The following is a 71,684-nucleotide window of genomic DNA, read 5'->3' as shown; positions in this document are numbered from 1 at the left end:
TCCAAATGGGAGCTGCCTGGCATTTTGTGAGGTCACCAAGACTGTGGGTGCCTTTAGGGCAGGGGTGATTCCTTTGACTGTGTCCCAAGCCTGGCACCGAGCTTGGCTCAGTGGACAAATGATGGGTGATAAGATGAATGGACGATGGGTGGATGGGTGGGTGGATGGAGAGTGAACAGCTGGGTGGGTGAATGAACAAACTGTACTTCTGAAAACTCCGTCATTTGGTGGCTAACACAATCAATCGAAAAGGAAACGCAGCCAAATGCCTATAATTGCAGGTTGGGGCTCACATGGACCCAGACCTAGATGTGAGTCTACACTCCACCTGCACTGGCCCTCAGTGCTGTTTTGACCTGTTATTTTGACACTTTTAATCTTTCAGCTGATTGGCCACAGATCCCAGTGTTCAAACGCAAGGTGCCGAGAGAAAAATGCTGAGAAGCCCTGGTCTGAGTCCCTCTCCCACCCTCAGAGACTAGCCAGCTGAACTGAGGCGTCTTAGGGGTTTAAGTCATCATTCCTGCCCATGTAGCCAGTCGGCATGGACGGGATACAGATGGCACACCCGCGTGAAGAGGACAGTCACTCCTCCCTGACCTGGGCTACCCAGCCTTCACGCCTATCTGCTGCAAGGGACCTTCCCACCCAGGAAAGGGGAAAAGAAAACGCCAGTCCCCCACTCCCCTGCCTCCCTTGCAGCCAGGGCTCAGTCATGTGACCCAGGCTGGCCAATCAGGCCCTAGTCCTCACTTCCCAGCAGCACCCCCTCGGCAGGTGGAACTCAGTCATGTGACCCAATCTGGCCAATCACACCCTAGTCCTCACTGATCCCAGCAGCCTCCTTGGCTCAGTCATGTGACCTAGTCTGGCCAGTCACTCTCTAGCCCTCACTTCCCAGCACACCCTTGGCAGCTAGGGCTCAGTCATGTGACCCAATCTAGCCAATCAGGCCCTAGCCCTTACTTCCCAGCCTCCCTTGGTAGGCGGGGCTCAGTCATGTGACACAGGCTCGCCAATCAGATGCGGCCACACATGCGTCCGAAGCACGAGGAGTGGCGAGAGGCCGGCTTCTCGCCCTCCGGGTTATTTTCCACCCGCCTGACGTCCTCCCAGCACACACCCCCACACACCACACACACCACCCACACACCACACACACACCCACACACACCCACACACACCCACACACACACACACACACACACACACACACACACACACCGGCCCTGTCCCCGGAGAGCGCGGACCTGGACCCCTCGGGGCCCACACCGGCCTGCTCCAGCCGTCCTCTCCCGGGGAGGACCGGCGGGGCCCGGCGGCTCTCACTAACGGTAGTCCGCCCACAGAAGGAGCGCGCGGGCCGGGGAGGGAGCGCTGGGAGGAGACCGCCGTCCACAGCGGCGCGGCCCTCCGGACGCGCGGCGGCGGCGCGGCGGGTAAGTGGATCGACACTGCCAGCGTTTCTTTGCGCGGTGACAGTTCTGAGGGTGCCTTACTTTACGTGTGATTCTTCACCTACACTCCGGTCACGCTGGGAAGCGAACACCGCAGGAGAGTCCCATTTTACAGCTGAGCAAGTGGGGGGGGGGGGCCAGAGAGACCATTTGTGTAAATGAAGGGGCTGGGCCAGGAGCAGGAGGCCTCAGCGTCCTCGTGCTCTCCTAGCTGGTGAGGGAAGGAAGTTGGGAGGAGATGAGGAGGAGGAACCAGTGTGTCAGGAGCAGAAAACTGCAGGTTCAAGGGAATATCTGCCATTGAAAATAAACAATGCTTAACTGAGGCAGCCTGGGTCTGGCGCTCCTCTGCCGCACCCCGCGGCGCCCAGGTGTCTACATTGCTCACGGGCCCCCAGCAAGATGGCAGCAGCAATGCTGTCACCCCTCCCACACACACACACATGGTCACGTGCCGAGGAAGGAGGGGCCTGCTTCTGGGAGACGCCTTAGAAGCTCCAGCAGGTCTTTTCCTCACAGCTCCTTGCCGTTACTCAGTCACAGGCTCCTTCCTGAACCTTCAGTGCCAAGGGCAAGGGGTGACAGTATTGTCTTAGAGAGGCACAAGGAATTGCAGCTGGGTCTGAAGGTGGGGACCCCTCACTATAAATCACGTGGAGGAGTACATAGATGAACAAAACTGGGGCTCCTGAGCAAGGAAGAAGAGAGCAAGTGGATGGTGTCCTTTTCCCAGACCAAACTCCAGGCAAATTCTGGTCTGTCACCCAGACCTGGGCAGTTTGCTTATTTATATGTTGCTGAGTCTCCGTTTCTTCATTTGGATAATGGGAATGATGCTCTTAGAAGGTGGGTAAATGAATTGTTAGGTCCTCAACAGCTGTGCGTTTCTTCACAGTGAGTTTTTTCGCAGTTAGGAAGACACCTTGTCGTCCATGTGATACACACGCGCCTCCCCGCACACTAAGTCCCCCTCAGCCTTTGCCGTCGTTCGTGCACTTAGTGAGCCAAAGCCTGGCTCTGTTTCTTCCAGACTCCGAAGGCTTGCTCCCTCCTGGCCCTCTGGCTCATCTTGGTCTCCATTCAGCGAATGTTACAGCCACTCTCGGGGTTATTGGCTTCACCTGATAAAGGGTTCAAAAAGAGGTTGAATGTGAGGGCAAACTCTGGAACATCTCCATTGCTCCAGGATTCATTGCCCCCCACCCCACTCACACATTCATTCATTTGGTTATTCATTCAGCAGATATCCCTTGAGGACCACCTCCATGCTAGGGAGTAAATTGGACAACTAGTTGGTTGCTGTTAGGTTGAGTCTTTATGGGAAACACAGGCTTTTCCTATAACATCTTCGGCATTTTTGAAGTGTTCGTATCTGAAATGAAACAGAAATTGTAAGCCTCATTTAGAGAATGATCCCCTCCCTCCCACGCAGCTCAGGCGAGGCGTCAGATGACTCTCACATTTCCCAGCCGCCCGGCACCTGTAGGTCAAGCCCAAGAACTCAGTGGAAGCAAAGGAAAGTGTCTTCACACTGTGCTAACAGTGGTTTTGAATGGAAATAATCTTGACTGTAAAAGCATCATGGTTGAATTTCACACTAGAGAAAGGAAGACTGACTTTAACCTCAAAAGGAGGAAGACCATAATCGTCACCAAAAAAAGAGAAAAAAAGCAAATCCTCCAAACCAGAAAGCCCGGGTCGCAGGCTGTCCGGGAAGCGTGTCAGGAATTTTTCCATGGAAAGACACATTCCTGACCCCAGGATGGCCGAGGGCTTGGCTTTCAGACAGCTTGAGCTGAGTGGGAATGGGAGCGGGGGAAGTGCCAGCGAAGACGGGCTGGCAGAAGCGAGGCAGGAGGAAGTGGCTTTTGAGTTGCCGAACCTCACAGCCAGCTGAGAAGCAGAAACCGAACCACACTGGGTACAGAGCTATTTTCAACCTTGGGGTTTTTCACCCCTGTCCCCAGTGTTCTGGGCAGGGTAGCTCCCATATATCACCAACAGAGCCCTGGACTCAGGACGGGAGAGAAGGCAAGTCGGAGAAGCAAAGGCAGGAGGATGTCCCTGCAGGGCCACGTCCCTGCCCGGGAACCTCAGCCCCTTGACAGCCTCTCAGCCTTGGTGTCCTTACGGAGGTTCTGGATCCGTTTCCTCTTGCTGCTGTAACGAATGACCGCAAACTTAGGGGCTTAAAACCGCACACATCCATTCTCTCACAGTCAGGAGGGTGGAAGTCTGAAATGGGTCTCACTGGGCTAGCATCCAGGCATCGCAGGGCTGGTTCCTTCTCGAGGCTCCAGGGGACGACCCGTTTCCTTTTCCAGTCTCTGAAGGCGCTGCTTTCCTTGGCTCCATCTTCATAGTCAACAGGGTGGCATCTTCCAGTATCTCACTCTGACCCTCCTGCCTTCCCTCGTAAGGACCCTTGTGATGACAGGGGTCCACCTGGGTAATCCAGGACCATCTCTGCATCTCAAGGTCTTTAACCTATTCACATCTGCAAAGTCCTTTTTGCCGTGAAGGTCGCTAGGATGTGGACGTTCTGGGGGACATTATCCCGCCTTCAACCAGTTCCTTCTCTCTTGAACTTTCTAAGCGTCTGGGTAAGAGAAGTCTTCTGTGAAGCTCACTGCCAGTTACAACTCATATTCTAGTATCACTAATACTTAGCTGGTGGCTAATATTCATGGTTGCCTTCCATCCCCCCAGTTACTGCAGTGCCCCATCCAAACCGCCAGTGTCCCCTGAGTTGGGTCCTACCCACATCTCCCGTCCACAGACGAGGACGGTACGGGTTGGGCTGTGGGGTGGTAACTGTTCTGTCCATGGGCACTTGGACGTGAACAGCCAACGTGGGTGAGGGAGCCGACCTCCTGCCCGAGCCCAAGCTGTTGACCACATCCAGTCACAGCCACTCTGGTGTCAGAGGCGGGAACTGTGCTTATCTCACTGAGTAACAGGGATCAAAGGTCTACGGAGCAAGTTCAGGGCCCACTCACTCACCGCTGGTGGGAGTGTGGAGTTTGGAAGGCAGCTGGGCAGTTTTCTCGCACAGCCCCACGTAGTCTTAACCGCCGAGTTGGCAGCTGCGCTGGGTGTCCACAAGGGTACCTGTGTGCAGGTGCTGTAGCAGCTTTACCAGCAGTGCAGTCTGGGGGCACAGAGGTTACTAACGTGCCACCAGTGAGCATCGCAATGCCACCCGAGCTCTTGGATGAGGACAGTCCAGGCAGCGGGTGGCACTCCCCACATGGCAGGCGAGTGAAGCCAGACAAGGAGGAAAGCAAGCTATAGGTTCTGTTGCCGGACGTCCCAAAACAGGCGTGTGTTCAGGGGCTGCTTGGGAGTAAAAGCATAAAGGAAATCAGGGAAGCAGTTACCTTGACCCTGAAAGTCAAGACAGTGCTGTCCTTCCGTCCCATCACCCCATTGGGAGAAAGGACGCCAGCTGGACACACACGGACAGGACCAGCCAAGCCCAGGCAGTGAGGGCGTGTCTTCCCGCTTGTGCTGCAGCATCCAAAGCTCCTCAGCAAATCAGAACTCTGTGGCTTCACACCCATTTGCTAGACGAGAAAACTGAGGGTCAGAGAGGTTACACAGTCACAGATGTGGCAGAGGTGGGGCAGAGCCCCTGGTCTGTGGGCAGGGATCCAAAAGGCAGGTGCTGCTGACCTCTGGTGCTGGCAGGTTACACCCAAGGGGGAGGGAAGTGACCCCAGCTCGCTTCACAATCAGGAAACGAAAGGCGCAGTTGACGGAATTACCTTGAGTTTCAGGACGTCGGAGCCCCACACCTTCGTCCGAGACTTCCGAAAAGCAGGTTCGTCTTGAGTAAAGCCTTGTCTTGGCTGACAGCCTTGCAGCCTTGGCTGGGCCGAGCAGGTGCAGTGTCTGGAATCTGCTGTTTCCCTCCAGCTGCACAAAGGCCCTGGTTCGCCTCCAGAGACTCAGACGGGCCCCCATCTCCCACCCACTCTGAGCCCAAGTGCCTCCCCACGGGACACCCCAGTCCTCCTCCTCCTTCAGGGGTCCACCAGTCCCCCTGCCCCGGGTTGCTTTCCGCTTCCATCCTCTGAGACCCCAGTGCCAAGACCCTGCCAGCACGGGGCTTATGTGGTGCCTTAGGTCTAGGAAGCGTTTATGGCCCCGTTCCCGTGGGTCTGAGAGCATTTGCTCATCTCTCCAAGGACTATTATTTGAGCACGTGCAGTACACTGAGACTTGATAGTGGGCAAGGCAGACACCTCCCCCCGCCGCAGGGCTTCTCCCATCAGCGCTGCCGATGTTGGGGGCAGACAGTCCTAGCTGGGAGCGGGCTGGCGGTGCACTGCTGGGCACTGAGTGGCACCCTGGCCTCTCCCCACTAGACACCAGTCACACCCACCTCCCCAGTGGTGACAACCAAAGATGTCTGTAGGCATGGCCAAGTGTCCCTGAGGGGCACAGTCACCCTGGTAAAGAGGATGAGGGCACTGACTAAACCGTGACAAGAGGAACGTGTAATTACCTGCCAGACTCCCATCAGGCCCCAGTCCTCCAGCCCCGGGAGAAGAAGGTGGCCCAGAGGTGCCCCCAGCCTTGCTCACACTCACAAGGAGGCAGTACCAGGGTCCTCGCGTGGCCTCTGGTCCTGCCCTGTTGGTGCTGCGTGGGGAGATGTGGTAGAGGCAGGGGTGTCATCGACGTGTGCAGGCTTTAGGGGCCCTCTCCCCCAGGAACGTCGAAATCCCCGAGAGGGTTCCCTCAGAGATTAGGCTGTGAAATCCACGCCTGGTGTCGCGAAGGAGAAGTGTCCGAACGAGCCCAGGCCAGCAAGGCGTGAGGGTGTGTCAGCCCCAGGAATGGGCCGAACCGGCACAGGCCAGCGCCGCCGCCCGCGCTGCCGAGGGCGGCCCGGCTGAGCGCGCAGCTGCCCGGAGCGCGGCCGTCAGGCGGCGGGTGCGCCGGCGCTGGGCTCCCAGCTCGCGTCTCAGCCCTGCCTTGCCGTCGTTAGCTGGCCTCCCCCGGCCCCAGTGTCGTCCTCTGCAGGATGCAGGGAACCAGACTCCCTGTCTCACAGGTGTGAGGATGATCAAGTGCCAGCCAGACGCCGTGGGGCGTTGGCAAAGGCACCCACCTCCTCGGGGTGGGGTTCTAAGGTGGAGTTTGCAGACTGCTCTGTAAACTCTAAAGACCAGGCAGCACACGTGTCAGGCTTTGGGGGCCGTGTGGCAGCTGCTCAGCTCTGTCATTAAGTGTGACGGCAGCCACAGACAGTGTGTAAACAACGAGCCTGCCCGGGTTCCAATAAAACTTTATTTACAGCAACAGACAGGGGGCTGCATTCACCAGATTTGCTGACACCTGGTCTAAGGCCACCAGAAGAGAGAGCACGGGATCTGGGACAGGCAGCAGCAGAGCTGTCATCACCCAAAGGGACAGGGGAGGGAGTGGTTACTGGGGCCAGGAACAGTCATGTAGAGTCCACTGCCCTGGGAGGGACATGGCTGACTCGGGCCTGCAGGGAGAAGACCACGGTGTGAGCGCCCTGACCTCTCGCCTCCCTCTCGTCTCCTGCTGGGGTCCCACTGGCTGTGCTCAGCCGGAGGCCAGAGGCGGGGAGCCTGGTAGTAGTCCACGGCGCCCAGCCTCCCGGAGATCGAGCAGGGTGGACTCTGGGGGCAGTGGAGACACCCAGCGTGATGGGCTTAGAACAGTGTGTGCCCAGGCCGATCCTCGCTCAGAACCAAACTGCCTCCCTATTCAGCTTCACACCCAGTACTCAGTCTCCCAGACTGCTGCCCACATCACCTGCTCCTGAATGACCTCAGTGAATTCTCCCAGCAACGTCATGAGATCAGGGCAGTGGATCCTCACAGCATCCACGTGAAGTGGGAATGATGGACAGTTCATAGCCAAGGACACTGGAATTCAGAGGAGGGAGGTCATTGCCCAGTGTCTCACAGCGAATCAGCAGCGGCAGCAGGCTTTGAACCCAGCTTCGCAGCCCATATATGTGGCCCTTGCATCAGCCTGTGCTGGACTTGGGTAAAAATTCAGGCACTTCTCCCAACTGGTTTACCCCTTTCTCCTCTCCAGCCTCTGCCCCCTCCCCTCGAGCCCTGCCTTTGGACTACTGAGCCTGCAGCCCACCGGTTTGGCTTCCAGGGGTCCCTGCCTCTGTCCTGTGACCCTGTCTGGCCCAGTGATGCAACAGCCCCAGCTAGCCTTGCAGTTGAAATGTTCTGAAATGTACAGTAGACCAAGCCATCTGCTTCCTCCAAACATTGCCTTCTGCCTCTGCCGGGACCCAGAGCAAACGTGCAGGGACAGCAAAGCAACAGTCACTTTATTTCTGGCTTCAGGATTTCTAACTGGCCTGGATTGCTCAATGCACGCTTCAGACAGGAGCAGGGGGTCAGAGGAAGGGCTTCTGTAGAAGCTGCAGGAAGCAAACTCCTGAGGGGAGAGAGAACCTCCATCTGTTAAATGCACTGTGATTTGCCCCCCAAAACTTAACGAAAACAGGCAGAGCCCCTCCCTCTTGTGTTTCTCTGAGACAGTTTTATTTTCAAGATTCTTTGTTCTTTTTAACACTCTGGTCCTCATAATGGAATACCGAGGTCAGGGAAGGGGTGACTGTATGTACCGGACACTCCGTGTGCACGTGTAGCCCGTAAACAGCCAGGAACCGTGCGGCTTAGTCTCAGAAATGCCCCTCTTTTTTGAAGTTTTTTTAAATGAAGTACAGTCGGTTTACAATGCTGTGTTCGTTTCTGGTGTGCACTGCGATGTTTCTGTCATACTTATAAATACATGCATTCATTTTCATATTATTTTTTATTAAAGGTTATTACAAGAGATTGAATATAGTTCCCTGTGCTGCATGGTGCAAACTTGTAGTCTACCTATTTTATATATATTACATATTATCTGCAAATCTCAAACTCCTAATTTCTCTCTTCCCACCCCCTTTCCCCCTTGGTAACCATAAGTTTGTTTTTTATGACTCTGAGTCTGTTTCTCTTTTATGAACAAGTTCATTTGTATCATTTTTTTTTTTTTGGTTAAACATATGAGTGATAATATATGGTATTTTCCTTTCTCTTTCTGGCTTACTTCACTTAGAACGATGATCTCTAGGTCCATGCATGTTGCTGCAAATGGCATTATTTTGTTTTTTATGGCTGAGTAGTATTCTGTTATATAAATATACCACAGCTTCTTTATCCAGTCATTTGTTGATGGACATTTAAGTTGCTTCCGTGTCTCGGCTGTAGTATACAGTGCTACTGTGACCACTGGGGTGCAGGTGTCTTTTTGAATTAAGGTTCCCTCTGGATATACGCCCAGGAGTGGGATTGCTGGGTCATAGCCTAAGTCTATTTTTAGTTTTTTGAGGAAAGTCCATACTGTCTTCAGTAATGGCTGCACTAAATGACATTGCCACCAGCAGTGTGGGAGGGCTCCCTTCTCTGCACAGCCTCTCCAGCATTTATCATTCATGGACTTTTGAATGATGGCCATTCTGACTGGTGTGAGGTGAAACCTCATTATAGTTTGGATTTGCATTTCTCTGATAATTAGTGATATGGAGCATGTGTGTGTTTTCATTGGAGAATTGCTTGTTTAGGTCTTCTGCCGAATTCTGGACTGGGTGGTTTGCTTTGTGTTACTAAGTTGTATGAATTGTTTATATATTCTGGATATTAAGCCTTTGTCAGTCACATCATCTGCAAATATTTTCTCCCATTCCAAAGGCTGTTGTTTTATTTTGCCTATGGTTTTGTTTGTTTGTTTGTTGTTGTTTTGCTGTGCAATAGCTTACAGGTTAAGTCCCATTTGTGTATTTTTGCCCTTAATTTCTGTTGCCTCAGTAGACTGCCCTAGGAGAACATTGCAAAGATTTGCGTCAGAAAATCTTTTGCCTGTGTTATCTCCTAGGAGTTTTATCGTGTCTTGTCTTATATTAAGTCTTTAAGCCATTTTGAGTTTACTTTTGTGTATGGCATGAGGGAGTGTTCCAGCTTCATTGATTTACATGCAAATGTCCAGTTTTCCCAACACCACTTGCTGAAGAGACTGTCTTTTCTCCATTGCATATTCTTGTCTCCTTTGGTGAAGATTAATTGACCATAGGTCTGTGGATTTATTTCTGGGCTCTCTGTTCTGTTGCAATGATCCATTTGTCTGGTTTTATGCCAGCCCCACAGCATTTTGATTTTGTGCCTCTGTGCTATTGCAGGGAGTCCAGGAGTGGTATGCCTCCAGCTTTGTTCTTTTTCTTCTTCGTTGCTTTTGCAGTTCTGAGTCTTTTGTGGTTCCACAGAAATTTTAGGTATTTATTCTAGTTCTGTGAAAAATGTCCTGGATAATTTGATAGGGATCACATTAAATCTGTAGGTTGCTTTGGGTGGCACGGCCATGTTTGGAATACTGATTCTTCAATCCTGGAGCACCAGGTATCTTTCCTTTCTTTAAATCACCTTTAATTTTCTTAATCAATGTTTTATAATTCTTTGTGGAATTCTTCGTGGAATACTTACCCCACCTCCTTAGTACGGTTTATTCCTAAGTACTTAATTATTTCTGATGCAATTTTAAAAGGGATTTTTTTAAATTTCCTTTTTGTGATAAGTGACCATCACTCAGAAAGCAATTGTTGAAATATCTTAATTTTGTTAACGATGTTTTTAAAATACAAAGAGTGAAGGCTGCTTGTTTTCTGGAATGTCTCATGAGATCCGTTCCCACAATACAAGATCCCAGAAGCTAACTGTGCAGAGGAGGGTCAGCACCTCAAAACTTAGTTCACATCTAGGACCCTAGTGGCATTTTCTAGAACCCCAGTTAGACTGAAGCAGCTTGTCCCTGAATTCTTTCCCCTGCAGACGAAAGCCCTCCTCAGCCCCCTCCTCTCCCTCTGAGGTGGCTGCGAGAACTCGAGCAGGAAGGATTGTCAGCTGTCTGCATAAGGGTCTTGAAGTCTAGGGGGAAGCAGACTTTGTCACGTGTCCACATTTGGCCCTGATCCACAGGACACAAATGGACTTGCTTGTAAACACAATTCCTAGCTGCCGTGTGTGGGAATGAATGTGACTCACTTCCAAGAAACCAGCGATTCGCCTGCCTGCTGCGTTTCCCCGGGCTGTCAGCCAGCCAGGGAGCTTAATCAATGCTGTGCGAGCTTGTCCAAAGGCCTCGCAGACCGAGCTGTTCCCCCAGGACACAAAGGGCAGCAGACCTGTGCCTCAGTCTCTTCGCCTGCAAGCGGAGTAAGAACGGTCCCGGGCTGGGTCAGTCTGTCCTGGGTGGTCCGGGGGCGCATCCCATGAAGCCATCCCCTTGACCCTTTCAGACCAGGCCCCTGGCGTCCCCGCTGTATCCCTGAAGCCCAGCATGTGTGCGTGCGTGGAAGGAGACACTCCCCTGTCACGGGCAGCCCTCCCACGGGGCTCTTCCAGCAGCTTCCAGGGGCTGAGCGCCAGCCTCCTGCTTTCTCCCTCCAGCTGGCTCACAGAAACCCAAACGTGATCTTAAAACCCCTCAGGTTTTGTAAAAACAAGATGTGCCCCCACATTTTCTCCAAAGAATTCTGTATGATCTGCAAGTCCCCATACCTTTCTGCTTTTGTTCTGGGAATGGGTGAAAAAGAGCCAAAAGCCCTTCCAGGTGAGGCGCAGCATCGTTTAGCATTTCCCTCTTTAAAGAACCTAGAATCTGCTGAAAATAAGATACTTGACAGTGACTTAAAAAAAAAAGGCACACATCAGCTTTAGAAAAGCATTTTAATAAAAGTAAAAGAGATCAATAAACATCTATAATGGATACAAAAAATAAATATTCACTCAGCATATTAGAGATGTGCGCTTAACATGGATTTGCGCCACGCACTAAAGCCCACTGTTATCGGGCAAAACCTCAGGAACAGGTACGTCATCCTTAACGTAAGGCTGGCTTTGCTGGCTCGAGAGCAAGTCGCTTTTACTGGCATTATCATATTCCCATGTGAATTCAAACACAGCTGAAGAACACACAGGGCTGAGCCTTGCTGCAGCCGCACCTCCAGCCCCTCTGCAGGAGTGGCAGTGGGAAGGATAAACGGGCATCCTTTATTCTTTGGCTTTTCAGATTTTAAATCAGGGACTCTTACAGCTACAAGGCCACCATGTTGGCTGAGCTGGGGCAACCCTCTCCCCCAAACCCCAACTTCTCCCACTTCTCCAAATGAGGGCTGACTGCAAGATTCTGGGCCAGGGCTGGCATTGAACCAGGCTGGGAGAAAAAGTAGAGAAAAAATTCTCTCCACCCGAGGCGGGAGAGAAGCAGACAGACCCTCGCCAACCCACCAGGAGTCTACACCGACTGTGGCACTGACTCAGCCTAATCCACAGACTATGAGGAGCAGGGACCCTGCAGGCCCTCAGCCCTCGCCTGCCCCGGGGCGTCGTACAGACTGACAAGAGGCCCCGATCTAGCAGGTAAGACATTTTGTTTTTCAGAGAAAAATGTCCTGGTGCTTTTTAACCGTGCAAGTTACAACGTGTGTTACACCGCACATCGGAAGGCCAGTGGGGTGACGTGACCCGGTTAGCCAAGCCGCTGTTGCAGGCTTCTGCCCAGCTTTTGATTAGTTCCATGATTTAGGGTAAACATCTGTACACAGCTTTGGGTAGTAGTTGCATCTTACTTGCTGCTAAATAGGGTAAGTTCTTCCAGGGCTGAAACTGGGACGTCCATTGGAATCCCAGCTTCCCACTCTGAAGGGTGGGAGCCGGTGCGCCCCAGGGCGCGCTACAGCTGGGGCCCAGTGAGCGGGGAGAGGACGGCGCAGTGTGGCCAGGCCGCTGGGGCTGCGCCCGAGGTGCCCACCACTGGCACTGAATCTAAGGCACAATCAACATGCTTGTACAATCTGCAATTATTTTTTGAGCTTGTGGTCTATATCTGGCCCACTTTATCAAAAAAATGTTTTTTTAAGCAGTTTACAACAGGACAATTAACTTAAAATAGGTCAGTTAAAAGTACAAATATTTTTAAAACTGGTCGAAATCATTTAGAAGAGAGGGAGAGGTATAATTACAGAAATGAAAACATAAGTTTAGCTCTCAGCTTCCTTAAGGCGAAAGGAAAAGCCTTCCCTGTGTGAAGATGAAAACACACCAGCTCACCTGGCGATGGAAATGGTCTCCTGGCGCCAAATTCTAGGCAGAATGTACAGTCTTCTAACAGTCCAAGAGTTTTGCTTTCACTTATTAAAGGGAGCCTAGTATCCAAGTATTTTTAAATCCTATTAACATGCTTAAAAGTAAAAAGACACTTCACATTGAATCAAGCATTTGAAATCATAAGTCTATAGCTCTAACCAAAGGTGATCTTCCAGTCCATATTTCTTTACTGGAAACAGCTATTTGCCAGTAAAATTGAATGCCAAATCTCTGGAAATATCAAGTTTCTCAAAATGCTGAAAGAATCATAGCAACTAATGATAGGGGGAAACGCAGGAAATAAATGTCTTGGTTACAGGTTACAGTCAGAGCATCCAAACCACTTGGTGTGAGTTTCCACGTGTAGGTCTGCATTTCAGAAGTGGGTCTCGGCTGTGTTTCCCTGTCACGTCCTCAGAGGACACCCTCACCAGATTAAGGGCAGAGGGAAGCGTTCCACCCAGGCCGAGTGGTCCACCTCCTTAAATAATTACGATAGTAATTGCAATAAGGTAAAGGCTAGATGCGGGTGGGGTGACCGAGAGAGAGACTTAAACTGTGATCTGTTGGTTTTCTCTGAAAAAAGGTCTCTGGTGTGAGGCACAAATATCTGGAAACATCCGGAAGACCTGGTCTGGCTGGGGCTCTTCGGGGGCCTGCATCATGGAGCCTGCGCTGCAGCTCTTCCCTGCTTCCTCCACCAGCTGCCGGACATAGAGCTGCTCAACCTGGAGGGACAGTGCACAAGGCCAGACTTGGAGGTGTGAAGTGAGGTAAGGCTTTCTCTGATTACCCCAGTCCAAAGCTATCATTCAGAACCTCCACGTGAGTCCCAAGTGAACCCAGAATAGGCAGATGGAAAGAAAGAGCAAGCAGTATTCCTGCAAAGACTCCTATGAGTACTCTCCCCAGATTGTTCTGTTCTGGCTGAGGTCCAGAATTCCACCATTAGAGTTTCATTCCTTTGACTAGAGTTAAGGGCTAGCAAAGCCCTAATCAGTCACTTAGACCTTAAGACAACTGAAAAGGTGGACTCTTTCTGAAAAAGAGGTTTTGATTTTTTTAAAAAACCAAACAGAAAAGAGTGGAAACACATAGATTGTGAGAGTCCCAGAATTGGAGAAGAGGGCTCAGAGGTAGAAAGAACCTATGTCCCCCACGTGAAGGTCTCACCAAGGCCTGCCTCTGCACACAGTAGAGTCCCCAGTCCTGGCCACCTGTTCTCCAGACCAAGTATGAACTGGGTCCAGATGTGCAGGCGGCAAGATCTGGCCACAAGCCCTGCAGCTGCCCGTTCTTACCTGCACGAGAATGAGCTTGGAGCGCAAGGGGGTCATATCTGGAAACTCCTCTCCGAAGCACAGCACTGCCCTGCCGTCAGGGAGCCGGCCCTGGTGGCTGTAGAACTGCTGCAGCTCTGTGAAGACACCAGGGGAGGGGGTGGCGTCCCCAGCTCAGGACCCTCTTTGACACCAGGGGAGGGGGCGGCGTCCCCAGCTCAGGACCCTCTTTGACACCAGGGGAGGGGGCGGCGTCCCCAGCTCAGGACCCTCTTTGACACCAGGGGAGGGGGCGGCGTCCCTAGCTCAGGACCCTCTTTGACACCAGGGGAGGGGGTGGCATCCCAGCCTCACGACCCGCTCTGGCAGGTAGACGCCTCAGGGCTTTCGCACCTGAGCTCACACACACCACTTTGCCCACCTTTCCAGGGCCTCCTCCAGGAAGCCCCCAGGAGTGCACTAGCCAGGTGGTAGGAGAGGCCTGAAACCAGCTCCAGCTGCTGCCGTTACAGGGAGAGGAGCAAAGAGCTTTGGGGGCACAGGGGAGGGAGCCAGCTGGCAGCTTTGACTGGAGCCAGGCTGACTGCTGTCACGTTTTGACCTTCCAGGAGAAACTCGCAGGACGGGGTCCAAGCCACACGCCTCACAGAGCAGCCTCGGCCACCGGCAGCACTTCCACGCACGGGTGTGGTCCCAGCACTCAGCGCGTCCACCATGCAGGGACTGCGCCAGATGCCGGAGGTGGGGCCTGCGGCTGCGTTTCTAACTGGCTCCCAGGGCCGTGGGGACAGCCCACCACAGAGCAGCGGGCGCTCACTTCCTAAGTCCTCCGTCGGCTGCGTGAGGCAGCGACCAGCACACTGCACACGCGGGCAAGGGAGGGTCCCCCCGGCGCCCGGCCAGGACGTGCCCGCGCTCCAGGGGCGGAGGACACGCGGGAGCAGGCGGGGCCCTCCAGGCTGGGGGCAGCGCGGCCGGCGGTACGGACCTCGGAAGAACTGGCTGGTGTCGAAGACCTTGACCACCTCGTCGCGCTCCAGCTTGTTGGGCCCGTCCCGGCCCAGCGTAGGCGTTGCCGCTGTAGAAGACGCGGCCCTGGCACAGCCGCTTGACCAGCAGGCCCTGGCGGCTGCTGTGCAGGAGCACGCCGCGCTCCAGGTGCCCGAACAGCTTCCGAGTCACCTGCCTCTGCCGCTCGCTGGGGATGGCGTCCGCAGGCGGGAAGCGCACCAGCTCCAGGCCCTCGGGCCCGTACAGCTTGCCACCAGGCAGGCCAGGCTGGCTCAGGGACAGGCGGCAGCCGTCAGGACAGGTGGTGGTGGTCTGGCCCACCAGCTTCCCCCCGTAGTAAAAGCTGATGACCATCTGGGAGAAGGCTGTGGGAAGACGAGGACAGGTCAGCAGTTCCCTTCTGTGCAAACATCCAGAGCCTGCCTTTCTCCCAAACTCAGGGGCTGGCTTTTTGGGGGCTGTGGTAGTGACCGCCCCTCCTGCTGTAGGACAGCTTGGGCTCAGAGAAGGTTCGAGGGCCTGAGCAATGACCTGCACACCCAATGGCAGAGCAGCAGCAACTCACCAAGGCCACCAGGCAGCCCCGGTCAGCTCTCCGTGCGGCCCACAGCAACCCCATCCTGCTCCCGTCCCAGGCGCTCGCCCCCCGCGGGCGGCCCTGCTGGGACGGTCTGACCACAGGGGCAGCACAGGCGAAGATCCCAGGAGTGCGGACTCCAAAGCTCGGGGAGCAGGGCAGGCGGCCCCACCACTCTGTACCCAGTCTTCCCATCGGCAGAGTGGGGACAATGGCACCCGCACCTCTGCGTGAGGGGGCCGAGCGCCCATCTTTGTGTTGGGCACATGGGGGCACCGCACAGGCGGCTGTTAGACACATTGGGAAAACAGACAAAAGAGGAGCTACAGAGTGCGTCCCGGCCTTCCAGCGTGGGCCAGAAGCCGGAGCTCTGGACCTATTAGCACATTGAAGCCTCACAACGACCCCGATGGAGAGACTTCATAACTGCACCATTTCCCAGGTCAGGAACCTGAGGTGTAGACAGGTGAAGGCCCTGGCAACACAATTGCTAGTGGGGGGGGGCACCTGGATTCACCCCGCCTGGCGGGGCCATGCTCTTCGGCACCGAGCCACACCGCCAGCTCCAAACATCGCCTCCGCCCCGATCACCTCGACTCTGTACAGCCGAGAGTGCACGCTGGCGGCCACAGGGCATCTGCACCTGCCCGCGCAGTGAGGTGTGTTAACTTGCACTTGTCTCCAGCATTTTATGTGGCCGGGAGCACGGATGGGACAGCCTGGGGCCAGAGCCTGGCTCTGCCGCCCATGAGGTACGTGACCCAAGGCTTCTGATAATAATGGCACCTACCTAGAGGTGGTGGAGCAAGGAGACGAGGCCATGAAGGTCTCAGCAGTGATCCCGGCACCTAGCTAGCCAGCGTGCATTTATGTCAGCCACCACCATCACCCCCAGCACCATGGCCACCAAGACCACCATCAACACCATCATTATTCTCGTTGTCATTATAAAGTTGGGTTTGGGAGAGAGTAATGGAAACTGACACCAGTGACATTCGTTGACCAACTGTGTTCCTCCCAGAAAGCTGTAATAATAACACCGCTGTCACAAGCTCGGAGGTGGTGGTCATTACTCTTCCTACTTCATAGATCAGGCGCCTGAGGTTCCAGGTGGTTCAGTTACTCCCCCTGGGGCCACACAGGAGGGGCAGAGCTGGTCTGTCCCCATACTCTTTCTCCCCCTAGTTACGCCTGTAAAGAGCTCTTTGAATGTATTTGTTGGCCGAACCCAAGAAGAGCCTCAAAAAGACCAGCCACGTGCTAACTCCCAAACCACACAGTGAGGAGGAGGAAGCAACTCCCAACTTCGGACGCCAGATCACCCTCGTCCACGGCCCTCGCAGACCCACAAGGGGCCTTCAAGTTGTGTCCTTAGAGGATGCCCACCCCACCCCCAGCACCTCCGTACCTGAGTGGTGCGCATCGTAGGCAGTGTAGCCCGGCACCAGGGGCAAGCCTGGGGAGAAGGACGAAAACCAGTTCAGACCCAGCCAGACCCAGCCACAGGATTCCGCTGCATCCAGTGTCTTCCTTCCCGACCCAGTGGCAAGATTCCTGACCGTGTGGCGGTGACACTGGGTCTACACTTCTTCCCCAGCCGAGGGCCTGCTACCAGAACACGGCAGGACTGTGCCCGCCACCCAGGCCTGGTGTCGGAGGGGAGCCGGGCCCAGCGAGCGCTCCTGGAGCCGTCGCTGCAGCAGAGTCGGAGCAGCTCTGCCCCATACAGCCTGCCGGCCTCAGGCCACTGGGCCAGCTGTCACCTCCCAGGCCTCCCACAGCGGACAGTGGGGGAAAGAGGTAAAGGAGGAAGCAGAGGGGTCCCTGCCCGAGGGAGGGAGGGTCGTTTCAGGGAGGGGGCGGGGAGCATCAGAAGCTAATCAAAGGGCAAATGCCTCGTTTGGTCCTCATGACCCAGTGGGCAGGTCTTGGTGTGCCCATTTTACAGACAAGTAAACGGAGGTTTGAATAAGACATGCAACTTCCTGACCTGGGATTTAAATTCAAGGTTCCAAGCTCTCCCCCTCTCCAGACACCCTGAGCTGCCCTTGGCTCTGAGGGCTCTTTTGTGTTGTGAATGACTGACCAAATGGGCCAGTGACCCACGTGGCTTGGAGCTGCGTCTTCCCTCTGGCCTTGGAGAAGGTGGACCCGCCCCTCCGCCCACCTTTCCCAGGAGCACAGTGGGGAGCGCCACCAACTACGTGGGAAGGACACTGGGCAGTGGTGGTGGTGACAAGTAGGGGCAGAGGTGTGGATGGGCTCTGCCTTGGGGGTTAGAAGCCATGGCAGCTTTTTGGGCTCAGTCACCTTCAGTAAAACGGGTTACTGTAGCCCCACTGCCCCACCAACCCCGGTGGCCGTAAGGCAGAAAGGACTGAAGGCTGATAGCCACTGAATGTGCATGGCACCCACTCGCCAGCCCTGGGCTCCACCCTCACCTGCGCCTGGCTGCTGCAGCCACCAGTCTGGGAGGAGCTGACTCCTGCAGGCCTCCGGCGGGGAGGGGCTTCTCTTGACCATCCCCATGTACTCGTCCACGGAAGGCTGCAGGCAGGGCCGAGAAGAGCGGTGCTGTGACTGGGACGCCAGTGCTGGTACAGACTTAACTAAAACCTTGGTGTCATCTCTTATCACACGCGATGAAGGAACGGTTTCACTTTGCATCTTGAAACATCCAGGACAGTAACTCTACCCAGCTTAGCAATTAGACCATGGGGCCAAGTCACTAGCCTCTCAGGGCCCCGGTAGGTTCATGGGCCTTTGACATGGACCTGCCTGTTGTATAACCAAAGGGCCAGGTCATCCAGCTGCCCTGATACCCAGGGGAAGCAGGCGAGTCCTGGGACACCAGTGAATGGGGAGGCTGGACGAACTCTGCCACACTCCACGGGTCGAGATTTTCACTCTGACCAGTTCCTTGAAGGAGGTGGATAATCCATTTAGGAAACGTTTTGAGTTCTGATTTTCCTATGACCCTGGTGTGCCAGTCCAACTGAGTTGGCAGAAAAGCCTTGTACGGGAAATGGGACATTGCTGGAAAGAAATGAAGCCAGGAATTCGCCGGGTCTGCTGCCAAAGCCCACCTGGAAACTGAATGGCTGCTGTCGACAGGGAAGTCGGGCAGCCTACGGGGGCTAGGTCACGTCACCTGTTCTGACATCAGGCCACTCTGAAGGCTTCTACAACTGCCACGTGAGAACTGAGAAACTTTCTAGAGCACCAAACCACCTTTTGCCAAAGCTGTGGGATCATTTTAGCCGGGCAGTGCCGGCCGGGGACTATTCATGAAAACTTAGAAGGCTAATGGCAGCTAAGTTAGTGTTCAAAAACCCACGCATTTTGCCTAAGGAAACCCCATCAAGCCTTTACTTACAGCCTGTTAACTATGAGTTTGTGTATAATTCTAACAAGCCTGCTTCTATGGCCTTTCCAACCCATCAAGGACTAAACGCTGCAACTTACAAGACAGGCAGCCCGCCAGCTAGTACGCTGATACCCGAGCAGCATCACTGCACGGCCGCCTGCCTGCCTAAAAAGGCAGGGGAGGATGCGATGCCAACTCAAAATGGTGACAACAGAAAGAGTTCAGAGCCTGAGGGAGCCTCGCCATGCAGAGCAGGCGGCTCCGCACCAGCCCCCGGGGAAGGGCAGGCTGCCGGGCACAGGCGGCTGAGCAGCGGGTGGAGGCCGCCCGGCCTCACCTCCCAGCTGGGAGAGCTGGTCCCCAGGCACGGCCCCCACTCACCTCCTTGATCAGCTCGTCGATTTCGGAGCGCCCGCACTCCATCTCCGGGGCTTCACTCACACAGCCAGGAGCCGCCACGCCTAATTTGCCTATGGAAAACCGGACAAGTGCATGACAGAGCGCTGAGGCATCACGACCGCCCCCGAGGCCACGGTCAGTGGTTTTTCTAAAGGCTAGGTTGAAGGAAATAAAAGTCCGTACGCGGCTCTGGGGGCTGGGGAAAGGCCTAGATGCCGTTTTCCCAGGCTGCCACAGCCGTGTGATCAGCAAAGTCAAAAGAGAAGTTGGCCACTGTGTCCCGCACGCACAGGACAAGGGAGCACTCGGGTGTCTTCCTTCTGTTGGCCGAGATGAAAATGAGCTCCTGTCAGAGTGGCTCTATACCCGACAGAGGTGAGAATTACAGGCAGGGGCATCTAAAGACATGCAGAGGTTTCCTGCAGTGTGTTTGCAGCTCGGAGTCTTCTTTTTTTAAGTTAATGGGCAGGAAATCTCTTTTTGGCCTTTCCAAATATACACGTGTGCATCTGTGGCGCCCACACGGTGGGCGCGCCGTGGAGGCTCACGGAGGCCCAGGCTGGACCCGCCTGCATCAGGAGCCGTCTACAGGCACAGGAGCGTTTCCACCTCAAGCACTCTGGACCTGCCCCTCCCCCCCAGCCTCTTCCCCAGCAGAGACTAGCCTAGTGGGAGACGCATTATGACCAGCAAACACTTGTCTGTTGGAATTCATCAGTCCCAACCATCTAAACTGGGATGAACCGACCCACTGTTTCATCCCGACTGAATTTTGATTCCATTTTGATAGATTTGAGAATTCATGCAGCAGCTCTTGGTGGGGAAGTAGGGGGCAGGTGGGGGCACCCCCAGTGCAGCCTGCAAACCACTGAAGTACAGAGGAGAGTGTATCCATCTAGACACTATGCAAATACAGCGCTTCTCTGCCCCCGAGAACCTGCTGCTTCTGTAACACCGCCCCTGCAGGTGATGCTGGCTGCGCGCCACACTGTAAACAAGTTAGGGTCACCTGCCAGTTCAGGCTCGGCTGATCTTGGGGGCAGGGAATTAAGAGAAACTTCTGTATTCTTTCAAATCACAGTTTACTCTGTGAGGTGGAGAAATTACCCAAAACTGGCAGGAAGGAAGGGGGCAGCAGGCAACCTCGAGCGTGAACGCAGCGGTGTCCCTGCGGGGCAGCTGCTTCTCCGTGCGGAAGGCCAGCCTGACTTACCCCTGATTATGGGTCAGGGCTCCAACTCAGCACAGTTAGGTGTTAGTTCACAGGCATTTAAAGCTACAAACGATCAGCAGGAAAGATCACCGCCCCAGCACGGCTCTGTGACCCGGGGGGACACGCATGGGCTCAGCTCGGCCTTCCGCCTCCCACTGACCCTGGGCACCAACATCTCATCTTCCATCAAGCAGCCTTTGTCGTCGTGCTGGTGCCCTTGTGAGCGAGGGAAATAGCTCCCCAACCTGGGCTCACCAGCTTCATTCGAGCCACGATTTTAACTTTTTTAGAATTACATGTCAACATTTTCGACCTCCCTGCAGTGGGGAGAGCACCCCCAGAATCTCAGGATTTATGCCCAGCCCGAGGCAGGTTTCGAGGGTTCTATTTCTGCCCCACATTATCAGGCTAGTAAATAGGCTTCTAAGGAGAAGAGGATGTTGGGCCAATACTCTAAGGCTACATCAAATGGCCAGAAAATCAGCAAATCAAAGGAATGTTTTAAACCAGTGACAGTGATTGGATCTCATCTCCCAGGCCAGCTCTGACCTACAGCAGCTGCTCAGCATGCTTCGGAAGGGATTCCGAGGCCAGAGCAGAACTCAGGCAGTCCTGCTTGGTTAGCAATGCCTGATCAGAGCGTGGGGAGCAGGATGGGGGCCTGTGAGCCAGGGGTCCACTCTTCTGCTTTAGTCGTCTCAGAATCGCTCTCGTGATTTTACAGCGGGAGGAGACTGCAGGAATTACCTTGTCCTGCAGTTCCTGGACAGTGGTCAGGATGGAACAGAGCGAAGCCTATCCGCCCTCCAGCAACGAAGCCGGCCGGGCGCGGTCACCCTCTGCCCTCCGCCCCGGAAGCCCGCCGGTCCTCGTCTACTGTACGCTGCCCCTGGCTGCCCTGCAAGTTGCTGGGAGACAAGGAGCCCCTCATCCACACCTGCAGGAGCCCTGCGCCACCCACTTCTGAGCCTCCCAGAGGCGCCACCACGTGTTCCTGGTCTGAGCAGCACAGCCAGCAGCCACCCCCCCTGCCCCCCGCCCCAACTGCCACCTCTCACTCGACTGGAAACTGCAGAAGGAGACCTCGGCCTCTGCTGGTACAGAGGAGGCAACTGTTTAGCTAAAAGCACTTGCCCCAGACCCCGTGGGTGGCGACTTAGACCCAGACTCTCAGGCTGAGGGCACCAAAAGGATAGTTACATTTTTGCTCTTCCTCGGGGACGATGCGGTAAACTTTGTATGGCTCAGAAATGTCCAGCTGGGACCGATCGGTCACTTCCTCAAAATCTGGGCTCTTGTTCAAAGCACAGCGGAGTCTTGTCTTCCACGTGGCAGGTTCGGCCTTGTCCCCTTCCTTAAACTTCCCTTTAAAAACTGCCCAGGCCTGAGGGAAGAAAAGGAAGCACATGATATATACAGCTGTCACGATGGACAGTATCTGCAGACCTTTCTCGCCCTCCTGAAAGTCACCTTTCTCTGGCCACTGGGTGGCAGGGGAGAAGGGGGGGGAGAGGAGGAGGAGGAGGAGGAGGAGGAGGCTGCTGCGCTCCGTGCCAGACAGGGCAAGCAAGAAACACAACACAAAGAGGAAGTTACACTTGCTTTTTCAAATCAACCTCTGGCTAAGGGAACATTTGCAAAAAGTCTGAATGTGTAATGGTGACAAATAAAAGATTTTATTTGTAGGGGAAAAAAGTCTGAATGTGGTCATCCCCTGCCTTGCTACTTTTAGCAGCAATTTTGTTTTGCACTTTGGCGTTTATTCTAACCCTCCCTACCCACATCCCCTCCTATGCCAGGGTACTGTTTAAAACTGTGGGTTTTTCACAGGTCTGTTTTCTGACCTCTCCAAACCTTAGAATCTACACCAGGACCACATGTTTCCAGCTGGAAACTTGAAGTTAAAAGGTAAGATGGGGCAGTATTAGAAAAAAAAAAATTAAACCTGTGTATGGGCACAGTTTTCAGATTTCAAAACTGGAACAGAGTGATTAGCAGGCTGCTGTCAGGCAGCAGCAGGTGTGTCTTCCAGCCTAAGATAATACGAGGCCTGGAGGGAGTTCTCAACCCCACTCAGGAAAACAGTTACGAGAGGTGCCTTTCCCAACATGACCCAGCCTGGGGATTGAAAACCAGCCGTTCTGACTTCCAAGGGATGTCCAGCACACTACGGTCAGCAGCGAGTGTTTCGCAGCTTCTGGCACACACCAGTCCCTGGGGAAGCTAGGTACAATGCAGGCCCGGGCCCTGGCCCTCGAGAGTCCCTGCGGAGCTGTGGGTTAGGCCTGGGAATCTGCACCATTAGCCAGCATCCCAGTGACTGCAATTTAGGAGGCCACGCTTCCAGAAACTTGGTCGCGGCCCTGTGAGTCCCATCCCCACTGTGAGTCCTGGCGCTTTCCCCAGATAGAACAAGACCTTACAGTCCAGTGCCTGTGGTCGCTCCTCTGTTGATGCCCTGAGCTCAGAGTTTGCATCTCTGCCCGAGGGAGAGAGACTGGAAGGGTGTTCCTCCTAATGAGCTTGAGCCACGCCTTCCTCCCGCAGGTGCACAGTCCCCTTTAAAAACAGGCTTAGAAGTAAACGGTTCTCAATCCTTTGCAATCTTTTTTTCCTTCATCTAGCAGCTGCATCGCAGACCATGCATTGATTTATTTCTTCACACAAATTTAAGAGTAAACCACATACACCCTGAACAGTAATGTCAAATTTGTATTACGTTAAATCAGTTTCTCTACCAGGCACTACGGACATTTGGGGCTCTGGGCACTATGGGGAGGCTGGCAGCACCCCTGGCCTACCCACTAAATGCCGGTAGCACCCCCACTCCTGGGGGTGACAACCCAAAACATCTCCAGACGTTGCCATGTGTCCCCCAGGGAAGTAAGGTCTTGACGTGCACAGTCCCATTTGAGAACCACTAGGCTGGTTAACCCACATCACAGGCAGACCCGGGAGAGCCTGCCTGTGGGGGCCGTGTTGGCGCCAGCCAGCGCATGAGCAGAACTGCACAGCCGCAGGGCCCTGGCGTGGTCACTGCCCCATTCAGAGCTCACAGTCTCAGCCCGTAAAGCAAGCCAGGACATCCACAGAGGAAAGCAGGACCCCGTGGCCGGGACGTGTACCAGGCTGGCCTCAGGGTCCCCACTGCCGACCTGCCAAGGCCTTTTTGGGGCTCTCTGGGTGGCTTGAAAATATCGACTTACTTGGGTGATCTCTCAAAGCCCTTCATAGCAAATACTAGACAGAACAGAGTCATTGGAGGCCCACCCTAACAGCCAGGCGGCGGCCCCTGTCCGCACTGCCGCACGCTCGCCAGGAGCCAGCAGCTAGCCCAGGACCACGGCTCTGCCCCGTTTAACACTGTCCATCCTCGTGCTTTAAAAACCTAATGCGAGTTGCTTCCTCGGAGGCCAACTGACCCTGAAACAGCTGCTGCTGTGTGATGTCACCAAGCCTGTCGGTGGAGGGACAGCCCGGGAAGCACACCCCTAACCTCATGAAAAGGAGGAAGGCAGAGTACTTTTTAAAAATAAGTCTCCGTGTGCTCAGGGACAGCACACTGCGAGCCGACGGCTCCCCCATCGCCCATCTCTGGTCCACGCCACGAAGCTGACTGCAGCACGACACCAGCAGGCAATGAAGGACACTCTGGTATAAGCGGCTTCTTACAGCCCACTCACTGAGGCAGGGAAGCAGGCTCGTGTTTTTTTCCTTAACTCAAATTTTTGGTAAGTTTTCTTTCAACGTTTGAAACAAAAGTTTCTCTACTCGACCAGAAAACCCCTAAGGTGGCTCAAGGCCCAACTGCTGGCTTCCTCCCACAGCAAAGCTCTGCTGGCTGGACGCAGCAGAGACATGCCCCTCGGAGGATGGAAGGGAGCTGGACTCAGGGACGTGCAGACCAATCCTCCCACCAACGTGTCCCCACCAGCCCCGCTGTGGCCCTCTCGCTGGCCGCCTGGCTCAGGGGGACACCCGGCCCCGGCCCGCCGCCCATTCCTGCTGAGATTGTGGACTCACCAAGATTGCCACACCGAGCGGCTGCGTAATCAACGGAAACATTGGGAATCTTGCACATTTTCCTCAATGCTGTTGAAACGGCCGTGAAGAACGTTGCATAAGATGTATAAATCTGGGGCTCTATTTCATTATCCTCTGAGCAAAAGCTGGAGCAGGGAGCAGGATGAAGGGAGAGGCCTCGCGTCTCCACCAGCAAGACCCAAGCCAGGGCTGTGCAGCCGCAGGTCCAGCCTGCTGAGGGGGCTGTAGTGGTCAGAACTGCGCGGGGCCCTCAGCACCCACCCCTGCTGAAATCTGTTCATCCTGTCGGGCTCAGCTCCCAGCGGGGCTCTCCACGGTCAGGGAGAGGGTGCCCCTGGGGGGGCAGATACCCGGCAATGTTGGGTGCCTTTCTGGTGGTCATAGTGGGGCAGACGGTGCTACTGGCATCTAGTGGATTGAGGCCAGGGTGCTGCTTAGCCTCCTACTAGGAGCACAGGACGCCCCACGAGGAATGATCTGGCCCCGATGTCCATGGTGCCAAGGAGCAGGAGACCTGGCTTGTAGCCGGCTATGATCGAGAATTCCCAAGTAGACCTTGGGCACTATTAAAATTTAGCCATTCCCAACGGAAGCTCCCCATGATGCCAAAGGCAAGAAACTTCTACAAGAGAGGAGTCCACACTGCCACCAAGAATGGATGCCCAGGCCCCTGCCCCGGTCCTTCCTTGACGGGAGGACTGGCCAGGCCCCCTGGAGGGTGAGTGCAGGATGCCGTGTGCACCCACCTTTCCTGCAGGGGCCAGCACCTGGCATCCAGCTGTCTGAGAGCTCTGAGACCTGGGTTACACATCAGCAGAACTGCTACAACATGCAGCCCCCCAGCAAACATCAGGCAGGGACTTGACGAACTGAGATGCCTCATAAGCCAGCTTAGACGTATCTGTGCTCCGCTCTGAGGCCCAAGTATGATCTCTTGTCATTTGGGTTTTGTGTGTCAAGGACAGTCATCTGGGCTAAGAGTCAGAGGCTGTGCTGGGTCTGCAGCCTTTCTCCTCAGTCATGCACACCTGGGGTCTGTCCTGGCCCCCAGTCCCAGCCTCCCACTCTTCCCCACACTCACTCACTCACCCCTCTCAACTCTGGCCCCCAAATGTCAGCAGAACAGGCACACACAGCAGTGGTCTGCACCCCAGATTCTGAGCCAGACCACCTCTGGTCTGCCAGTTTGCAAATGTGGAAGTCTGGGCTCACCTTGACCTGGGGCTCCAGATCCCCCCGGGAGTGGGGCCTGCACACCTGGAGCCTTCAGGAAGCCCACAGGGGACTCTGATAACCAGCGGGGCTGCCCTGACTCCTGGCTCCTCTGCCTGAATCGAGGAGAACAGCCCTGCTAGGAGCTGGGCTGCCTGGGTTCACACAGTGGCTCCATTGTCCGGGAGAGCCTGGACAAGCCCCTTCTCCTCCCCACAGCAAGGACGGGAGCAGCACCTCCCGCACTGGGCCACGGGGGGCAGACAGACACAGCGCGTGGGCCGGGCCTGTCGCGGCGCGGACTCCCCGTCAGCGCTGGCTGGCAGGATGCACATGGTGGAACTAAACAGCAGGTCTCTCCATGCATGGGGGACTGACGGTTCTCAAGGGAAGGGGACTATTTTTAGACGCCCGCTGCAGGTCCAGGACACCCACGTGACCCGGCCCCGGAAGCAATGGCAGATGGTATCTCCCTCATCGGAGCTGACCCTGCGCTGCCAAGCAGAGGCAGTAACTTTGGAAGAATGAAGAATGAAACCTGTCCTAGAATTCTAAATGGAATTTAGGTGATAGCTCAGGAGAAAAGGTCTTAAGTCTCAAGGGCCTCAAAGAAGTGTCTTCTCTCTGTGTTTTCTTGTCCCCACCAGTAGTGCAGAAGAAAGTGCCCTCAGCTTCCTTGTTGGAAAAACAGTATCCAACTGACCAACAGTATCGAACTGACCTCAGAGTGATTAAATCATGCGATAGATGTAAAATCGCCTAGTCTATTTTTTGAGACCCATTTGGCACTCAATCACCATTTGTTTTTAAAAAATTGGATTAATTGTCAAGCAAACAAGGAAGACATCGCTTAACGCCTCCCTGTGCCCGCGAGGGTGGGGGGCCCCAGGCGCTACCTTGAAGATCGAGGCGTCCACCTCCTGGTTGTAGTCCTGCTTGCCGGCATGTTTCCACGGGATCCGGAACATGCTCTTCTCCTCATTCTCCCAGATCAGCCCCGGGTACATGGCACTGTCGATTTGTTCGATCAGCCACTGCCGCAGCCGCCGGCCGCCGTTTCGGTCACACATCCTTGGAGAGAAAAGGCACGTCCTGTGATGTTACAGATTCTGTCTCACTATTCCCAGCACCCCACATACTGCAAACAGGAAAACCAGAGGGTGGCGACCCAGGTGCCTGGCCGGAGGGGCGGTGGGGGGAAACCCACAGGTCCGGGAACTCTGGGCCACCTGCCGTGAGAAGACAATGCCTGCCGCCAGGACCTCCAGCCCCAGCGAAAACTGAAAGCTCCCTGGGAAATCCGCAGCTGTGCGTGGGCCAGACAGCACCCCCACAGCCACCACCGACAGACCTGGCTGCGTTCTTTCCAGCTTTCACCCCACGTTCTTTTTCAGGCAAACACAACCGCATCTGAGAGCGTCGTTCATCATTCTGTTTTTTGCACGAGATGGGGGAATCACTTCGACCTTTTCAGATCCCTTCAGCGAGCAGCCCATCACTCAGAGCCCTTTCCACCACTGAATGCCCAGCCGGGCCAGCATGCGTGAGCAAATACAACATTTGTGCTCTCAGAGAAAGAGGATCTTTTCTAGACTGCTCCTTCACAGCAGGGCTGGGAATGAGAGAGCTGGGGGCCCACGTGAGCCCTGCCACCTCCCAGCTGGGTGACCCGGATCATCACTGCGCTGCAGGCACACGTACCAGGATGACTGCTGGTGCTGGGCGTCATGGCAGCAAGGACTCAGACGACAAGTACGAAGCACCTGCGATAGTGCCTGGACCCTGGAGGACTCTCTCTAGACAACAGAAGCTGTCATTACATCCCTCCTTTCTTCCTTGGGAACTCATGACCAACGGGGAGACAGTGGACAAGAGTGAGGAAATTAACCACAGTGACGGAACAGAGCAAAGCCAGCCTCTTCCAGAAGGCACCAGAATCCAGGGGCCTCACCGTCCTGGGGCGCTCAGAGACATTCTTGGGAAGAATATCCTTGCCAGAGCAGATGGCTTTCCCAGGGGCACAGAGAGAGAACAACCACACCGTATTGACTCCAGCCCGTTTACAAGAACGGTGGAAATCCCCTAGGCAGTTGGACAGACGCCCACCCAGAAAAGAAAAAAAAAAAAAAAAAAAAGCATTTCTGTTCTTCCGATTAAAATGTGACCTCTTCAGGCAAACAAGTTTGAAACAATCAGCAGTGACAAGACATTATGTCCCAAGAACAGTCACATCCAGAGCCACCCTGGTCCATAAAGCAAGAAGTGTGTGTTCTGGAGACTCCAGCCACCCTGCAGACGGCCGGGAGGTCGAGAAGGAGTCCAGGTCCCGGAGAGAAGGACCTGAGGGCCCGGGAGTGCCAACTCTTAACTTTTTCATCCAACAACCCAAGCTGCCCATTTGTGGATTCAGAAAGGAGTGAAGTGTGTGAAATGGGAATTGGACTTCGACTGGGAAACTGCAGACTCCAGCAAAGGCTTTCCTCTAATGAGGCCTTGGGAAAGTCATTTGACCAGCTCTCTGAGCCTCTCCTCATCTGCAGTGAATGGATCTCAAGTCCCAGAATTCTGAAACAGTCCTTCGTGTTTTTAAATAAGAAGGGACAGATTTGGCCAGGGCACCTGGTGAGAGAGAGAAAACGACCCCACTCCCCAGAAAATAACTCAGCAGGGGACAGGTTCCTACACAGCATTCCTGGAGGAAAGACAGAGACCCCCGCTCCACTCCAGGAATGGGGGCGGGGTGGGGGGGGAGAGAAGGCTGGTGTCTGCGGACCTACTGAGATGCTTCCGCTTGTTAGCATTTATTTAGCTCACCCCCTGAGTACAAAGTTCATAAACTAGAGTCCGTGCTCCAGGAGGCTCCTGAAATAAAAAGCAAAATTTTGTTTGTATGGACATCTTTCTAGAAAGCAGCTCAAGCCCTTTTCATCAGGATTCATAGTGGATTCATAACCCCAAAACTGTTAAGGACAAACGTCTTGATGATTTATAAGAAAAAGAAAAAGGAAAGTAAGAAAGACGGCATGGAGAGGAAGAGTGAGTCACAGAACATGGAAGTACTTTAGAAATCATCTAATTCACACCCTTTGTTCAGAAGAGAGAATACTAAGGCCCAGAGAGGCACTTCAGCCCCCAGCCCCCCAGCAGCATCTCATTTTACTAATTCTGCGGAGAAAAGACATGGTTAGGTGAGATCTCAGCACGTGGACAGCTGAACTGTCACTGAGATCACCTCCAAGATTCTAAGCATTAAAAGCCTAAGATTCTCTCACAACATGATGCAGAACGACTTATTGAACACTAACAAATTAATTCCACCAAATGCCAAGCCAGGAAAAATTTATAAACCCGGTCACATGTTTATAACTTCCTCTTCCTTGATTTTTTAGGTGATAGCTCTTTATGGGCCAAGTGCTCTCTGGAGCTAATCTGCACCCCTATAAATCGGGTCAGGCTTCCTGGGCGGGAGGCGCTAAGAGGCTGCCCTGGGCCCACCCACCCGGCTTCCAGGAAGGGCCTGACGGGTGGCGCAGGCGCCGGACTCACCTTCTCCGGCGCCTCTCAGGGCGGCCCGTGGGACCAAAAGGACTGAAAGCATGAAAGCCATTTCTCCCTCTGGTCTCAATATTGCTAAAATGCCTAAACCTCTCCCAAATCTCTTCAGGGAGGAACCTGCCATAATCCAAAAGGACGCTCAGAACCATCGTTTAAGGAATGGATCCTAACTTAGATTTCCCCCTAAAAAAGTGTCTTACATCACCCATATGTTGTGGGATAGTTTGAAACTGGAAAATTCAGCCTCCATTCATAAAGCACTGTCACACCCTCGGTAAGGAGCACATGGCACCTTGGAAAAGTCTGCCCTTTGCCCTGCGGCTTACGTTACACCAAAATGCTCTTCTAGCTGTGACCCCCAGACAGACTTTCTTGCCAGGAACACTGGGCTACAATGGAAGCAAAGGACCTCCAACCCCAATCAGAAATCTTAAAAACTGTGCCCAGTCAGAATAAAAGATCCAGTCCGCCCCGCCTCACAGCCCCCCCCCCCCCCCCCCAGACGGCAGCTGGCCCCGGAGCGGCTTCACAGTCAGGACTCTCCAGCCCTACTCCCTGCAGCGGGATGCGAGCGCGAAGGGGAGCAGGTATTACAATAAACGGATCAATATTTCCCTTCATTGCTAAAGGCTTCCTTGCAAACCAGACTTTAAGAAAACGGTATTCTTTTCAAGAGCATCAGCTCATCTTCGGGAGCAGCCGCACAGTAACCTCCAGCGTGGACGCTCGCTTCAGATTCAGGGGAAAGAGGAGGCGGGAGAAAGCAGCTGGGCGGCGGCCGCGCCCGCCCGCCGAGGCCACACGGCCGCTGCCTCCGCGCACCAGCCGCCGTCGGCGCCCCAAGTCCGAACCCTCCCTGGCCGGCGCCTACCTGCACCACCGGCCGGGCCGCCGCCCGCCTTCCGCGCCGCCGCCCGCGTTCCCACGCTCGCCCCTGCGCTCGGGCTGGGAGGCTTAGGCATTGGGATTTAAGGCCGGGGACGGGCCCGGCGTGCCGAGTGACGGTCGCGCTGGCCAATGGGCGCTGGAGGGCCGGCGGGACCGCCCAGGGGGCGGGGCGCGTCCGGCCCGCCTTCTTCGAAGAGCTCCGCTTTCCGAGAAATCACTTTGCGCAGAGGCGTCGGTGGCCGGACGGTCAGGGCGTCTTCCGGGGTCCTCGCCGGGGGTCCTCGGAGTGCCCACGGAATTCCCGAGGGCCGCAGGGGCTTCCGCCGGCCCAGGTCAAGGTCAAGGCGGATGGTGAGTGCCCGATGGCGCAGGTCAGGACAGTCGGGTGCGGGGTGGGTGTCAGATGGCGGAGGTCGGGGCCAACGTGGAGGCCAGATAGTGCAGGTCGAGGCGGGAATGGTGGGGGCTCAGAGGCCAATGCTGTGGTCCCCGCAGACTGACCCCCGGGTCCCCACTCGAGCCCAGTGAGGCTGCGTGGGAAGCATCACTCATCCAGACGAAGTCTCTGGTAACGTGTCTAGACGGTGGCAAATCGCCCACCTGAGATGTGGTCAAGGGAAGAACCAGCCAGTTACAGACCCAGTCATAGGTGACCAGTCATCTGCAATTGACCGAGAGTGTCAGGAAAAAAAAAAAAAAAAAAAAACAGCCAGCTGAAGACCTGTCTGAAACCATTGCCCACTAAACATCAGAAATAAAAGCGGCAGTGTCCAGCCTGTTAATGCTAGTACATCCAACTAGGGACATTTTCATCGTAAGTTCTTTTCCCCAGGAAACATCGGGTTTGCTCAGGAAGGGTCCCCTGTGTGTCTATGCTCAGTGTCCAGCCTCTCCTGCATGTTAGCTGGCATTTATTCTAAATATGGGAGTGGAGTTGGGGAACAACACTGGTGACAGGAATGAGAAAGCCCGCCCTAGAAACAGAAGAAAAAAAGATACGTTTTCCCATGTTCTGTTCTGGGGTAGCCTTAGAATAGAGAAAAGTGAGTCTTCATTGACTTTTACGTCGAGTTGGCCAATCCTACACAAGCAGCAGTGTTCACCCGGCTGGTTTATTCATTAGGCTTTTCAAGGACCTATGAAAAAGGTTTGCGACTGAAAAAGAAATTTTACTAGCCCCAAAATGCAAAAACTACACTACAAACTTGAAATGAATAAATATTCAGAGATCTCCAAAATATAACATGTCAACTTCATACCTGTAATGTATTGATTGATATACACGGTTTTCAAATATAATGACATGAGAAACCACTTAGAACTTCCTAATACAACAGTCGCGGGGGAGTCGCAGCAACCATTAATTAAAGGAGCTCCCTATCGCCAAGTAGTTTCAAGTGAAAAGTATTCTTTTAAAGCATAAGTTCTCCGAGGCAGGGTATAGCTCAAGTGGCAGAGCGCATGCTGAGCAGGCACAAGGTCCTGGGTCCAATCCCCAGTACCTCCTCTAAAAATAAACGAATAAACCTAATTACCTCTCCCCTCAAAAAAAATTTTTTTTTTAATTTTAACTTCTCTAAGAGTATTTACATAGGTGGGAGTATTTTAACATGTTTGTTATGATGTGGAATCAGTGTCCAGAGCTCAGGGTGCCTGGGACCTTAGAGGTTCTTGTAACAGCCTGTGTGCGTGTTTATCTTTTCACAGACGTGCCCCTTAAGCCTACTAGATTACTCACTTCCAAACACTGTCCACCACACAAAGATGTGTAGTCAAATTTCTGCTCAGCGCTCCACTTAGGTGCAAAGACAGGAGCAACGAGTATAGAGAAGTCAGGAGTGGAGGGTCCCAGCACGTGTTACTGGCAGTAGGTGTCACTGTAGGCATGACAGGAATTGTTCACAGCACACTGGCCGGCATGAAAGCTGCTCCAGAAACCCCATATTTTCAACGTGGTGCATCCTCGCTGCCTAGGAACAATCTCTACCCTTATCTGCTCAGTTCACTTCTTACTGAATGAGCATTTTTTTGAGCAACTGCTATGTGCTAGAGATGGTGCCAAGGAAAGAAGCCCCAAAAAGCAAAGCATCTCTGGTCAGTCCTTCCTCTCCAGTTACCGCCAGCATCCTGATTCCTACAGCAGCCAGCTGGCCTTCTGCTTCCATGTCACCACCCTGTTTAGCCTGCTCTTTGCTCCCCCAGCTTAAGCCCTTCCATCTACGGTGGTTTCTCCGTGGCTGCCACATCAGGCCCAGATGCTCACCCCTCGTGTCTAAAAGTCAAACTCTTTCAACCTTCTCTCTTACCATCATCCAGCAAGAACCCCTTCCGTGGACAGCAGCCTGTCACTGCCATTAGAACAGCAGGTTCTGGAGTCAGGCCCCCTGTTCCAGTCTAAATTCTCCGACTATTTGTCTGTGTGACCTTCAGCAAATGACTTAAACCTTCCTGGGCCTCAGTTTTCTCATCCACGTAATGGTGTTGATAACATCAAGTTAAATTGTTTGAAATTGGCAATATTCAGCTGGGTTTGTTGAAAGGACAGTTTCTGATGTTCAACTAGCCATTCCTGCCTCTTAGGATTAGTGAGGACTGAGTGAGATCGTGTGGGTTGAGGGAGGCTGGGGACTAGGTAAAGGGAATTGGTGAAGAGGTTTCCCGGGAGAGAATTTTTCCATTTTCGAGTCCACACCTCTCCCTTCACACTTCCCAAGCCCAGGCTTAGCAAGAGGGCTCAGAAGGGCTCTGCAGTGTTTGCTCAGAGGACAGAGGTTAATTATCCTGAGAAGGCCAAGGCCCCCGACAGCAGAGCAGCAGCTCCTGCCCTGGAAACCTAGAGCACGACGGGGGGTCCCCTCCCGCCTCCCACCACACCACGACACAGCAGGACGACAGCCGTGTAGGAAGCTGGCCCTCACCAGACATTGTAATCTTGGACTTCCCAACCTGCAGAACTGTGAGGAATAAATTCATCTTCTTCATAAGCACCCAAGCCTGTGTTTTTTCCTGCAGCAGCCTGAACAAAGATCTCCCCTTTCCATGTTTAAGCACCCTGTGATTGCCTTGGGCATCTATACACACCCCACCTGGACAATCCAGGACCCTGTCCCCGCCTCTAGTCAGCTGATTGGCAGCCTTCATTCCATCAGCACCTTATTCCCCTTTGCCACGTAAGGTGACACGTTCCCAGACTAGGATGTGGGTGTCTTTAGGGCCACAGTTCTGCCTGCTGCGCCATCCTTCAGACCCACCTCAGGTCACTGTTTTCCTACCCCAGCCTTCACTGACCCTCATTTCACAAACACCAGGCTCCAGCAACACTGAAGTCTTTATAACATAATTTAGGACTCAATGAATATGTGAATTATTTCACTGAATTCTTCTTTAGATAAAGGGTAAAATCTTATTTTAGTTCAGTACCCCTACTTAGCACAGCGCTGACTGAGGGGTGTCAGATAGCAAGGGTGAATTCACTGCAAGAGGCGATCCCCAGGGAAGCAGCGGGAGGGGAGCTGGGAGCACACCTGTTCATTTCTGGGCTCAGGACGCGCTGGGGGTATGAGCCAGGCCTCCAGGAACGCCTCCAGGTTCAGTGATGCACTAGGGGGACTCAGGGACTCAGCACATGGCTGTCACCACAGCGGGTTTATCACAGTGCGAGGATGCAGAGCACGAACTGCCCAGGGGACGGGTGTGTGGGGTGAGGTCCAGGGAGTCCCCAAGCAGCACACCCTGACAGTGCGTGTGCAGCGCTGTCCAGCAGGGACGCGTTAGAGATTCAGTGCCCCGTGTTCTTACTGGAGGCTGGTCAGGTGAGCGCCCTCTTCCTGACACGCACCCAAACCCCAGACTCCCAGGGGGACAGCAGGACTCTGACACCAACCACACTGTACACACGGTTTAGGTACAGGGGGGACCCTCCCCAAAATCAGTCTGGGACTGATCATCAGTCTGGGACTAGGGGGACCCTCCCCAAAATCAAGTTCCCAGATGCCAGCCAAGGGCCAACCTTGGAAGCAGGCCTTTCTGAGGACCGAAGTCTCACGCCTGCTGTGGTAACTCTGCTGCGCGCGCTCCTAATTCTGAGGAGGTTTTGACATGCAAAGCGTCCTACACTTATTCTAAAGGTGACTGTGGCTTCCCCACCTGCCATCAGGTACCTGCGTTCACCTGCCATTAACGAGGGTGAGTGGAGTTTTCTCGGCTTCCCTGAGGCTGCGGGCTCATATTAAGGACAAGGGAGCTGCTGCCACCAGCATCTGGAGGAGGGCGGGGTGCCAGGTCTTCCCGGGAGGGGCCTCCCCCCACCCGCAGCAGCTCCGCGGCCGCGCCTCCACCTGGCAGCACCTGCCCGTCCCAGCCACAGCAGTCGTGCTGACTTCGCCAGACACCGAAAACGTAGGAGTGGGAGCTCTTCCTCCCTCTTCAGGCTTTACAGTTCCCAGTTGTCTCTGCTCTCCAGATTGCCCACGTGTGCCCTGCGGTGCCTCCTGGCTCCTGGCTCTGCCAGCCACGTGGGGTCTCAACATGCCCCTGGTTTTCCCCTCTTCCCGAGTCTGTCCCCGGTGTCCTCCAAGCACAACTCTGGGCATAGAAACGTACATCTTGGAAATTTTTCCTGTCTGCCTGTTTCCACAAGAGACCGATAAAGGATAGCGCTGATGGAATTGATCCCCTCTGATGTGTTGTGTTGACTCGAAATTGAACTTTCAACCTAAGGCCACGTCCATGCAATGACACTTGCTTTCCTTCAAGAAGGGCAACACCAAATCAAAGAAACGATAGTTAATGCTAAGAATGGTACTAATGCTGAAACCGTGAATGGGCAAACCAGAGAAAGCTGGACAGATGGGCTCAAGAAACAGGAGGTAATGAGAGAGCTACCCGTTAGCAGACCGTTGGCCTGGATGGATGAGAAGGGCTTTGAGGAGTATCAGTGCGATGGGGTCGGGGCAGCTGGTAGGTCAGAAACACAAAGCAGATGAAGCAGAACATTTGCTGAGAAATAAGCTAAAGGTCAAGGAGACATTAGAGTCGGGGTGGGGGGTCTGGGGGGGGGGGCAAAGCTTTGTTAAACAGGATGGAGGAAGTATTAACCAGGAAAGGAAAAGCCAGACGGATTGGACTCCATTAAAAGCAAGAGCTTATGTTGAGTAAAGACAGTACTCAGAATGCAGGGGCAAGCTGAGACGGGGGGAAAGACAGAGCACGCGTTCCCCGGGAAGGGCTTATACCCAGACATACAAGGAGATCCTGTGAATCAGTAAGGGAAAAGATTCCATTCTAAATTCTCTGGCAGAGGCAGTTTATTGCCTGGATCTTTGCGGAAATTTTAAGTTAGAAAATAGAACAGGAGGTGTGGCTACTATAGGAATGCACTTTGCTCTGTCATATTTGAGTTGCTGCAGTATTTAATTATCCACTTGGCCGTTATGGCAAAGTTCTCAGCTGTAATTGGTAGTTGTTGCTGTAATAGTACACTGCCCGTACTTTTATCTCCCGTACTTTTTTATGTGCCAAGTGTTCATAGCCTTGAGCCTCGGCAAGTGCTTAGACTTTTTTAAAAAAAATGATAGAATTGCACAAAGCTGATCAGTTTTGAGAGATCATTAATGTCCTTGAAGAGGTTTTTTGTGGGTGCAAAACAATGGTAAATTTGAATTGGTCCCTCTTATAAGAGTAATGAAATTAGGTCTGCTGAAATGATGAAGTCTTATTCATGCCCTGATTTTACCTACTCTTGTCTATCAGTAAACACTGTGATACTTGAATTTAAAAAGTAAGTAGAGGAAAGAGATCCCATGCTCTTGGATTGGAAGAATCAATATCGTTAAAAAGGCCATACTGCCCAAGGCAATCTACAGATTTAATGCAGTCCCTATCAAATTACCCAGGACACTTTTTACAGGACTAGAACAATCCTAAAATTTATATGGGATCACAAAAGACCCAGAATTGCCAAAGCAATATTGAAGAAAAAGAACAAAGCTGGAGGAATAACCCTCTCAGGCTTCAAACAATACTGCAGAGCTACAGTGATCAAAACAGCATGGTATTGGCACAAAAACAGACATATGGATCAATGGAACAGAACAGAGAGCCCAGAAATAAATCCACAGGCCTACGGTCAATTAATCTTCGACAAAGGAGGCAAGAATATAAAATGGAGAAAAGACAGTCGCTTCAGCAAATGGTGTTGGGAAAACTGGATAGCAGCATGTAAATCAGTGAAGTTAGAACACTCCCTCACTCCATACACAAAAGTAAACTCAAAATGGCTTAAAGACTTAAATATATGACAAGACACAATAAATCTGTTAGAAGAAAACATAGGCAAAACATTCTCTGACATAAATCTTAGCATCATTCTCCTAGGGCAGTCTACCTAGGCAATGGAAATAAGAGCAAAAATAAACAAATTAGACCTAATTAAACAAACAAGCTTTTGCACAGCAAATGAAACCATAACCAAAAGCAAAACGATAACCTACCAATTGGGAGAAAATATTTGCAAATGATATGACTGACAAAGGCTTAATTTCCAGAGTATATAAATAGCTCATACAACTTAATAACAAAAAAACAAACAACCCAATCCAGAAATGGGCAGAAGACCTAAACAAGCATTTTCCCAGTGAAGACATAGGAATGGCCAATAGACAAAAATGCTCAATATCACTAATTATCAGAGAAATACAAATCAAAACTACAATGAGGTATCACCCTACCCCAGTCAGAATGGCCATCATCCAAAAGTCCAAGAACAATAAATGCTGGAGAGGGTGTGGAGAAAAGGGAACCCTCCTACACTGCTGGTGGGAATATAGGTTGGTGCAGCCATTATGGAAAACAGTATCGAGATTTCTCAAAAAACTAAAAATAGACTTACCATATAATCCAGCAATCCCACTCCTGGGCATACATCCAGAGGGAACTCTAAGTCGAAAAGATACAGGCACCCCAATGTTCACAGCAGCACTATATATAATAGCCCAGACATGGAAGCAACCTAAATGTCCATCAACAGATAACTGGATAAAGAAGTTGTGGTATATTTGTACGGTGGAATACTACTCTGCCATAAAAAATAATAAAATAATGCCATTTTCAACAATATGGATGGATCTGGAGATCATCATTCTAAGTGAATTAAGAAAGAGAAAGAAAAATACCATATGATATCATGAAAATGTTACAAATGTTTTATATATAAAAACAGATCGTTTTAGGTTTCTTTTGTATAGCACAGGGAACTACGTTCAATATGTTTTAATCGCCTTCAGTGGAAAAAAATATGAAAACGAATATAGGTATGTATATGCATGACTGGGACATTGCACTGTGCACAAGACTGACACACTGTAACTGACTGTACTTCAATTTTTGAAAAGTAAATAGAAAGATTGAACAACCACTGCACTAAGTCAATAGCCAAGAAGCCCGTGAAAAGATGATCAAAATTCTATTCAGGAAAACGCACATTAAAAACCACAAGATATCACTACACACCCACCAGAATGGCTAAACTTTAAAAGATTAGACCATTCACACAGTGCTGGCAGGAGGGCAAACCGGTACCATCACTTTGGAGAACACAGGTTAAATCTATGCCTATCTTAGACCCAGTGCTTCCACTCCTAAATACATGCCCAAGAGAAACGAGGGCAGGAGCTCCACGAAAAGACACACTCCGGGAACGTGGCTGCAGCTTTATTCCCAGTCACTCCGAATGCTAGACTGGAAACAGCCCAAACAGCTACCAGCTGGAGACCAGGTAAACCACCTCCGGTGTAAACAGCCAGTGAAATGCTGTGTGACAGTAACAAAGAATAAGCCAGCCCTGAGCTCAGCGCAAGCACTGAAGCCACGGACCCTGTGCTGAGTGGAAGAAGCCAAGACAAAAAAACAGCTAGGCCTCCGACTTCACTTACACACAGTTCAAGAAGAGGCACAACCAAGGTGGGAGAGGTCAGACTAGAGGTCACCTCGAGTGGGAAGAGGGGGGTTGAATGCGAATTGACTGCAATGAGCCACCAGGGAGCCTTTCCAGGGCTGGAATGTTCCACAGCTTCAGCTGGGGGTTGTACACGGACGTGCACAGGTGTCATCCTGCTGGACACCTATGGTTGGTACCGAAAAATGGCAACTGACAAAGATGCCGAGTCAAGCACAGGCTCCTGGCCTACCTTCGCTAGGTTGGGAGCCAAGACCCGCTTCCAGGCATGGCGGCCCTGGGCCCACAGGAGCGGGCAGGTATGACTCACCTGGGAAAACTAGTTCTTGAAAGTTGGCAGTTTATCGTGGCAGATAAGGAGAAGATTCATTCGTTAGTTTATCCAGCACAGAACAAATGGCTACTATTTATCAGGCCATTAAACACATGGGTATGGGGGTGGGTGTGTGTGTGTGTATGTGTCCGTCCGTGTGTACAAACGATCAACTTTTTCATGTAAGAGGCAATCTTCCAGGAAAAAGTGACGTTTCTTCAAGGTGCTGGATTGGAACTGACTGAAAGCTCTGGGGAAGAGAAGTATTCAGAAACTGGGTAAAACCTGTTTGCGCTGAAGATGTGACCTTTAATCCCACTTGTTTAGGTGCAGTTTTAACTGAATCAATTCTCTGTTTGTTCTAGATGGATTTAGGGGATAATTTATAGCTGCTAATACTGCCCCAATCTATTTCTTTACTTCAGAAGCATAATAAAGATCTAAGTCTATGTTTGTTTATATCCTAAAATTGCTTTTAAAGGCATCATTCATTCATTTATTGGATGCTTATTAAATTCCTGCAATGTGCTATGTATCTGATTCATAACCAGACTCCCAAGTCAGGGGAGGTCAAAGCATATACAACTTTAATGTAAAGAAAAAGAATTTCATTAAGCTTTTTTTTTTTTGCCTTTCAAATGTAAATTTTACTCATATTGATTCCTAGGGAAAGAGCTTGAAAAAGTCCTGGAAAAGAACAGCTCTTCACAGGAAGAGGATACTAAGCATAGATCAAAAGTACCTGCGACACTTAGGGTTACTGCTGGGAAATACTGGTTTACCAGACGCATGAATTCTGACATGTAGCATACATGAGTGGTTTTAAATTTTAATCTGCATCTGTAACTTGGGGCACCTAGTATCTTGGGGGTAGGGTCCAGAGACGTGCACACTTAATGAGCTGTGCTGAATAATCCAGAAAATGTTTATCCATATCCATCGCCGAATGACTCAACAAATATTTCTCTAATAAATGTATAGATTAATTGCAGAAAAAAATCAGCACAGTAATAATTGTTTACCTCTAAACAATCACACATTTTGAGGATTCTAAGAAACTTCTAAACTAGGATGCTAGAACTCTAGCTTTACACTGGCTCTAAGAAGCAGGACTGCAGACTCGGTCTTTATTTGTAAACAATCTTCATTTCAGACTTACGTGGCCTATGGCGGTTGTGTCAGTGGGCAGACAGTCCACTTAGTAATGAGCTGTGCTTTCAGAATCTTTCTAAAAACGGGGCAAAGCACCCAGTGAGGGGGAGCTGCCCCTCCCTGGAAGGAGCCAGGGCTTGGTCGCCTGTGAAAGATTCCTGCCGGCAGTGCTCCTGTGTCGCTTGGAAGAGCGCAGTGCCTAGTCCATCAGGTCTAAGTCCCTTCCGACTTTAAGATTCCGTGATTCCAGTTCAACTTCATTTTCACTTTGTGAGTCTTCAGTGCATAATTCCTGAACGGAGGCAGCTAAATTCACGCCAGGTCATAATTTCTCTCGCGGTAATCGCGTGGCTGGCTGTGACATGCCCCACGACCACCTAGGGAGGTGCAGAGCAGAGCTGGCTCCCAGGCCAAGGAGCAGAATGAGCCCCATGGATTCCCAGCGCTGCATCACAGAACTTGGCACAGCAGACGAAGGGGACGGAAGAAGTCACTGTGCAGCCTCAGGTGAGACCAGCCAGGACAGCTTCAGTGTGTCGTTCACTTTCTCATTTACAAAACACTGTTCTCAAATCTTCTTGTCTGGTTCTCAAAACCACCCTGTAGGCACGAAGAGTAGGACTGTCCCCATTTGACAGGTAAGAAAACTGAGGCTTGTGGAGGCTGGAGCCTCTTGACTTCAACACCAGGGCTCTTTCCAGTCCTTCACATTGCTTTGCTCAGGGGCTAGGGTGCAGCTGGAGCAGACTGAGGGTCATTCGCACCTCTGTTTCCTCTTCTGGAAAATTAAAGGCCTGAGCCGGTCGGGTGCTTCTGTTTCTTCTAGATCGAAATGGCTCATTTCTCCAGGCAGAGTTATGCTAAACTTAAAAACAAACCAACCGGGAACTCTTGGTGGGGGAGGCACCAGGCAGGGCACACAAATGGCTGAAATTTCTTTACAAGTTAGTCATTTCCTTCCTGACAGCCTTCCTCTTGGTCTGTGCTCTTCATTTTTAACCCTGTAACCCACTCATGCAAATAAATGCATCACCACTTGCAGGTCAAGCTAGAGATTGTGCAAACGCTTGCTTCGTGCCTTGCTCCTGGACCAAGGATAAAAGTTACTCTTGTATGAGGGTCAGTTCGCGTGAGGGTCATGTCAGTTCACATCAGTTCTCTTTCTTCACTCGGCTCCAATTCTTTGGGTTGCCCCCAGAGTCCCCACGGGTTTGAGATTATCCCTTTCTAGAATCATTTCCAGGGACTCTCTTTTGGGCTTAAGTGAATGGAAAACTTGCTTGTTTCATCCCAGGACACAGGATTCTCGATGCGGCAACTCCCCGACACGGACTAGGCAGCTACACAAGCCATGCAAGTCAGATCTCTTTTCCCTAAATATGATTCTTATGCTTTTACTTCCTCTTTGATGCTTCAATTAGCTTATTTACTGTTTCAACACATCAGTTTCCTTGAATGATGCTATGGTATTAATGTTTGTGTCCCCCCCAAAAAAATTTCACAGGATTATTGGATGCTACAAAAGAAAACAAAGCTGAATGGAGACTATACCATGTTCATGGATTGGAAAGTTCAATGCCACAGAGAAAAGCCAAGTTTTAGGACGGTATGGGAGGACTTGCCCTACCAGGTGTCCAGCCTTATCATAAACCTGTTGGAACTAAGAGAATGTGGTAGTGGCACAGGTTAGGAGCTGAAACTAATGGAACAGCAGGATCGGTCCAGAAACTGTTTCCCTGAATATGTGAAAACTGGACGTGTGATAGAGGAGGCCTTGGAGATCATTGGGGGGGAGGGGGGCTGGGTAATAATAAATGGAGCAGGGACACTGACTATCCATAAAGAAAATAAAAGAAAATGAGTTCCATGTTGCACAAGCATCCAACAAAATTCAGATGGATTAACGGTCTGATTGTAAAAGGCAACATATAAAATCCTCAGAAGAAAATATAGGGAAATAACTCTATAGCTTCAGAATAGAGGATGACTTTTTTTGACAAGGCACAAAACAGCATAAAGCATACAGGAAATAAATAATAGATTTACATTTTCTACACCACAAAGAAAAGGTGACAAGACCACAGCCTGGAAGATATTTGTAACAAACAGTATAGACAGACTTCTATCCAGAAAGGAAAAGAATCCTACAAAACAGAACCAAAAAAAAAAAAAAAAAAAAAACCAAGCAAACAACTAAAAGATAAATATGCAAAAGATATAAATAAAATATAGTTACCATATGACCCAGTAACTCCACTCCTAGGTGTCTATTCAAGAGAAATGAAAACATACATTCACACAAAAACTTGTACACAAATGTTCACAGCAGCATTACTCATGATAGCCAAAAAGAAGAAAAGCTAAATGTCCATTACCTGATGAATGATAAACAAAATGTGGAATATTATTCAGCCCTAAAAAGGAATGGAATACTGATCATGCTATAACATGGATGAAACTTGAAAACATCATGCTAATTAAAAGAAGCCAGTCACAGAAGACCACATATTGTATGATTCCATTAATATGAAATGCCCAGAACAGGCAAATCTATAGACAGAAAGTAGATCGGTGGTTGGGGCTGGGGAGTTTGGAGGAAAATGGGTGAGGAATTTCTTTTTATCCATGCCCTAAATTGATGGTGGTGATATTACATAATTCTATGAACATACTAAAAGCCAGTGAACTGTACACTGTCAATGAGTGAATTGTATGGGATGCAAATTATATCTCAGTAAAGCTGTATTTAAATATGTTTATCTAAATAGAGCATTTGTAGAGGAGAAAAAGCCAAAAAGCCGATTAGCGTTTGAAGGATGCTCATCTACAACGATAACGAGGAAAATGCAAGTCAAAACAATGAGGGGGAACTTCATACTCATCACACCAACCGGAATCTCTAAGTCTAGCAGCACCCAGCACGGCCAAGAAAGTAGACAGAGAAACGGGGCATCAGACACCCACATCAGGAAACTCCGGGGATGCCTAGGAAGGATGGCGATGCTCGGTTTACGAGTCAGCAATCCCACCTGCAGGCAGACCCTGGAGAAAGCCTCACGCACGCACTCAGCAGACAGAAGGACCCAGGCGACGCCTCTCCAGGTGAAACGCGGAAGCAGCGTGGATGTCCGTCCCACGGCGGGCAGACGAGCTGCAGCACGTGAACACGAGAGAATGCCACGCCGCAGATCAGAGGACAGACCCGAAAAGTCTAATTTTGAATCAAAACCACAAGCTGCAGGCTAACCACATGCATCGTCACATCATTTATACAAAGTTTGAAAGTAAATGCGCAACAGAATCGTGTGCTGTTACGGAATCGCACACATATGAAAATAAAATTAAAGCCTGCATGGGGATGACGGACTCTGAGTTCACGCTGGTTGTTGCCTCTGAGGAGGAAGAAGTAAAATGAGGTCACTGTGAGCCCAGCCAGGCCGGGCTGGATCTGGAACAGGCTGGATGATGCAAACAAGCCAGAGTGGACATCTGGTTGTGTTAACGGATAAAAGTGGAGGTGGCTATTTCTATCTGCTTCAAAACACATTGGCATCTATTGCTACCCTGAAATGTTCCCATGAACACACGTTTGTTACCACGGAGACCCATAGGTAACCTCCTTGAGGTGGTGTCCAGAAAGGCCCAGAAAGACCAGAAGCCTGGCTGCCGAGGCCCAGGGTCCAGATGGCGGGGGTGGGGGTGGGGTGCTGCTGGGCAGAGCAGAAGCCAGAATCTCAGAATTCAGAGCAATGGAGAGAGAAGCACAGCGCCGGGGCCCCGGCAGGCAGACCCCAGGCAGGGGCGGGTCTGGGCACAGGAGGCAGCAGCCAGAACAGCTGAAGCTAAAAGCAGAAATCCAACGAAGGACAAACCCAGAGATGGGCTCCAGGTGCAAAAGAGAGAGAGTCTGGCGGGATCCGCGTGCTCACCCTAAAACACAGAGACAGGCACAGGGAAGACAGGGAGGGGCTCCACCTTGGCCCGTGAACCACGACTGACTTCTTAACCTGGCTGCTTAGAAAATGTACACACGCTGCATAATCAGGAGGAATGAAGAATAGGAGCCATATCTCCTCTCTCAGGAAGCCTGGGGCCTCTTGGGGAGGGAAGATGGGACGGGAGCACAAATCACTATAGTTCAAAGCAAAATAAACATCACGCTGTACGCCAGAAACTGACACACCGCTGTCAGCTGACTATACTTCAATAGCAAACAAATACAGAAATAAACATGTAAATAAATAAATAAAACACGTGCACGTGGTTAGAAGGCTCAGGTCCTCTGACATGAAGGAGTGGGGCTGACCCCCTGCACGGAATTTACCCCCAGCTGGAACATTCAAGGAAGACTTCACGGAGGAAGCAGGTGGAGAAAGGCTTTTCACAGGTCCAGGAAGAAAAGACCAGAGCAGGAGAGAGAAGTGTGCCGGGGACCCCGGGGCAGGGTAGAGGGCACGAGGGGGCCTGGTTTTATGCCTTGGAACCTACGCTGCCTCCTGCATGTGAGGGGCAGCATCGTCTCGGGTGGGCGTGCGGGGACAGCAGTGTCACGGTGGGCGGTGTGCAGGTTACAGACAGGAGAGAAAGGGACACGCAGGAAGGGCTTTCTGGGCCAGGACCGGGCGGGCTCCCACGCGGCACTGGGACACAGATGGAGGGTCCCTCAGGAAGATCCCCAGTCACAGGGAGCCTCCGTGGGCATCTTCATGTCAGGTTGTTGCCAGGATGAAAGGACACATTGTGTCATTCGGAAAAATTTTCCGTGGGCGTTGGGTCTCCCTGACCGTGGATCTGGGGGTTTCCGGGGTGGCCGCCCTCCCTGTCGCCAGCCAGCGGGGCAGCACCTCGTCCACCGGCTCACCCCTCACACTCAGCTCCCCAAACCCGACACGCTCTGCGCAGAAAACCATTCTTCATCTCGTCAATTTTTTTAAATGGGGTTTTAATTCTGTGCAGTGGGGTGTTCTTAATAAACACTACACAAATTCCACACCAGAAAACATTAAAACACTTTGTTTCTGCAACAGCCAAGCATCCGAAATATCACTTGGGTCAGCCTTGTGGTGGTGCTAAATCCACTGAATTGCACACTTTAAAACCGTGCATTTTATGGAGTGTGGATTCTAACTCATTAAAAAGAAACAAAGAGAAACCAGCATAAAAAAAAGTAGTCGTGGGCCTGAGGATGGAAGCGTTCCCAGCTCTGTGTGATGGTCAATTTTTAGCTACTGTGCTGTTTCAGAAAGACTCTAAGTGAACCTTCAAACTAAAATCACCAAAATTTTACTCTGCCTAAGCTATTGAAGGACATGGTTTTCACCCAAGGTTTTCCACCTCTCTCTTCTGGTTTTGACTGGAAGAAATTTAAAAGTTATGTCATCCTGAGGCATCAGGGTGGCCTGCCTCCTCGCCGTGCAGACACCACCCGCAAAAGGCCACAGGAAAAAAGGGAAGAGAAAACGCAAGGGACCTTGGGGCAGAGAGGGTGGCCGGGCAGCCTTCAGGAGGTGACATTTAAGTTGTGACCCGAGAGCAAAGAGGTCGGCCACGTGAGCCAGAGGGAGCAGGCGTCCCAGCCGCCGATGTCGGGTGGGAGAAAGCGGTTTGGAAACGACGCGGCTCCTGGCCAGCTCTGACCCAGCAGAGGCTCCCAGCCTCTCGAGAGAAGTGGCGGGGACGTGGGCGTCCGACTTGAGACTGACCTACACGAAACAGATGAGCCCAGAGCGCAGAAGCCCTGTCCCAAGCACTGCGGGAGTTCCCTCCTGCCAGGAAGCCTTCAGGAAGTTTCATGCTGTAGAACGTACACGGGAGAGACTTTAACAGACGTCCACTCAGTGCTTTCCTGATCCGATCATTTTTAGAGTGAAAAAAATGCACTTGTCAGCCCTCACCTGAACTTTTTAAAGAGGCCAGGGGAGTGCACGGTTACTTTCGATTTGCAAATTGGGAATGCAAGCAACTTACAGCAGTAAAAGCCAGGACGTTTTGACAGGAAGGATCAGTGACCCTCCAGGAAGGAGAGGAGAGTCCTTAGCCTCTTTCTGCCGTGGGCTCCCTTGTGAGTTGAATGGTGACCCCTCCAGAGACATGGCCACGTGCTAAACTCCAGGACTGGGAATGTGACCTTATTTGGAAAAGGGGTCTTTGCAAAAGTAACTAAGTTAAGGATCTCCAGGTGAGAACATCTTGGATTTAGGGTGTTTTTGAAGAACAGAGGCCTTAGGCCACATGCAGATGGAGGCAGAAATCAGAGGGACCAAGGCCACCCTGGGCTGCTGGCAGCCACCCGCGGCTGGGAAGGAAGCATGGAATAAATTCTCCTTCAGAGCCCACCAGCACCTTGATTTCAGACTTGCAGCCTGAGACAGAGCTGTGAGAGAACACATTTCTGTTGTTTTAAGCTACCCAGTTTTTGGCAATTGGTTACAGCCACCACAGGAAATTCGTATGGATTCCACGGCAATCCGGCGAGGCCCCTTGTCGAGGACGACATTTCTGAAATGCATGTGATGAAATGTACAGGACTGCCAAAAATAAAACCCAGTTGTACGGAAGTACACTTATCTCCATGGGCCCCAAGGGCCCCAGGTGAAGAGCTGGGAGACACTGCTGTGGCTCTCACCAGAGAACTCCCTGGTGCTGGTCCCTATCTGGTAACAGAAGACACCTCAGGAATCCTGCCAATTGAGCAACCTGTGTATCAGAATTCCTTAGGGACAGCCGCTGGCCGTTTGTGTGCTCTGCCACAGAGCAGTCGTGACCCCACGCTCTCTCCCCAGGACGTCCTGACTGAAATGCAAGGCCCGGCTTCAGGGCCATGCGACCAGTGTGGGAAGTAAAACCCCACACGCCGCCTTTTCACGGGGATACAGGCACACGGACCAGTTCTGCTGCACATCTTCTGTTGAGCTTCCTTGTGCGACACACAAGCTCTGCACCACAGTGACATCAGCAACGGGGCAGAGACGGCCGGCTCCTCGAGAGGCCCACTGGCCTCCAGCGCAGAACCTGCTCAAACCCCGGCTGCACCCAGGGCCAGTCCGCACCTCCTGCCGTGGACCAGCATTCCTCTTCCCGCAGTGGGATCCAGCTCTCACAACCAGAGGGAAGAAAGGATTGTGATGACCAGCCCCTCAACAAATACTGTTTTGCTTCTGAAATATTCAAGATAATCTTGTCCCAAACATCACCACTGCATTCAGAAACTCAGAAGGGCCTAACGTGTTAGCATCAAATCACAGTGTCCTCGGGCCCATGTACTTAGTGGGGAACCAGTCCACCAGCCGGCCTGGGTCTACCACTTGGGAAGATGCTTAGTTCAGAGAAAGAGAGCGAACTCCCAGAAGCAGGCGCCGGAATCTGCACCAGATCCCAGTGGCGTGTGGGATCTACAGGCGCCTCGTCACCCGCAGCACCCTCCCTCCCCTCCTCCACACACCATGGCCTCAGAGCAGCCCGTAACCCCGGCGGTGCCATCCAACGAGGCGGGCGTGTGAGCCTGCCCCGTGCTCCCACCACGTCCACTTCTAGTGGTGAGGTGACTTCCCGCCTTAACCCCGGGACTGTGGAGGTGATGAGATGTCACGCTGATTATGCTGCATTACACGGCAAAAAGGTGTGTGTGTGTAATTGCTAATCTGTTGGCTTTGAGCAAATCACAAGAGAGGCTACCTGGGTGAGTCTAATCACATGAGCCCTTTAAAAGCAGAGAGTTCTCTCCAGCTGGTAGCAGAAGGGGGAGTCAGAGGGTCAGAGCACGAGGGGCCGCCAGGAAAGCACGAGGGAGATGTGGGTGGTGTAGGAGCAAAGACGGGTCCCCAGATGACATCCAACAAGGAGACGGGGACGCTCAGTCCCACAGTCTCAAGAACCAAAAGCCTGCCAACGACCAGAGTGAGCTTGGAAGCAGCCGGCCCTGGGAGACCGGCTGGCACCGGGGCCGCAGCCCTTGGGGCCCTGAGTGGAGAACCCAGCTAGGTCCCTGCGGACTTCTGACGTACAGAACCAAGACGACAAATGGGTGTTGCTGAAAGCCACTCAGTTTGTGACAGCTCAGCGTGCAGGAGCAGGAGACCGGCACAAGTCACATTCCATCAGGGCTGTGCCAGCAGCCTGGCGGCCGGAGCTGGCAAATTCGCATGGGGAGGAAGTGTTGATGCCAGGCCCTGTGCACTCCTGCTCCATCCAGCACGGCAGCCACCAGCCACAGGGCGACAGCGAGCACTTGAAATGTGGCTGGTATGAACTGAGATGGAAAATACACCAGATTTTGGAGACTCAGTAAGAGAAAAAAGAAGGTCAACCATCTCATCAATACTTCTTGAATCGCCTGCACGTTGCATTGATAATGTTTGACTCTGTTGGGACAGATGAACTATATTATAAAAACTGATTGCACCTGTTTTTTAGTTTTTTAATGTGACGTCTAGAAAACGATAGGTTAGGCTTGTGTGTCACATTGCGTTTCAACTGGACAGTACTGGCCTACGTATCACCTCGTGTAACCCTCCCAGCCACCCTGCAAGGTGGGTGCTACCCTGTGGTTCAGAGGAGAAAACAGACCTTGCAGAGTAAAGTAAGGTGTTCAACATCAGAGACTGAGGGAGAGCAGACAGAGCTGGGATGGGGACCGGGGCTGTCAGAGCCCAAAGCCCATTCTCCCACTGCTTGGTGGGCCACCCTCTCAAACAACAACAAAAGTCTGCATTTTTGACAGAGGCCACGAATGTCTAAAACCAAGACAAACGGCTATAGATGGGGACAAAACCACAACCCGGTCGATTTAGGGAAGTATTCTGGGGTAGAGGGAGACACTTCGTGGTGCTTCAAATAATACTCTAGGAACTGGCCAGGGAACTGGGCCACTGAAGCGAGCGATACCGCAGTCATTAGGGAAACGGGGGGTTCCTGGTCCCCTTCTCCATGCTAAGGACATGCTACAAGAAAGGAAAGGTTACGACCCATACGGCACGGTCCATTTTTGTAAATGCCTTGCATAAGCCCTAGCATTTGAATTACTAACAAAGAAGTAAGATGTGCTCTTACCTTTCTGCAAGTTCTACCCACTATCCTTCCCATCACCCGGGTCGCAGCTGCAGGGCAGCCTGCCCGTCAGGGGCACGGGCAGCCGCTCCATCCCATAGGGACACAGTCTGAGAGCAGAAAGGGCAGTGGCGGCCTGTGCTCTAGGAAGATGCAGAAAAACTGCAGAAGGCAGTCCCTCCGTGTGCCCTGGAGCCCAGTGCTCAAGGAGGCGGGGGGCAGGCAATCCTCCTCGACACCAGGAGAAACAGGTTATTTCAGAGCCTGGTGATTTAAGGATGTGGCCCAGTCCCTCGCGCTCACTCACCATTCATCCGTTTTCCTTGTCTACTAGTCCCAAGACACTTGTCATACATACATTACATTCTTTTAGTATCCCATTTCAATTTATGTTCAATTTGCACGCCCTCTTAGCCAGTTCAATCCATTTACAACTCAGTGTTCATGGTGTCAAGGATGCTGAGTTCCAAATTCCTCCCTGAGAAAAGCTATTATTATAATCGCCACGCCTCTCGTCAAGGTTGCAGAGATCTGCCAAGCACACCGCCTCCCAGAAGACCTCCTGGGATTGTTCTCGGGGGTGGAGGAATGGTGTTGGTAGGGGGATCTCCAGGGTTATGTTTTGAAATCCATTCTCTACTTGGTTTTGGTCATGACATGTGACACTCTTTGTTACTTCTCAAAAAATCTTGCTCCGAAGATGCTGACCTCGCTGACCTGGACCGTGGCTCCAGCAAGGATCTAGGCTCCTTCCTGCACATCCCAGGATAGGCTGAGCGTGACCCGGGAGGGTGTGCTTCCTTCTGCATCACACGACCCGACAGGGGTAACTGTGGGTCAGGAGGGACAGATGGTCCCCTCAAGTCCCAGGAGCTCAACAAGCAGCTTATGATACTTCTCACAGTGGAGATGAAATGAAATTCTGTTTACAAAAGTTATGGCTCTGCCTTGGAGCCTTTGCATATTTTAATTCTTATTAAGGGTTTTAACATGCCAGTGTCTCACGTGGCTAATTTTGGGCGCCTTCGCCTGAGTCCATCCTGTGCTTCGGATTAGAAGCTCCTCCCCCCACCACTCCCCTGTGTGTTTGCCTTTTAAAAATTGATTATCTGATGTGTATACACATGCTCATAGCAGCATGATTTGTAATCACCAAAAGGCAGATTCAACCCAAATGTCCATCAACAGAGAACGGATCAACAAATGTGGTCTGTCCGTACAACTATTATTCAGCCTTAAAAAAAGAAAGGAAATTCTGACACCTGCTCCAGCACAGACGAACGGTAAGGACATGAAGCCCAATGAAAGAAGCCAGACACAGGAGGACAAACACTGCACGGTTTAACTTGCATGAGGTGTCGACAGCAGGCAGATCCACGGAGAGCGAAAGTGGAATGGGGTCAAGCGGGGCTGGGTGGGCAGAAAGGGGCACTCGTGTTCAACACAGAGAGCTTCAGTTTGGGAAGATGGAGAAGTTCTGGAAGCAGATGGTGGTGAGGGCTGCACAACCGTGTGAATGTGCTTAGTGCCCCTGAGCTGTACACTCAAACGTGGATAAGTGGTACGTTTTACGTTATGTATAAAAAAAATTTTTAACACTTTCAGCAATAGGAAAAAATGGATTAGATGTACTCTTTGGATGAGAACTAGTAACCTTACAACAGTGAAAACTTTCCAACTCTGAAACGTTGACTCGGCAGTTGACCAGGGAAGGCAGGATGGGGGAAAAGTGAGATTGCTATTTCCTTGAACTTGTGCAGAAAAAAAAAATGGAAATATATATTTTGGATGTAAAAATGTATTTAAAAATGTAGTAAAAATACAGTAAAAATTTTGAGGAGTTGAGAGCGAGTATAAAGATGGATTCCCATGTAACTCCGTAAGTTGCTTGCTTCCACGTACTGATACCTTTGTTTTCCTGCTCGGCACTGTTGACTAAACTCGGGGTAGCCCCCTATTAAAACTGGTTTTAGTTTCTATAAAGATAAAAGATACTTGTAGGAAATTTCCACACTGTAGGAAAACATAAGGAAAAAAATTAAAATTCCCCAAAATTAAACCACTCAATATAACCACCATCAACATTTGGTTAACATTTTTCCAAGTCCCTTGCTCTTCTAACGGATGGAGATAGGTAGATTGGCTAAATAGATTAGAAGGGTAGATAAATGACTGACTGATTGCCGGAGGGATGATAGATTAGATTTACATAAATAAAACCATTATGTTTGCTCTTTTTTCACTCAACAAACCATTGCAGTGATCATTCCGTGTTAAGGGATATATACATAACTTCAGAACAAAGAAAATTACCAAAGTTAAATAGGAATAATATATGATGATAAAAAATTCATCCGGAAGACGTAACAATCCTAAATGTGTATGCACCTAACAACATAGAATCAAAACACGTGAATAAATACATAATAGCCGTGAAAGGAGAAACAGCCAAATTCTAAAATGATACTGGGAGAAGTAAACACTCTCTCAGTAATTGATAAAACAAGTAGACAGAAAGTCACCAGGGATACAGACGACCTGAACAACATCAGCAACCAGCTTTGACCCAGTGAGCACATAGGGACCACTCCACCAAGTCAGCATATAGGGACCACTGCATCCAATGACAGAACGCGGTCGTGAGTGCACATGGACTCTCATCAAGATGGACCATGTCCTCAGTCACGTAACGAACCTTAAAAAATTGAAAACAATTGAAATCATATGAAGTATCTTCTCTGACCATAGCAGAATTAAACTACAAGTTAATGACAAAAAGATGCTCAGAACCCCTCCCTGAACATTTTGGAATTAAACATACATCTCAGTAATCCCTGGTCAAAAAGGAAGTCATAAGGGAAATTATAAAATATTTTGAATGGAATAAAAATGAAAATACAACTTAACAAAATTCGTGAGATGCCAGTAAAACAGTGCTTAGAGGGAAGTTTAGAGACATCAGATGCTTTTATTAAAAAAGAAGATGGTTTTCAAATAAATAATCGGAGACTTTACCTTAAGAAAAGAGAAAACAAGAAGAGCAAATTAAACCAAAGCAAAATAAAAGAGAAAATAAAGACACAAATAAGTATGAATTAAATTAAAAACAAAATAGATAATATCAATATACCCAACAGTGGTTCTTTGAAAAGATCAGGAAAATTGATAAACCTCTAGCCAGACTGACCAGGAAAAAAAGAAAGACAAAAACTACCAAGATAAGGGACATCATACAGATCTCAGAGATATTAAAAGAACAAAGTGACACTATAAGCAACTCTGTAACAAATTTGACAACTTGGATGAAACTGATCAATTCCTTCAAGTACACAGGCTACAAAAACTCACTCAGAACGAGCAGATAATCTAAACAGTCCTAGGTCTAAAGAAACTGAGTTTGAAGTTTTAAAACGCCCTCCAAGAAAGAAATCCCAAGCCCTTCAACAAACAGTTAATAAAAGAACAATACAAATCCTACACAGTCTTTTCCAGAAAATAGAAGAGGAGGGAACCATGTCCAAGCCATTCTGCGCAGCCAGCGTTACCCTGATTGCCAAACCAGAGAAATGCACAAGGAAGGAAAATCGCAGACCAACATCCCTCATGGATACAGTGCAGAGTCCTCCTCAGAGTGTCGCGGAACCATAGCCAGTCGTAAGAAAACCAGTCAACACCAAGGAGAGCTTTCCCTGGAAGGCTCTGTTGGAGCAATGTGAGAAAATCAACGTAACCCACTGTCTTAGCAGATTAAAAAATAAAAACCACATCATTACCTGGGTAGATGCAGAAAGTGCATCTGACTAAATCTCACATCCATTCATGACAGTAAAGAAAAAACTCTCAGCACATTAAGAATATAAAGGAATTTCTCTAACGTGATAAAGGACACCTACAAAAAACCTACAGCTAACACTATACCTAATGTCAAAAACTGAACGCTTTTCCCCAAGTTCAGCTCTAAGGCAAGCAAAAATGCACCCTCACCCTGCAGAGCTGAAAACACATCTTCCCAAAAATCTGTACACAAAACTCACAGCAGCTTTGCTCCTAATTGCTAAAAATCAGAAACCCAGATGTGCTTCAGTGGATGACGAGATAAAGACACTGTGGTATGTTTGTTTCCATGCAATGATATAGCATGTGATGTGTTTCCATTCAACAGAATACTGCTCAGCCAAAGAGGGAAAAAATGGGGAATAAACTATGGATCACACACCACATGGATGAACCTCAAATACATGACATGAAAGAAACCAGACCCATGATGACATTCTGTGCAACTGCATCTACACAACGTTCTTGAAATGGCAAAATGAGACGGGGAGAGAAGAGGTCCACGGCTGCCCTGGATGAGGGGTTGGGGGAGGGGGTGGAACTGAATCCTGGTGCGGTCATAGCTACAGAACCCCATGCGGTTGTCAGAATGTAAAGACCTGGACCTCAAAAAAAGTGAGACTGATTGTATGTAAACTTTAAAATAAATTTTATAGAAGCTAGAAACACAGACACACACACTTACTGGCCATCCTTCTCTGTGCGCTTTATTATAGATACGTTTAGAATAACTATTTTTTTTAAGCTCATGAATAATTTGCTTGGAACTGGACTGAATTATAGGAAATTTATGAAGAGCTGTCCTATTTTCAATAGTAGGTCTTTCTATCCAAGAACACCCAAGTCATCTTTTACGCCCTTTGACTTTTTTCACTTGGGATCCTACCTGTTCTTGTGAAAATTCTCCTGCTTTCCACACATTTTGTTATTGTGAATGAACTCGTTTTCCCGTGACCGTTTCTAGATGACCTTTGTTTAAAAGGAAACGCAGGCTTCTGAGAGCTTCATTATGACTGGCCTCCGCAGTGCCCTCCCTGCGAGGATCAATATCCATTATTAATTAGTAGATGGCACACATGCTTACTTACATCACCCACAAATCGTGACTGTCCTTTCCCACCATTTGCAAGTCTGACATCCCTTTTTAACTGCGATGACTAACACTTCGAAAACATGAAGCAACTCCACATTTTATTTTCATAAAGGAAAGGATATTTTAGCTCCAAATTATGAAGAGCCCCTCAGACAGGCAGCAGTATCTGAGACCTGTCGTTCAGACCCAAGGAAGGGACGCAGGGCCAGAATCAGGCAGGCTCGGGGTGCCAAGGGTACGAGAGAGGGGATTCCTGCCAGGGGGAAGTTGTGTTAGGTCACCCCCCCCGGTCCTTTCCAACACAAAGAGCAGGTGATCTCATGATGTGGAATAACCTGGAACTGCTTCTCTGTCCTCTTGCTCTGATGGCCCAGCCCTCAGCCCAGCTGCCCTGTTTTGCCAAAGAAACAGATATGTGACTTTAGGGCTGGAGGTGCCCCTAGAAGTTCGGTTTGGGAGTCTATTTGTCCCCGGTCCCCCAGCCAGTCGCTGACAGGGATAGGGTGGGGAAGAGTCCTCCTGGGTGCCCCAGCTGCCCCACCAGCCGACCCTGCCGACCACGCAGCTGCACTGGCCATCCTCTTCCTCGCCAGCCCTGGCAGGAATCCCCTCTCTCGTACCCTTGGCACCCCGAGCCTGCCTGATTCTGGCCCTGCGTCCCTTCCATGGGTCTGAACGACAGGTCTCGGATACTGCTGCCTGTCTGAGGGGGTCTTCATAATTTGGAGCTAAAATATCCTTTCCTTTAGGAATAAATGACACTGCTATAATGGTAGCTGGTTTTTTAAGTGACTATTACAAAATTAAGGCATCAACTCCCCAAGAGACACAGGTGTTTTTCCTACTAGTCTTTGAAACACAAGAGTAAGGAGCCCCAGAGAACACTGCATGTGATGAGACATGTCATAAATGAAAGCAGAATACAACATCAGACTACCTGTTTTTCTGTGCACGTGATACATAAATGCCAGCACAAAAATAGGGTTTGTGGTGGCAAGAATGTAAGTGCTTTTTTCCCTCTCCCCTCCCCCCACCACACCCTGTGTGGTGCGCGTCTGGCACGAGTTGTGTAACACGCGATCATGTCCAACTAATGAACTTTTGTATTAATCACTGAGCAAAGGAACGTAAGTTCACCTAGGTAGTCTCACGCCTGACATTGGACTAACCAAAGAAAATTCAAGTAGCCCCGGAAGCCGGGAAATGTCACTCAGGTGCATTCACACGGAGACCAGCTCCCATTTTCCTAGGCTGGAGGCAGAGGTCTTCTTGGATGCTCATCGGCCTGGGTGTCGTGCAAGATAAAGAAATGCAGAAGTCGGGGCAGGGTGTGTGTTTCAGATTAGTTAATATCTCCTTCTCAAAAGTCATTAGCAAACTACTACATATAATACAGACAAACAACAATGTCCTCCAGTATAGCACAGAGAACTGTATTCAGTACCTTGTAATAACTGTGGTAAGTTATCATTACCCAGAAGAAAATGAAAAAGAATAGGAATGTATGTATGTATGACTGAATCACTATGCTGTACACGAGAAACTAACACAACATTTTAAATCGACTATACTTCGTTTAAAAAAGAAGTCATTAGACCATTTTGACCATTTGTTTTCATGAGTTACGGTATTTAAATTGTGCCCAACCATTAATGCTTTTGACCAAAGCACACTACGAACCTGCACAAAAATGGACTGTATTTTTCAGAGGGAATAGAAATACTCTAATTGGCGTCCTAGATAAAAACATTATTGGATACAGTATGAATGTGTTTTCATGAGAGGCACTGTGCTTTTATCTTACTTTTTGTAGTAAAATCAGAACAAAGTAGAGTCTAGAAACAGATCCACTGACACGTGGCCAATTTTCTAGAAAGGTGCCAAAGCAATTTAAGAGAGAATCATCTTTTCAATTAATGGCAGTCCCAACAGCTGAAACTAGGCATCTATACAGGGAGGAAAAAAAGAACCATGACTCATATCATATACAAAAATGAACTCAAAGTAAGTCTAAGACGTAAATGTAAGAGCTCCAACTATAAACCTACTAGAAGAAAACATAAAGGAAAAGCTAGTGACCTTGGGTTAGGCAAAGATTTCTTAAATAGGACATGAAAAAGTGCAAACTATCAAAGAAATCCTTGACAAATTGGACTTCATCAAAATTTTTTTCAGTTTTGCTCTTAAGTGACGCTGCTCAGGAAATGAAAAGGCGAGCCACCAAAAGAGTTGCAAAACGCATATCTGAGCAAGGACTTGTATCTAGAAAACAAAGAACTCGCGGTGCAATAACAAAACAAACAACCCAGTTCTTTTAAGTGGTCGAACACTCTGAACAGACATTTCATCAAAGAAGATAAACAAATGGCAAATAAGCACATGAAAACATCGCTGGCCGCCTGGGAAACACACATGAAGACTACAGAGTGACGCCCCCACGCGGCCATTAGGAGAGTTAAAATGCAAACACTCCCGCCAAACGCTGGCAAGGATGCGGAGCAACAGGCCCCCTCTGGCACTGCCGGTAGGAGCACAAAATGGCACAGCACCCTTAGAAAAGAGTTCGGTGGTTGGTTCCCTGAAAAGTTAGATGTAAAGCTACCATCTGATCCAGCAGTTCCACCCATAGGTATTAACCACACAAACAGAAAGCATACGCTCCCGTTAATATCTGTAAACAAAGGTGTATGGCAGCCTTACTTGAGACTCCAAAAGCGGGAAACAGCCCAAACGTCTATCAGCTGGCGAATGGATCCACAAACTGGGTGTCTCCAGGCCGTGGAACAGCATTCAGCTAAAAGGACAAACTGCCGATACACACAACTGTGTGGGTGACTTATGAAAGCATTACGTCAAGCTTAAAAAGCCGAACATTAAGACTACCTATTGTAAGATTCCATGTCTGTGCAATTATATAAAAAGACCAAACCACAGTGAGAGAACACAGATCAGTGGCTGCCAGGGAGCAGGGGGAGGAGGCAAGAGTTAGTGATAAAGAGGTGAGGGCGCTTCGGGGGACCATGGGCACGTTTTGTCTGGTAATTGCAGTGGCTACAGGACGGTACACCTTTGTCAAAACTCATCAAATTGTAGGCTTAAAACTGGTGGGTTGTAATTGTATATAAATTACACGGTGACACGGCCGAACCCCCGGGAGCACCCACTCTGTGATCAGGAGCAAGTCCACTTACTGCAGTCCCCAGGGGACTAGAGCGGGGAAGGGAGATTTCAGTTTCATTTTGCCAGAGGATTCCTCTAAATTTAGGTGACTGAAAGCAAAACATTGTACAGAATTTCCGGAGTTTTCTTGATGCCTCCCCCACCCCAGGCCCCGGCCCGAACACGCGACAGTCTGGGCACATGGCCCGAGACTCTTGGTTTCTTTTTTCTAGAGGGGTTTGACCACACGCTCAGAGGGGTTTTGGTTCTCAGCTGCCATGTCGGTGTGTACTTTCCAAGCTGTGTTCCCCGGTGGACATCCCGGACCTGGCGCCTCGGTCACCTGACCGTGCTCACCCTTACCCTCATCCTTCAGTGGCCGGTGACACTTGGCTAACATTTACACCAGGGGAGGTCTTGAAGAGAGACAGGTCCTCCGTGGACCCATCCCGAGATGACACACCTGGGTGGGAGAAGGACGTGTCGCCGCCAGGCGCACAGCTCAGCCCTCAGCTCCCGGGAAGTAGTCACAGCCTCAGAAATAGTGGCCCCATCACCCGGCCCACCAGGAGCTGACGCTGCTGTCACTGCACTGCCATCACCTCACCGGGGACAGCCAGGGCTTCTCTGCTCTTCCCCACAAAACACACACCCAGCAGGTCCTCACCCGTGTGCCCCCTTGAATGCCGAGACCCCACTCTCCCCTTGCTGATCACTTCTGCCTCCACTGTTCCTCACCACTTAGCAGCCAGGCCCTCAGATCCACCTGGAAAGGCATGAGTCAGACAAGGCAGGGAGGCCGGCCAGCCCCGCTGTGCTCCACCCCCAAAGCAGGCTGTTCGGGGCTGAGCCCTCACAGGACAGGTCCCGGTCAGCAAGGTGCCATCCTCGGAGGCGAGAGCCAAATTAGTGGGAAACACACTCAGGAAGGCTCGGCTCGGGGGAGCAGTCCCCAGGGAGCCGTCACCAGTAGCGCCATCTGCCGCACCCGGGTACCTAGGACCTCCTAAAACCAGCCCATTAGAGGAACAGTTCCACGGCGACTATCCAAAGGGGGTGGCATGGTGGGGTGGATATCTGTATCAAGGAGCCAATGGCTAGTGACACCCTCTCCTGTTTGCATCGGGGAAATCAGAAAGGATGCTTTGTAGGGAAAAGACCAGAATCAGACCCCAGAGCCGGAACATAAGCTCTTCCATTTCCACAACTGGCCAGAGGCCGCATCACACACACTAGTTGCAGCTCAAGAGAAAAACTGGAGCTTTCTCCGTCAGAGGAGTTCCCAGTCAAATGAGTTTCCCTGCGGGACTCCGGTGGAGACACTCAGGCTCCTCGCCCTCCAGCCTCAGCTGGTCCCTTGAGTCAAGTCGGGGCTGGGTCACCGTTCGTGCCGGGGCTGTCCCGGGCACTGCAGGTATGGAGAGCACCCCTGGCCTCCACCCACCAGATGCCAGTAGCACCCCCTCCCCTGGTTGTGACAACCGCAAATGTCTCCAGACACTGCCCAGTGTCCCCTGGGGGGTTGAGAACCACTGAGTTATATTTCTTCCTTTTGCTTCAGAATCTTTCAAATCTCTTCCCCTCCACTCCCTCCTGCCTCTGCTCCCCAACCTTCAAATCTGCCCCAAAACCAAACTCACCCCCTTGACACTGCCCAAGGGTCCGTGACCCAGCACAGGGTCAGTGGAGAGGACGGTGGCTTCTAAAACGACTGAGTGCTGTTTTCCCCGGGCGAGTGGCAGTCAGCAGGGAGTGGCCAAGACCTGCCTGCTGGGCGTCACCCACGCTCCCTCTCCCCAGCTGGGGCCTCCCGGCCTGAGGGAGCCCGAGCTCTGTCTGTCAGTGCCCAGGCCCTCTGGGCAGTCTGAAGGGCAGATGCCCATGGCACCAGAAGTTCCAAGGGAGGGCTTTTCCTGACCCATCTTTAAGTGTCAGAGTAACGGGATTCAAAAGAATCTGATAAGAAAGGAAACTGAATTATCGGGCACCACATCCCATCAGCGGGACCTGTCACAGCGGGAAACCGGGGGAGTCCCTGGGGCTGCCTGAGTCCCAGACGTGGCCCATAAAAGGCACTGAGAATATACCTGTCAGGAGCGCCCGCTGCACAGGCAGAAACTTGGTCGTCAACCCTCCAGCCCCTGGTTTTTTCCCACTGCCTGTCTTCAGGGGCAAATTCAAACCAGCCTGGGCCACAGTCCCCAGGTATGGATGAGAAATAACTTCTGAGCTTGTTAAGTGCCATGCATGACTGTGTTCTGGTCTCAGCTGATCTGTTACAGCCAGAATGTCACTCCCCTCAGGATTTATACTTTCATGGCCCCCATCTGCTGGGTGGGCACGTGGTGGACGCTCATGCCATAAGCTTGAAAATGATGGTGATGATTGAACTTTGCCTTCCAGGTGAGTCCTCTGTTCGGACAACAGTCCCCAGTGGGGGCAGCAGGTCCGGGACAGCGGCCTTAGGGCCCTCGCTGTTCATGCTCACCCCTCACCTGCGCTCACCTCCTGCCACGTGCTCATGAGCTCAAAGGTAAGGACAGCTTTGAGGGAAAACCCACTGCAGTTTACCTGCTTCTGAGAAGCGTGTTCTGGGTGTCCACGAGCACCACTCCCACCTCCAGACCTGCCCTCCGTCCACAGTGGGAGGTCCCACCTGCTCCGCCGGAAAGGAAGGGGAACTGGTTCCCGCTCAGTGTTACCTCCTCGGCAAACACCTAGCTTTCCCCACGCCTGTGCCCAGTGCAGAACCCAGCCGAGGAGGGCACGCGCATGCTGGCCCACCTCCCTCCTCATCCAGCCCTCAGCCCTCCTGCTGCCTGGTGCCCAGGCCCACTGCTCCATCCTGGTCCTTCTCCTGGGAGCCGCCTCCTGCCTTCTCTCTCCTCAAGCCTCCAGCACTGCCCTGATCTTGTTCCCACTTCACTGAGAAGACAGAAGTGACCAGAAGACAAGGGATGGGAGCCGAGGTCCACCTGTAGACAGGGTCTTCAAGGAGGGCTTGCTTCCCCAGCACCCAACTCCCCGGGCCTGGCACTGCCCACAGCGCGAGGCCACGTGGGGAGGCCGCGATGCTTACCCGCGCGCACGGCCCCAGCACTGGCCGGAAAGCCCCGGGGCGGGAACGGCGCATGGACGTCTTCCTCTCTCATTGGAAAAACGCATGGCCTGCCAGTGGACGGGAGTGGATCAAAGGAGGAAATTTTCAATTCAAGGGTAATCCAGCCAACATTTCTAGGTCCCAGGAATACAGCTTGAACAAGACAGTTTCTAAAACGGTGGGGGAGACACAGACAGGATTACAAATTGTGCAGGTCCAGTGGAGGGAAGAAGCAAGGAGGGAGGGGGGCGGGGAGAGACAGAAGGCCCTTGAAATGGGGAGATTACCCTGCCTTATCCGGGCAAGTCCAACGGCATCACAATGGTCCTTACAAGAGGAGTGCGAGAGGGTGAGTCAGAGAAAGAGATGTGACGACAGACACAGTCAGAGAGGGCAAGAAAGAGAAATCTGAAGCTGTTAAGACTTTTGAAGAGTCCACAAGCCGAGGACTGTGGGCGCCTCTGGAAGGTGGAGAAGGCCAGGAGACCGTCCTCCCCGGAGCCTGAGGAAGGAGCCAGCCCTGCCCACACCTGAGCTGGCCCCGTGAGAGCCGTGTCGGACTTCTGGCTCAAGAACTGTAGGAAAAGAAGTTTGCGCGGTTTTTTCGACCTAGGTGGACTAGACGCGCCGCACGATAGTAGTTTCAGGGAAACAACATGATGGTTCGGTGTTTGTGTGCTTTGTGAAATGATCGCCACGGTGTCTAGTTAACATCCGGCCCCGTATCTAATGACAAACATTTTTCCATTGGGATGAAGACTTTCAAGGACTCTCTTAGCAACTTTCAAATATGCAATACAGTTTCGCTCGTCAGAGCCAGAAGCCTGTCGGTGAGCAGGGAGACTCCTGAGGAACCCGTGGGATTCTAGAAAGTCCTGGGATGTTTGAGCAGCTCGCTGTCAGAGCAAAGAACAAAATCAGGGGTCCTGGGCTCAAGTTCTGCCTCTGCCAGGAACTGGCCACACCATCTAGGTAAACTGTTGCCATAACGATCGCCACCCCCCACCCCGCCATAGACTGTGCGTCCTGTGCACTCCCCCTTGGTCACGTGGCTTTGCTGCTCCCCCGTCAACAGTGGAGACTATTTCCCCACTCCTTGCTCTGTGAGGGCCTCGTGACATGCTCTGACCACAGCACAGAGCAGAAATGACCTGCGACCTCCAAGGCGTGGCAGCCCCTGCTTTTGCCCTCTCAGAACACTCACCATCACTTGCAGATGCCCAGGACGAAAAGCTTCTCAGCTGGCTGCTGCCATGTGAATGACCCAGGTGACACCAACTAAACAACAGCCCAGTCCACCCACAGAACCATGAGGAATAAGAAGTCATTGCTGTGTGAAGCCACTGAGTGATTTGTGATTTGTTACACAGCAACACTGACTGGATACATCACCCCAGTCCATTTATTCCTCTCTGTGCATCTGCTTCCTCGTTGAAAACCTGAGTCTCAATTTGATTATCACTAGGACCCTAACTGTCTGAAACTACATTAATAACTAAAGCAGTGGTAAAGATGCCAAGTCAAAGAGCAGCGCCCAGGAGTGAGCAGTGCCTCCTCGTGGCTGGAGTCCCCCCCCCCCCCATTCCAAAGACGCTGGCAAAGAGGACGGCAAGGCCACTGCAGCTGCCCTCACAGAAGCACAGGATGCGGCGCCGAGCAAAGTGAGCTTGGCCACTGAGGGTGCAGTCCACACGCGCCCTCGCCCAGAGCCCCTTGGACCACCCTGAGCCTGTGACTACCTTTCCAAACTGCAGAGAGAAGTGTCCACCTCAAAGGGCTGTCATGGAGCTGAAATGGGATACGTGAAGCAGCCAGGGCCTGGCAGGCACTGAAGATGGCAGTTATAAGATGCATCCATACCCCAACACGGCTGTGCGTGGAGACGCCCATGATGATGGGAGGGGAAGGACCAGAAGTCAGGAGATATCGGTCACGCCTGTAACTTGAATGATTAGTGCCTGTAAGTGCAGCAGGACTGGATGCAAAGTCTACCCAGTTCACAGGGGCCAGCCTGATGGGGAAACTGGAGGGTAGCCCTCCCTTGAGTATACAGACCAGAGCAAATATTGAAGTCAGTCACTCTCCGAGATGCCAGTGGTGGCCTGCATGTGCCTCAGGCCATAAACCAATGACCACAGGCTCCCCATCTTAAGTGAAAGGGTACTTTCGAGAGCAGCAGTCCTCACAGAAGCCCCCCAGGTGATTCTAAGGCACCCACGGGTTTGATAACCACTGCTCTAGGAAAAGGATTTATCGCTTCCGTGAGAACAGTGTTCCCCAAGTGTTGCGCTAGGATCTGCCTACTGTTAGCTCAACAGACATCTAGCCAAACTTGCACAATTAGCACTGACCAGTTATGGGGAGGGGGCGGTGTCAATGGAAAAGAAATCAGCGTTTGACAGGATTTTCAAAAATAATTATGTGAATTCAAACAAACAACCAAAAAGAGAGCAGCCATCCCGGGTCACTGGGACCTCCCTGTGGGTCAGTCTATTTTTCCTAGTCCTTCTCTAAACTCTTAACTTCCCCCTTGGAGAGTCTCACTGAGCTGACCTCTCACTTCAGGCTTATTTCCAGAACTGCTTGGATCCTCTGCTCTGAAAGTCTCTTTCTCTAAAGGCAATGTTGAATTACCCCCTCGATTCTTACCTTCCCTGTCCGTGCAAGGGGATCCACAGAAGCTGTGAGAGCTCCCTGATCACCTCTGACTCCCAAACTGCAGCTGCCAGCGAGGGCACGAGGGCTCCATCTCCCCACCTAAATGCATGCATGTTGTGAAATCTCGGGTGTAGAGGGATGTTCAGAAAATAACTTCTTGAACGAGGCTTCCTTCCTGTGGCCAATTTCATGTAGACATGTCACAACTGCAGGGAAAAAAATGAGGGGTCAAAAAAAAAAACTATACTGGATTTGCTGAAAAAGTTATTTCTTGTAAAAAACTTCTCCCTTCCACTTGGAGAGGACATGAACAAGCAGATTCCCCTTGGTTTCCTTCACTTGTGAAGGCAAAGAAAACCTCGCTTCAGCGAGGGTTCTGCACCTAAGCCAGCAACCTTCTGCCCAGCCTAGGGATGAAAATGACACTGAGGGTGGATCAGGCCGAACCCCAGTCCTCACCACTGGCTATGTTCATGGCCTGGCTAGTTGGGTTCTATCTGAACACTTCTAATGACTTCAAAACATGGAATGAACAGCGTTTCTACTGAGTCAAGCTGAGCTGTGGGTAGATCTTCCACTTGTGTTCAGTTACTCCACTCTGCATCCAGCCCTTGAACAGTCCTTCAGTACAGGTCATTAGTGGTAAACCTTCTTAGTCTTCAACTGAAAGCTCTTTGTTTCACAATCACTCTTGAGTGGTGATTTAGCCAGGTTGAGATTCTAGCTGGACAGTTATTTTTGTTCATCTCTGTGAAGATACTATTCTATTGTGTTCTGCTTCATTAAGGCTGCTGAGAGAACTGGGCATCTGTAAGGGGGGAAAAATGAAGTTGGACCCCTACCTCACACCATATACAAAATTCTATGTGAATTACAGGCCTTACATGTGAAAGCAACACTACAAAGTCTTTAGAATTAATGTAGAAGTCTCTCTTAATGAGCTTGGGGTAGGAAAGCTTTCCTTAAGATGGAAATAAGACATTAGACATATAAGGAAAGATTGATAAATTCATCTCTACTAAAATTCAATAATTCTATTAATCAAAAGATGCCATTAGAAAGGTGAAAGGCAATTCACAGAGAGAAGATATTTATGACACATGTACTAAACAAATCGTTCTTATCCAGAATGTACAAGGATCTCCTACAAATTAACAAGAAAATGACAGACACCATAACTGAAAAAACTTGGACACTTTTCACAAGAAATGCAGAAGGCCAACAAACATGTGAAAGCATGCTCAACCTCATTAATAATCAGATAAACACAAATTAAAACCACAATGAGCTTCAATTATTTATACTCTATGATCCACAATTCTACATCTAGTACACACCCAATAGAGATGCAAACACTGAATACATGTAAAAAAAAGTATATATACACATACATACGTGTGTGTGCGTGTGTGCGTGTATGTGTGTGTGTGTGTATTTGTGTAGTAATTTCCAAAGCCTGGGGGAAGTTTTCTACCAACATTAGAATGGACAAAATAATTGTGGTATATTCATGCAAAGGAATAAAATACAGCGATGAAGATGAATGGCCTAGGGTTACATACAACATAGATGAATCTCCAATGAAGTATTGAGTGAAAGGAGCCAGTCCCACCCCACCCCCTGAATGCACACGATATGGTTCCATTGATACCAAGCTGGAAATCAATGAAAACAGAACATTTAGGGACACAGGCAGTGGAAGTGGAAGCCAAGTTGGGCCCTGAGGACAGTGTCACCAGGACACCAGGACAGTGTCACCGGACACCAGGACAGTATCTGCTCCGAGGAGGAGGGCTTGGTGGGGGGCATGCATCCTAGGAACATGTCAGGGACACTTTTATATTTCATGTACTTTTCTGTAAAACATAACACAATAAAAGGGGGAAGCTAAGGGTGCCTACTAAAATAATAGGAAAGCAGTGTACATCCTCCAGACGTGCAGATGAGAAAACCTGGGGAGTGGGGTGTGGGGGGAATATAAAAAGATCAGTACAAGATAAAGCAAAATGCTGGAGCAAAGAATAAAACGGAAAGGAGAGTAAACAGCAAGCACAACATAAATGCCAGGGAGGGGAGGCTAGCTCAGTGAGTTAGGGGCAGTCACCACCCAGAGGCCACCATACAGGATTGAGAGGAAAGGGAAGTTCCCACGCCGAGGCTGCATCACGTTCTGTCTTTGTTTAAAGTAAATATTAATATGTTAATACGGCTGCACGTACGCATCCGAAAGTTCTGAGCAGGCCACTCAGCAAAATTTGACACAGCGATGACCTCTGGCGATGGCCTCTGGCTGGTGGAGCTGTGGGTGGCTTTTAATTTGTATTTCTAGTACTTCTACGATTAGACTGTGTCACTTAGATTTTTTTAAGACTGCGTTTTTTAGAGCAGTTGTAGGTTCACAGCAAATGTGAGAGGAAGGTACAGGGATTTCCCCATGTCCCCCCACCTGTCCCCACCCTCCCTCGCTATCAGCATCCCCACCGGCGTGGTTCGTCTGTTAGAGCTGATGTCCACACATCACCACCCGGCGTCTGGAGGCTACCACACGGTTCATTTTTGGTGTTGCACATCCTATGGGTTTGGACAAATCCCTAAGGACAAGTATCCATCGTTAAAGTACCGTACAGACTAGTTCCCCTGCCCCCCATGTCCTCTGCGCCCCACCTGTTCATCCCTACCACCCAGCCCCTGGCAACCACGCATCTTTCTACCATCTGCACAGTTTTGTCTTTTCCAGAATGTCACAGAGCTGGACTCAGTCAACCGCTCTTTCCTTCCTCCACACAGCCTGGTGCGCAGGACTGCCGTCTTTCATCCTCTTATAACTGACGGGGCAGAAGCGGCGCCCAAGTCCAGGGACGCTGTAAGGCAAGAGGTTAAGGGCACCGGCGCCAGGGTCGGGCGGACCAGCTTTGAGCCTGGCTGTGTACCTTCTCAGGCTCGGGGGCCCAGAGGGTAAGGCGGGGCCTGCAGGGCAGCCTCGCGGGCACCTGCTACACGCCGCATCCTGGTGCCATGACTGTGACCACTGCTGTTACTCAGTTGTGAGACGTGATGGCTGCTATTTATCCGTCAGATACTTGGCTGAAGTTTTCACAGCTCTGAGCCCAGTTTTTTTTTTTTGTTTTTTTTTTTTTTAACTCCAGCTCAAGCACCCTTTTCTGGTATTATGTCACTTCTTTGGAAGAAACAGTCTGTGGAAAGGAAGACACTGAAGATGCTTGAAAAAGATTCTGGCTGAGGGCAAAAGGCAAGGACAAGGGCCGAAGTGGCCGTGGGGCTGCTGTCAGCCAGGATCGCGCCCCTGGAGTGAGGGGGTGCGGGGGACCTGCAAGGACCCAGGGCACAAAGCGCTCGGCTGAATGCTGTTAGGCTCTGGTTGCATGGCGAGCGCTGTTTTGGGTGCTGAGCAAACGGAAGTGGAGCATTTTACTGAAACTGCCAAACCTTTCTGTGCACTATTTCCTCCCAGCCGTTCCTGTGATGGAGGTTCTATTGACTCATTTTACAGATGAGGAAACTAAAACCTAGAGACATTAAGTGACTTAATAGCCTTAATATCATGTTGTTAACATTTCTTTACCATTTTTTCTTCTCATGGAAGATTTACCAATAATGAAATGCATACATTTTACTTACATATTTGCTGCATTTTGACAAACGTGTATGGCTGTGCAGCCCAAACCTCTGTCAAGACAGAGATGCTCCCTTCAACCCAGAAAGTTCCTTCATGCCTCTTCTACTCAAGCCTGCCCCCCCCAACACTGACCACCACCCCCACTTTTTTTCCACCACACAGCAGCCTGGCCAGTTCTAGACCGTCGGAGAAACAGAACCGCGTGGTGAGTCCGCTCCTGAGCGGGGCTCCTCCACGCAGCGCTGCGTTGGGGGCCAGCCACGTGGCTGTGAGCAGTCTGTCCCTTCCTACCACTGAGGGGCATTCTGATGCACAAAGCACTGCCCTTTCTCCTCCATCCTCCACTGGTGGGACCCAGACTGCTCCCAGGTTCTGACTGTTATGCAGATGCTCTGTCCAGTCCTGCACCAACGGGCAGTCCTTTGGGAGTGAAAGGGAGCCTCCTCAGTCTGGCCACTGCCCTGGGGATACGGAACGCCGGCCGCTCAGCCTCCGAGCAGGGCCACAGCTGCGTCCAGCTCCCCGCAGCTCACGGCCCTCCAGTGGCCTCCCCGTCCCCCTTATCTGCAGCCAAGGCTGGGCACCCAATCTTTCTGCCGCCTGGCTTCCCCCCAGGCCTTGGAGTCAGGCCAACCTCCTGCCCCAGACACGTGATCCAGGCCCCACAGATTTTGCTGATGGGTTTCTCCTTTCCTCCATGCTAGGTTCCTGGAATATCACATTTCCAGGTTCCATTCGGCTGGTGGTGAAATTGCCAAATCTTGCATTCAGAGTAGCACTGCCGTGGTATTCTCGACTTTAAACACTCCTTAGCAATCACCCCTCTGACTCAGGTCTTCTTGTGTGTCGCTCCTGTGATCCAGAACGTTCTCCCCACCCTGCTCTCTAGTGGCCAGCTCTGGGGCTTAACTGAAATAGCCAGGCCATCCTTGAACACTGAATCCAAAGGTGGTCTCCAGTCACCATTCTCAGAAAGCCCTGCTCTGGGCCCCTGCGACCCTCACAAGGCACCAGCCCTGCTCACACACCTACAACAGCGCTCGACTCACCAAATGTCCCAAATCAGCTTTGTTGGCATCCTCAGATTGCTGCTGGATCCTGCCATCCCACCTGTCCTGCAACTTTCTGGATGGAGGCTGGACCGGGCAGTTTGAGTGACTGGCACGAGGCAAAGTTTCTGATGTAGCAGATACAATGGGCCCGGTCCTGCTAGAACTCGTCCCAAATTAGCAGCCAGCCTTCCCGAGACCTTGGGTTTGGGATCATTGTGAGCATGTCTTCCTTCCACTGACACATCGGAAGCTGGCTGAGGGCACGATCTACTCCTGGTTGTGCCTCTGTTCCCCGCAGTGTGGGGCCCAGCATGTCTGCCCACTGGAGCGTTCTGATAAATATTTGTGGCAGGAGGGGAAGGCGAGGGCAGGGAGGGTGAGAGCAGCCTGGAAGGAAAATCACCGGAGACCGAGGCCTCCTTCAAGGACAGTGTTTCTCTTGCCAACGTATAAATAATGGGCATTCCAAGATTATGCAATATTTTCCCTTGAGATTCAGACAAATTGCCTCAAGGGAGAAGCTCAGCGTCCTTAACCTGGGCACAGGGGCCTCCTTCAGGCTGAAGAGCAGCACCCTGTGCTAAAAATGAGCAAAGGTGCGGAGAACCCAGCTCGGCTGGAGGAGAAACCTGCACTTCTGGTAAATCGACAGAGCACACGCACCGGCTCCATCCAGCAGCGATGCTTGAGCCCTGGCCACGGCCCTTTCTTCACCAAAAGAAGGAATCCATATGCCGGACTTGTTTTCAGGGTCAACCTTTTTCAATGAAATGTGACAGACGGGCAGACAGACACACAGACACACACACACACACACACACACACACACACACACACACACACACACTCCCCAATTCTTCCGTCACATGCTGAAATTCAGAAGTTGGAACTTTCTGGAAGCTGCACCAAATGGTGGATGTTGAGATGTTGAGCCTGTCAGACGGGGTCAGTGGCGAAACACAAGCTCACCCCACCACGCGGAACCCGGCCACCCCTGTGCCATGGACAGCTTCAACCACACTTCACCTTCAAACACCCACAGTGTGGAAATGGTGGGAGGTCAGACACAGCCCGGAGGTGGCGGCTCTTAAGGGGAGTCACTGAGAACCTCAGAAGGGAGGTGACCATGTCCCTTAAACAGTGCACGTTAGTCACAAGCCCCAGCCTGTTTGCCTTCCAACAGCTGCCTTCTGCTATGTTATTAGAGTAAAAGTGCTCCTGAATCCAGAAACACACAGGCAAGGAGTGCATTTATGGGGTCCGGTTAATAACACGGGGGCAAACCAGCAGAGACCAAGATGAGGTGGCGCTGCGGGGACAGGCTTGATCCGGAAACACAGGTATATCCCCCTCACCATGGACAACAGCCTAAGAACAGCAAATAGACATTACCATGACCTAACACACTAAACAGGGTGAAATGCTGCCTAGAAATCAACTGACTTACAAATGATCTGGCATTTGCATTCTATATTTACAGGCCGAGAGATGAAATGCTAATGCTGAGGATAGAAGTAATCCTGTCCTCCCCAATTTTCATAGCAGCACTATATACAATAGCCAAGTCATGGAAGCAACACAAATGTCCATCAACAGATGACTGGATGAAAAAGCTGTGGTATACTTATACAATGGAATACTACTTAGCCATAAAAAAGAATAAAATTATGCCACTTGCAACAACATGGATGGACCTGGAGATCATAATTACAAGTGAAGTAAGCCAGAAAGAGAAAGAAAAAAACCACATGATATCATTCATATGTGGAATCTAAAAGGAAAAAAAGGATACTGTGAACTCACCTACAAAACAGAAACAGACTCACAGCCACAGTAAACAATCTTATGGTTGCTCGGGAAAGAGGGTGTAAAGGGATAAATTTGGGAGTTTGAGATTTATAAATGTTAGCCATTATATATAAAAATAGATTTTAAAAGTCTCTTCGGTATAGCACTGGGAACTATATTCAATATCTTGCTATAACCTTTCATGAAAAAGAATACGAAATGATTATATACTTATATATGTATATATATATACACATATATATATATGCGCATGACTGGGACATTGTGCTGTAGACTAGAAGTTGACACACTGTAACTGACTACACTTCAATTTAAAAAAGAACAGATTTATTCCAAGGAGAATAAGCAACCAAAAAAAAAGGAAACACAATCTGCTATTACAGAGTTCCAAAATTAATATTTTATGAATTTTCCCAAAAAATGGCTTAAAGACATGAATAGCAGATAAGACATCATAAACCTCCTGTACAAAAACACAGACAAGACATTTTCTGACAAATCTCAGCAGTGTCCTCCTAGACCAGTCTGCCCAGGCAATAAAAATAAGAGCAAAAATAAACAGATGGGACTTAAGTTAATTTATAAGCTTTTGCAGAGCAAAGGAAACCATATGCAAAACAAAACAACAACCTATGAAATGGGAGAAAATATCTGCAAATGATGTGACTGACAGAGGCTTAATTTCCAGAATATATAAACAGCTCATACAACTTAATAACACAAAAACAACCAACCCAATCCAGAAATGGACAGAAGACCTAAACAATCGATTCTCCAATAAGAACATACAAATGGCCAATAGGCACATGAAAAAATGCTCAATATCACTAATTATCAGAGAAATGCAAATCAAAACAATAATGAGGTATCGCCTCACACCAGTCAGAATGGCCATCATTCAAAAGTCCACAAATGATAAATGCTGGAGAGGCTGTGCAGAAAAGGGAATCCTCCTACACTGCTGGTGAGAACACAGTTTGGTGCACTGCCATGATGGAAAACAGTATGGAGTTTCCTCAAAAAGCTAAAAATAGAGTTACCCTATGATCCAGCAATTCCACTTCTGGGTATATATCCAGTGGGAACTCTAAATCCGAGAAGATACATGCACCCCAATGTTCACAGCAGCACTATTTACAATAGCCAAGACATGGAAGCAACCTAAATGTCCATCGACAGATGACTGGATAAAGCAGCTGTGGTATATTTAGACAATGGAATACTACTCAGCCATAAAAAATAATAAAATAATGCCATTTGCAGCAACGTGAATGGACCTAGAGATTGTCATTCTAAGTGAAGCCAGAATGAGAAAGAAAAATACCATATGATATCACTCATATGTGGAATCTAAAAAAAAAAAGGACGCTATGAATTCATCTACAAAACAGAAACCGACTGGCAGCCGTAGTAAACAATCTTATGGTTACCAGGAAAAGGGGGTGGGAAGGGATAAATTTTGGAGTTTGAGATTTACAAATGTTAGACACTAGATATAAAAACAGATTTTTTAAAAGTTTCTTTTGTATAGCACAGGGAACTATGTTCAATATCTTGTCATAACCTTTAATGAAAAAGAATATGAAAATGAATATATGTATATATATGCATGACTGGGACACTGCTGTACACCAGAAATTGACAGATTATAACTGACTGTACTTCAATTTAAAAAAAAGAAAAGAAAAGAAAAAGAACTAATCCTATCCTGGGGTACCTGAGCAAAGACACACTGCAGTGAGTTTGCTCAGTGTGATCAAAAAATGATAAAAATTCAAAACAAATATGGTGGCTGGGGGATGCCGGGCTAATGCAGAGCACAGGGAGGGTAATGGGAGAGGTGCTGGGATCCTTAGAAAGTTCCAAATATCTAAACCCTGAAGTGTGGTCATGAGGATGGGAGCGGTGGAGGGACTGGGGGCAATGTCTGTGTACAGCAGGGCTAACAGCAGGCCTGATTCTTCGGTCCCCAGAAGGGCCTGCTTCCAAGTTTGGCCCTCGGCTGGCATAGGGAACTTGATTTGGGGGAGGGTCCCCTTATCCCCAGGATGGACGAGTGGCTCTCTGTGCCTAAACCATGTGCACTAACAGTATGGTTGGTGTCAGCCCTGCTGTCCCCCTTGCAGTCTGGGGTTTGGGTGTGTGTCAGGAAGAGGGCGCTCATGTGACCAGCCTCCAATAAGAACACGGGGCACTGAATCTCTGACGCGTCCCTGCTGGACAGCGCCGCACACGCGCTGTCACGGCGTGCTGCTGTGCGACTCCCCGGGGGAGGAGTTGGAGGCTGGAGCCAGGCTCCCCTCGACCTTGCCCTACACACCCGTTCCCTTTCCAGTGGCTAAACCAGCTCTGGAACCCAGCTTCGTGCTTTATCCATGAACTACACGTCTGGAAGGGAGAAGGGGCATTCCAGGTTAGGAGAGTAGAGATCAGCGTTCTTAAAAATCCAGCCACACACAGGCCAGTAAGAGGCCACATACAAACAAATGAGAGCGAGGAAGACCTAGGTGGGTTTGAGTTATCCTGGAATAGTTAAAGCCAATTAAATCAATAAAACAAGCTGTGCCACACTCTTTGATAAAACTTCCAAAATTAATGTGTTCTGAATGTAAGCTAGCTTGATTTCCAAAAACAAAAACCAGGACACCGTTTCCCTCTTTATTGTGGATGCATTGTGTCTCCTGAA

General features: G+C 50.7%; 1 protein-coding gene and 1 long non-coding RNA gene across 2 annotated transcripts; one reads left to right on the top strand and one right to left on the bottom strand.

The window, feature by feature from the left end:
• Window positions 1-11,208: 11,208 nt before the first annotated feature.
• IRF8 (interferon regulatory factor 8) lies at window positions 11,209-62,628 on the bottom strand. Its single transcript, XM_032464503.1, is given in 10 exon segments — window positions 11,209-13,374; window positions 13,948-14,063; window positions 14,915-14,975; window positions 14,977-15,302; window positions 16,923-16,970; window positions 17,956-18,061; window positions 19,263-19,351; window positions 21,694-21,877; window positions 26,646-26,820; window positions 62,492-62,628. Coding segments are annotated over 10 exon segments (1,404 nt in total). The 5' UTR covers window positions 62,614-62,628; the 3' UTR covers window positions 11,209-13,197.
• On the top strand, window positions 18,057-22,188 carry LOC116658776. Its single transcript, XR_004314078.1, has 2 exons — window positions 18,057-19,415; window positions 21,218-22,188. It is a non-coding gene; the product is annotated as an uncharacterized LOC116658776 (long non-coding RNA).
• Window positions 62,629-71,684: the final 9,056 nt, after the last annotated feature.

The sequence above is a fragment of the Camelus ferus genome, chromosome 21 (assembly GCF_009834535.1).
Source record: "Camelus ferus isolate YT-003-E chromosome 21, BCGSAC_Cfer_1.0, whole genome shotgun sequence".
Taxonomy (NCBI): Eukaryota; Metazoa; Chordata; class Mammalia; order Artiodactyla; family Camelidae; genus Camelus; species Camelus ferus.
Note: the sequence above shows the minus strand (reverse complement) of the source record. Positions and strands in the feature narration are given on the sequence as shown.